The sequence below is a fragment of the Vicugna pacos genome, chromosome 5 (assembly GCF_048564905.1).
Source record: "Vicugna pacos chromosome 5, VicPac4, whole genome shotgun sequence".
Taxonomy (NCBI): Eukaryota; Metazoa; Chordata; class Mammalia; order Artiodactyla; family Camelidae; genus Vicugna; species Vicugna pacos.
Window position 1 is genome coordinate 2,632,607 of NC_132991.1, and position 72,089 is coordinate 2,704,695.

The window sequence follows — 72,089 nt, forward strand, 5'->3', positions numbered from 1 at the left end:
CCTTTGTGTGTGTTTTCACCCACGATGCATGCAGAAAAGCCCCCGGTGGGGTGGGGTGAGGTGGGGGTGGGGCTAAACCGCAGTGCTAATTACATTATAATGAGCACTGGGTCACATCAGGTTGGGTCCTTCTGTCTACCACACTGTTGTGGGATCCGTCTCTAATTGGTTTCTTTGTTGGCACTCGAAGTAACTAGGAATGACTCTTTTATTCTTGATGGCCCTCTGATTCTCTGCAGGCATGTCTGGTAACAAACACTATCAGCCTGAGCTCAGTGTGAGAAGGAGAACCACCAGGAGCAATGCGGAGTAAGAGACTGATGGCAAGGACCGGATCCCACGCTGCTGTCGAAGCAGGTCAGCTGCTGATATGTGTCTGTTTATTCTGATATTGTGCCAGCAGTCGGCGGGGCTTCAGCAGGCAGTAGGGAAAGGAAGATGCAAATGAAGTGGGAGAGAGCGAGGACCACCCGGAGCCCATGAGGATGACCTAGAAGCCACCTTCAGTGATGGGGGTGTCCCCTACAGAAAAAGGGTACCCTTACTTACGGAGCTAAATGTGAATCAGGAGTCCAAGAAGTTGAGTGGGGAGACTTCACAGGAGCTGGTGGAGCTGCCGACCCAGCTGTGGGCCCAGGAGTGGGAGCAGCCGAAGAGGGAGAGCTGGCAGGGGCCAGGGGAGCTGGTTGCATCCCCATGTTGACAGCGTGAGCCAGCAGATGGGCAGCAGCATGTGGGAGCTGCCACACAAACTCGGCTTTGGTTCTTTATTTTTTGTTATTATTGAATTACAATCAGTTTACAATGTTCTGTTAATATCTGAAGCACAGTATAGTGATTCAGTTGTACATATATGTATTCCTTTTCGTATTTTTCATTATAGGCTATTATAAGGTATTGAATACGATTCCCTGTGCTCTACAGTAGGACCTTGTTGTTTATCTTTTTTATATATAGTAGTTTGTATCTGCTAAGCCCAAACTCCTAACTTATCCCTCCCCACCCCCTTTTTCCCCCCTGGTAACCATAAGTTTGTTTTCTATGTCTGTGAGTTTGTCTCTGTTTTATAAATAAGTTCATTTCTGACTTTTATTTTTAGATCCCACATATAAGTGATATCATATGGCATTTTTCTCTCTTTCTGGCTTACTTCACTTAGAATGACGATCTCCAGGTCCATCCATGTTGCTGAAAATGGCATTATTTTATCATTTTTTATGGCTGAGTAGTATTCCATTATATATATATATCTCCAGTTCTTCTTTATCCAGTCATCTGTCAGTGGACATTTGGGTTGCTTCCACATCTTGGCTATTGTAAATAATACTGCTATGAATGTTGGGGTGCATATGTCTTTTCCAATTAGAATTTCAATCAGATATATGCCCAGGAGTGGGATTGCTGGATCATAGGGTAAGTCTATTTTTAGTTTTTTAAGGAACCTCCATACCACTTTTCATAATTGCTGCACCAAACTACATTCCCACCAGCAGTGTAGGAGGGTTCCCTTTTCTCCACACTCTCTCTAGCATTTATTGTTTGTGAACTTTTGAATGATGGCCATTCTGTCTGGTATGAGGTGATTCCTCATTGTAGTTTTGACTTGCATTCCTCTGATAATTAGTGACACTGAGTATTTTGTCATGTGCCTATTGTCCATTTGCATGCCGGACTCTCCTTTGGAAGTTTAATTCTAGACTGACATCTACTGCCTGCAGGTGTTTCCCTGTGTGTTGGTATTCTCACTCCCACTCCCATGGTGGCAGGTGACAAGCCTCCCCAGCTCCCACTTTTCAGCCCTTTTTGGGAATCTCTTCTCTCATCAACCCGGCCAGGAGGCACAAGGGGCTCCAGGAGTGCTGGCTCCAGGGCATGGACTCTGGAGCTCAAATAGAGTTTGAGTCCCACTTAAGGTCTTTGTGATGATCTCAGAGGCTTGTTAAACTCTGAGCCCAGTTACTTCAAGAGAACAATAAATTGCACAATGATATTCTCTGGCTTGTGTGAGGATTTCATGAGAAAAGGTCTGCATGGCATCCTGTGTGCTCTTTGGAGTGCAATGTGTAGTTCTTTTCTCTTTCTCCTGTGTCCAGACTGGCCTTGGCTCCCCATCCTGACACCCCTCACCCTGCCTCACTGCTGTAACAGGGAAGAGCAACTCTGATTCCCCATGAGATCTGTTCCTTTAGCTCTAACCCTGTGCTCTGTCCCCTGTGCTCAGTCATGCTGGTTCCTCACCTTTTGTAAAAGGATGTTGCCTAGAGCCTGAAATAGACAAGACAGCCCATTCTCAAGGCTCTGGTCTTTAAAGGGTATAACAGTTTCCATTCACAAAAAGAAAAAAAAAAGTTGTAGAACGGAGAAAAACATTTATCTTGTTGGAGGTTTACAGGAACATCATGACCTGACCTATGTGGGCAGCTGCAAGAACAAAGGATTTTATCACCAAAAAGTCTGCAACAACCAACCACAGCGCCTCCCTTTCTTAGTATAAAAGGAGCTGAAATTCTGACTTGGGAAGGGTGGTTTTTTGGGACACTAGTCCCCCATCTTCTTGGTCTGCTGGCTTTCTGAATAAAGTCCTTATTCCTTGCCCCAACACCTCATCCCCTCATTTATTGGCCCACCATGCAGCAAGCAGTGCAAGCTTGGACTCGGTAAACCTGCCTGTGTTTGAGGATCTTCCCTTCTCTCCAGGGCCTTGATTGGAGTGTGTCTTCCCACCTGCAGGTCAGAGCATCCTTCCTCGTTGATGGAGAGTTGGTTTCTTGGAATCCTGAGTGTTAATCTTTCCACTGCTCCCATTGGTGCCTTTGTTCACTGGTATGTGGGTGAGAGCATGGAGGAAGGAGAGTTCTCTGAGCCCCATGAGGACATGGCTGCCCTTGAGAATGATTATGAGGAGGTTGTCATGGATTCTGTTGAAGGAGAGAGTGAGAAAGGTCTCAGTGGCCCTGCTACAGACCCCTCAGTGCTGCTTTTGCTCTGGTGCCCCCACGAGTCTCTTTCGAGGTCCAGATATCCTCTTGGCACCTGCAGTTGGCTCTGACCCTACCAATAACCCCACTCTGGGATAGGTCCCACTTTAAGGTCTAGACCATCTCAGTCTTCTCCACTCTTGGAATTTACCAGGCCAAGCCTATATGTCCCCTAAGTTTATAAAAGATAATAAAATAATACTTTGGAATTTTCTGGTTATGAAATATTTTCTTCAATATTTATTGACCCATAGATTTTACGGACCCCCCAACAACGAGCCCAACTTGGATGTGTGCCCACTCTTCCCCTGCTCACTCCTCGCTTCCCGCGTGACGTTCCTGCCCCAGTTCATTCTGCTGGTGACTCTTTACACAAATCCTTCCAGATGCCACGTTTTCTGTTCACTGAATCCCTGCAGCTCTCTGGATCATTTCTCTAATGTCCTCATCCAGCAGTCTGTCTAGTTCTCTTTTTTAACTGAAGGAAAACTTTGATATCAAGTATGAGAAAATGTTGGGGAAAAAAGTTACCTAGTGTCCACCAGTCTCCAGATTTGCAGATGAGGAAATCGAGAATCAGAAACACAGTGGGCTTGTCCTAGTCTCTTGGTTAACAGGGGCTGTAGTGCGTTAACTGGAATCTTCTCTCTCCTGGATCAATTGCCTCTGACTTCCTCTCCTCAGCACGTGTGCACCTCTCGTCCCAAGCCAGTGCACCAGAGACTAAGTCCAAGGGCTCCCTGCAAGCCTCACCCCTTGTACTGGCTTTGTCCTCAGTAGATGTGAAGAGAAGCAACACCTTGGGTACCAAGTGCTCTCCCTTCCTCGGTGTATGTGATGCCCTCATCACCTTCCATGCCATTAGGGAATCTGGTCAAGATTTGAAGCATTAGGATATTGTTCCAGCAGGATTCAGGCTGTATTGCCCCTTTCCCTGAAAGTCTCAGTAGAGTTGCACTTGAGACACAAGGACCCAAGGAGTAGCAGTGGGGTGCTAATCACGGTTTGGTTCCAAGTGTCCTGTGTGGGTTCTCAGCCAGGACTGGCTGGATCACCTGACTTACATCTCTTGGGGGTTCTTGCTCCCACTGCTCAAGTCTGACCTCTAGTGGACCCTAACTCCCAAAGAGATGATGGGTGGTTCCGCAGAGCTGCAGGTGAAAGGACTTGAACTGCTGGCAAGATGGCCAGCCTTGTTTCAATGAGACAGAGAGAGGAGGATGGGGAAGAGGGAGGGAAGGAGAGGAAGGGAGAGAGAGAGGAGAAAAAACGGAATAGAGAAAAGGGGACTTGACCTCCTGTTTCTTCTCTAAGCTCAAGAAGACCTTACTTAAACAGAGTTTCTTTTGAAGAGCACCATGACAGTGGAAAATCTAGTGTGTTTGTTACCAAAAAAAAAAAAAAAAAAGTGAGAGGCAGAAAGAAATTAGCGAGCAATATGAAAGGATATGAGAAGGCAGGAGGAATGTAAACATAGCGATGGAGAGGAGAATAGGGGACAGGAAAGCCGCCACCAGAGCTTGAGAGGCTGAGAGCACGGGTGGTGGAGGGAGCAGGGCGCCTCTTTACTGGAAACAGGCAGTAGCTGCTGGCACTGTCCATTTCCCTATTCTGGGCTACCCTCTGTGCGCACCTGTTAGCTGCCTCCGGTTCTAGGACACAGGGCGTCTCTGTGACCACCGTACCCAGCAGAGTGCCTGAGAGACAATGCTCAGGAGGGAAAAAGAAAGAATGATGGATTTTGTTCAATATCTATAGTGAAAGACTAACAACCACAGATCCATAAGGGTTAAGCCTGCTCTGACAAAGGCTAGCTGTGTTCTGTTTGGCATCAAACCATAGCAGGTAAAGGTGAGATCCAGGGTCAAGAAGAGGTCATTTCACTCTGCTCAAGACCAATTCCTTGATGCACTGGTAACAGCAACAGAGACCCACACCTGGAAAGCCCCCGCTAACTGCTGCCATGTGACACAGGGGAACTGGTGTGGCTCAGAGGCTGCTGTGTGCGTGGCTGACCCCCATCAAGATTCCATAGCCACAGAGACCAGTACAAGTCAGATTAGACCACCATCACACTGCTTGGTCCCAGCTGGATTTTTCACGTTCAGGAAAAACCAAAAAAACCCAAGGAATGAACTAGTCTTAGTCTCAAGGTCTCCTTGTGCCTGGAGCAGCCTGCCAGCTTCAGGGTTCAGGCCCAGACTCAGAGCTTCTCTTGCCCCCCAAGACCCTTGTCTTTCCTACCCCTTGGGACACCATGACTTCAGCCCCTTGTGGTCTTATACCCACATGTCCCTGGATTATGGGAATTTGTAAGATCTGAAGACATACATTATACCCCTCGCCAATTGTTCCTAATCTGATTTACAGTGCAGGAGCCAAATCCACCTGCTGTGGAAACCCCACAGTGACGTCCTTAGAAAGAAGACAAAAAGATGCTTTAAGTGAATGCCTCTAATATATACTAATTCAATAAAATGCTAATAGAACAATAGAATACACACTAATAAAACACATATTAACACAATATAATAGAAAAAATACTATTTCTCCTTGATTTTTGTGGGCCACTGTTACAGACCATCACAACCTCGCTGCCAATTGTGTGACTTTCTTCAAGTACAGTTGCCCTGACGAATATAGCATGTATGTATGTATATCAATTTGTTTAACCCTCGTAACAACCCCTTAGAGGCACCTGTCATTCAGCGCTGTTACGAGCGACTTAGTTAAGACACAGAGAAATGCAGCATCTTGGAGCATCTACTGAGTGAGTAGCAGAGCTGGGACGAACCAACGCTCTGATGTTGTTCTAGAGTTCATGCTCTGCTCGCCAGGCCGGGCACCCCTTTCTCACGTTGCTTGTCAGTGTGAGTCTGTGTCCTTGCCTGCAGAGCTTCTGGAATGCCGCTGTCTGGATGGCACGGTGCTTCCCTCAGTGTAACTGACATTTCTTTTATCAGTTCATGTCATACGACATAGACTTGGAAAAGACATGTCTCATAGAAGAGCCTTCAACAGGACCTTTTTGGGGATTTTCAAGGGGATTCTAATCCCATCACTCAATGTCTGCGGAAGGCTGCCTTCTGCTGCCCTCCTAGTTCTTTCTGTGACCTCTCCTTCCTATAAAACCACACCCAGATTTGAAGAGAATTTGAGGGAGCCCTTACCTTGAATGAGGAGGAGGATGCCCAGACCTGCAGCTTTGAGACAGAGAGCAGAGAATATGCATTCTGCCTGCTCTGCCTACAGTGGTTACAAGCAGAAAAAAGCAGAAATAGTGGAATAAAAGGCATCCAGTGAAGTGGGTCATGTGGGAGAGGAAGCGTTACTGATGTGGTAGCTATAAAATCTCTAAGCTACAGTGGTTTCCTCTGTTAGCTTCCCATTAATAGAGTATTTCTAATTTAATTAGTTCACATTTTATGCCCTTTCTGTGCCCAAGATAAATTACTGCAGGTCTGAAAAGCAGAGAACCTCGAAATGTATTGAGTATATAAAGACAGAGCTACAAAAAAGGCAGCCGGAGCAGGGCTGGTAGGACATGGGTAGCTCCAATCGGCCTCTCTTCACAAAAGGGCTGCCATTTCTCATGTTGTGTGTGCACTGCATTCCAGGCCATGACTCTCAGGCAGCACTGCATAGCTTGTGTGTAAGTAAATTAAATCAGCGAATAGCCAGGAAGCTGATTCCTTGAGCGGAAGTATGCCCCTTTAGCTTCAGTGTTTATGTGCTGGCCAAGAACTAAACCAACACTACAAAGTAACCCATCGCAGAATACTTAGGGTGTGTACGCTAGAAGAGAGTTTAAGTAAGAAAACTGAAGCTCAAAGAGGAAAGAGAAGGTTTTCCCAGATTCCCATAGGTGGTTATTGGTAGGGCCAGGGCTACGATTCAGGTCTCTTGGTCAAATTCTCACTACCCCGTGTGACCCCCGACACCCATGTCTTCCTGCCCTAGGCTTACCATTTTTGATGTGCGCGGCAAGTGGCAAGATCTGACTTTGGAGAAACAATGCCCTGGAGGCTGCTGAGCGCCTCCTGGGAGTCAGTGACTGCAGATGAGGCAAGCTGTCCTCAGGGACTTTGGTGGTGGAGCCTCTCCCCATTTCATGAGCCTGATTAACCAAAACCAAACCCCGAAGGCCTCAATCATCTAGATAAAGCCAAGTCTTCTTTCCACTAATTTCAAGCTACGACAAACCATTCTTAATGTAGTGTTAGGATCAAGATATGTCAGAATAGCTCCAACACACTTTAAATTCATTTCATGGAGGAAATCTGGATCGGGTCCTAGACCTTCGGGAAGGGCTGTTGCTGAAACCCCTCTTGGAAACATCTCATCACCTTTGTTCTGTCAAATGAAATAAAACGCATAACCTGGAAGCTGAGTTATGTTTTATTTGGCAGACATTTCTGAGGACTCGAGCCCGGGATGACAGCGTCTCGGATCACTCTGCGCGACGGCCCCAGAGTGGCAAGGTGGAAGCCAGGATACATGAGTTTTTGCAACAAAGACCACGTGGTTGAACACCAAAATATTACTGTTAAACAAAACCAGGGATCTCAAGTTAAGGAATCTAGTGCTTTTCTATGTATGGGAAGGTGCAATGCTCTGGGCTTATTGAAATCATTCCTTTGATGTGCACCTAGCTGTCTAGGGCCAGCGTCCTGTTCTTTCCCATTCTGAGTCCCTTCTGGGGGCACCACTGGGGGTGGCAACCAAGGCCAGGCTGCCTGCTTGTCCGCATCCTGAGTTCCCTCTGCTCACTGTCGAGGGGGTGGCGGTTGTGGCTGATGACTTGATGGCCACAGCATCCTTTGTTTACCAATATGGCTGGCAGTATTTTTCATTCACAGGGACACACACACACACACACAGGGATGTAATAAAAGCCATGAGTTTTCTGAGATCAGAGGCAGTGCCCCGCTGATCCATGAGTCCTCAGGACCCGGCTCAGAGCCAGCAGACTGAGGCTCAGAAACTGAAATGAGGGGTCAGAGAAAGGAGCCTGCCAGAGCCTGAAAATCCACTGGAGAAAGTAGCCACATCTTCTACCTTGGCGTTCTCATCCACCTGCTGAAAACCCTGGGGGGACCTCCCACTGCATTACTTTCGGTTTTGGAAAATAAATTGTCACTGAAAAACTGAGGGCATTAAAAGAACTATAACAAGTCGGGTGGTATTTGGCGGCTCCACTCATAATAAGATGGAATCCACAAGCAGTGTCAGTGAGCGAGAATACGACGCTCCCAGAGGTGGAACTTGAAGAAAAACACGGTTTGAAAGTTAATGAGGGAGGAAGAGGCAAAAATGAAACACGATTTGTTTTTAAAAAAAAAAAAAAACACATGGAGGAAGAATTCTCAGCAGACTCACAGGCAGCATCACGAAAGCTGATTGTCTGATATTTGTGTGGCAAGAGCAGACCCCCGACTGAGTCATTAAATCCCATTTACAGGCAGTTACAAATTTCACTGCCTTTATTAACTACTTGAGATGTTATTCACTTGATTGGCTTACAGTTGTGGCCACTCACACTTCGGGATAACAGCCCAGTTAATTAACGTGGAATTACAGTGGCAATGCCATGTCTGTCCTTGGAGAGTCACATCAGCCCCATCGCACTCAGGGTGACGGATGCTCTTGCGGTAAATACTGTGGGAACAAGCACCATGGAGCATTGCTTAGAAGAGCTTCCCACCGGAGCACCTGGGGCTTCTCATCAATCCATCTTCTGCATAAGGATGATAAAACTTCACCCAGGGCTTCTCAGCACCCCTTCACTGGACTCTGGCTCGAAAGGAGAAGTGGCCCAATGTTTCCTGAACCCCTGATGTATACCTGGAGGCCTAGCTAAGGCCTCTCATTATAACCCAGTTACAAGAGGATGCAGATTTCAGGTTGATATTTACACCTGAGGAAATGAACACTGGAGCGCTTCGCTGGCTTGCCTACAACTTAACAGCCTTTAAGCAGCAGAGTGGAGTTGGACTTGGCTTGGTCCTACCAGCCACCATACCTGTCATCAGCTCCTGAAAAGGAGCTTTCTGTAGCATCAGAGTGGCAGGCTAAAATGCAGGGTGCAAGTGTTCCATTACTCCAATGTGGCAGCATATTTTTCCATCCCTGTGGCCCCTGCCGAGAGCCAAGTTGCCATGGGGGGAGTGTGAACCTGTTTTGAGATCACATATCAAATTCTCAAACTTCACACGGGAAACTTACCTCTGGTGCAGAGCCAAGACATGGGTTGCCTGCATGAGCTCTGCCTCTCTTTTGATGAACAGCTTCTGCTACAGTCACCTTTAGAATTATTTTTTTCATTTTACAAGAAACATACACAGTGTAAGAACCATCTGGCCCCTTTATTTCATAGTGGAGCTGTCTGTATTCAGCAGTGACCTCACTGGCCTTGCATTTGGCTGGAAGCACTCCTCTTATTAAATCAGAAACCGAAGAGGACCCCTGCCCCTTCCCCTTGACCCAAAGACAAGCCTGAGGCTGGCCTCATTCTGACATCACCAAGCAGTCTGGCATTTAAATGCCAGCATCTCTCCATAGGCTGTGCATGACTTTTTAGACTTCATTTCCCATTTATAGGAAGAAAAGAAAAGGGAAAATGTCAGAGGAAATTCAGTTCTGAGACCCAGAGCAGATTTCTCGTTGGGCAGAGAGGGAGACTGTCAAAGGGGTGGCATTTCAGGAGTCGTGGAGAAGTTGGAGCTGGAGCTGGCTGGAGTTGGACACCCTGTGTCCTCAGACTGCTGCCTGCGATCCCACCATCAGAGTGGCTGGTCTTTGCTGAGGATCTGCTGAGGGCCAAAGACTGTGCATGACCTTTTACATGCCTTGTCTCCATTCCTCAACCCCCTTACCTTTCCTGAAAACCAGGCGGTGTTGCAAGTCTGAGAAAGACAGCCTTGGCAAAGTGGGAAGAAACCCTGATCCCACCAGGCAGGTGGCCTTGGCTTGGTGACTTCCCCACTGTCCAGAGCTTGGTGATCAGCTGGTAGCTTCAAAACCTGAGTTCAAGGAGTGGGGCATTCATGCATGCATCAAAAGGTTGTTGAGTAACCCTTTGCAAGCTACTTGTCCAAGTTCTGATGACTCGGTGGTGAATAACAGATCCCTGCCTTCATGGACCTTCTCTTCTGGTGAGGCAACAAAAGTGAGTAGAGAGACAAACAAAATCGGTAACTGCAGACCACAGCACCTGTGGGAAGACAGTAGAATAGACGAAAAAGAGAAGGTGGGTGGGATGAAGAGGCAAGCTTCATTAATCAGCCCTGAAAGGACATCCAGAGTATTAGTTCGTAAATTCACTGCAAGATCAGCGCCTTCTCCAAGATAGACCACTGAATGCAAAGCAGCGAAGGTGCTTGGCCAGCTGGGACTCGGATGGGGAGGTCAATGTAAGAATTGCCTGTCCACTGTGGCCTCCCGCTGAGCTGGCCTGGACTTTGTGTCACCAGCTTGAGGATATTTGGACTTCCACTGGACCACGCGAGCCAGTGAGCTCCAGCATTTGTCTTCACGACTCTGCTTTTGTGCCTGCTTGACATTCACGCCCCTCTACTGACTGACCCCACCTCCCTCTGAGTTATTTTCACCTACTGTTTCCCTAGCTCAGGGTCTCAAGAAGCCAGGGGCTGGAAACACAAACTTGCAGGCAGGCAGACGATGTGGGATGTGATCCTTGAGAAAGGGGAACAAGAAGGGAAAGGCAAGGATGGATATGGGGTTGACCATCATGAGTGCAGGACTCCAGGGACATTTCTAAAGAGTTCTATGAACTCTTTCTCAACCCTTGACCCCTCTGGTGAAGGGTGACCCAAGGTGTTAGCTCTGACATCTCTAGGCTATGCAAGCATCGATGCTGAGGTATACAGATTGCCTGTCACATAGGAAGAATCCCAAGGCAGGAAGGGAGTGGTCCAAACCAGAAATCAGGGGTAAGGCACAGTCAGGTAGCATCTGTGAAGCTCCCTTAAGGGTGCAGAGTCCGGGTCACTGCCGTAGTGGCTGGAGTGAGCTGGGACTGAGAGGACGTGGGTGGTGCACAGCAGGTGTCCTGCACACTTCATTAAATCTTTCATTTTTTTTATTGACATACAATCAGTTACAATGTGTCAATCTCTGGTGAACAGCACAATGTCTCAGTCATCCATATACGTACATATATTCCTTTTCATACTTTTTCACTAAAGGTTATTACAAGGTTTTTTTAAAATTATTTTTTATTATTATAATTAATTCTTATTTTATTTTTTATTACTATAGTTCTTGTGCTATACAGAAGAAAACATTTTAAATCTATTTTTATATATAGTGGCTAATATTTGTGAATCTCAAACCCCCAAATTTATCCCTTTCCACCCCCTTTTCCTTGGTAACCATAAGATTGTTTACTATGTCTGTGAGTCTGTCTCTGCTTTATACATGAGTTCATTAATGTCTTCTTTTTTCTTTTTTCTTTTTTTTAGATTCCACCTATGAGTGATATCATATGGTATTTTTCTTTTTCTTCTGTCTTATTTCACTTAGAATGATGATCTCTAGGTCCATCCATGTGGCTGCAAATGGCATCATTTTATTATTTTTATGGCTGAGTAGTATTCCATTGTATAAATATACCACAGCTTCTTTATCCAGTCATCTGTCAATGGACATTTCGTTTGTTTCCATGCCTTGGCTATTGTACGTACTGCTGCTATGAACATTGGGGTGCATGTATCTTTTTGAATTAGCATTCCCTCTGGATATATGCCCAGGAGTGGAATTGAGGGATCATAAGCTAAGTCTATTTTCAGTCTTTTGAGGAATCTCCATACTGTTTTCCGTAATGGCTGCACCAAACTACATTCCCACCAACAGTGTAGGAGAAACCTCTCATTTTTGAGTCCAGATGTTGACTTGGGTTTTGACCAATATCCTGCTGTAAGTGGTTATCTTTTAATTGGGTTCTACTTGCTTAGTGGTTACATTTCTTGAGGCTGACTTGACCTAGCTCTGCTCATATGCACACAAACTTCAGAGCTTATTCCTACCAGGGCAACCAGAGTCCCCAGTTTAGAGATGCCCCATTATAACAGACAAATGCAATGAGACTGAGAAACAGTAAAGAATTTGCCTTAATTCACTGAACCCATGGGTACAAAGCAAGCCCTCCAATCCAGAGATTCTTATTTTTTTCTCCTATATTATCTTGCTTCTTGGCCTGTCACATTCAGAAATGCAACATGTTTTCATTTGGATTCCTCAAAAAACTCTCTTTTTCTTTTTTTCCTTGATCTAATCAACATGGTTTCCTCATTAGACTTGACAAGCCTTCTGATGCCTCCTTGTTACCTGCAGAAGAGGTTACAAACACCTTACAGTGGTTTTCAAGGTTCTCCAGGATCTTCCCAGCACACGTTTACTCCCTAATAAAGACTCTGTTGAGTGGTATGGGACAATTGGCTGCTCTTAGAGACTTTTAAGACATTCACATTCCCCTGTCTTTGCTATTTCTCGAACTTGGCCTTCCCTCTACTTCTCTATCTTCTAAAATGGTGGAAGTGGCTTGACATCAGGCGGTGGGTGGAAGTTGGACAAATCTGAAAAGTGTAATGGAAAAACCCTGGGTTACTCTGAATAGAGTGTTAAATATGGACACTGCTGAAGTGGATGAGGAGAACTTTAGAAAAAGTTCTAAGTAATCTTAGAAAAAGTCTAAACTTCAGAAAGAGACTGTTTATAGCAATCTGTATTTGAAGGACAGTAGAAGTGAGGACTCAGGACGAAGTGAGGAACATGTTACTGAAAACTGGAGGAAGAGGGATCCTTGTTAAGCAGTGGTAGAAATCTTAGCAACATTGTATCTTGCATGATCTCACAGAGAGTCAGAGTTGGGAGGACCAGCAAGCTATTGGTAGTTTGAAGATGGAGAATGCAATGCAGTGGGGAATGCATCTGGTCTTGAAGGGTTGAAAGAGAATCCCTGCTGATAGCCACATGAATGGGAACCTCAGCTCTACAGCTACAAGGGACTGAATTCTGTCAACGACCTAAATAACTTAGATAAGAGCCCAGGGTGGCCAACACCTGTTTGCAGCCTTGTGAGATTCTAGGAAGAGAAACCAGGTGAACCCATCTGGGCTTCCAACCTACAGAATTGTGTGCATTCTTTTATGCCAATGGTTTTGGGTAATTTGTTGCAGCAGCAATAGAAAAATTACTACACTGAGACTCAGCATTTCTTATATCTGTTGTTTGTATCTTTCACCTGTCTTGGCAAAATTCTTACCCATTCCCCCATATATTTCTTCTGACCCATTCTTTCTGTCCTCCCCTTCAGGCCCTTTATTTAGATGTATATTAGACATTTTCACTGTGTTCCTTAGGTTTCTTTTGTTAAGTGTAGGTTCATCTTTTATTCCTTACTAGTATTCAGACAGATAGGTGAGTAGAGTTTAGTCTTCTTGTCTCTCTTCCAGTTCACCGATCCTACTTTCAGCTTTGTCTAATCTACTGAATTTTAAATTATGTTTTTGTATCTTTCAGTTTTAGAAATTCTCTATGATTCATTTTGATATGTTATAGTGCTCTAGTGAATTTATTTATCTTGACATTTATTTTCTTAACTCTATTATTAGGATTAGAGTTAGGGTTATATATCTTGGTATATTTTCTATTGCTAATTCCTGTTATTGGCTTTTTTTTTTTCTTGGTCTGAATTTTTGTACCCTTCTACCCTCAAACCACCGGTAGCTCACTGGTCCTAACTCTTTGAATCTCTCTGAGATTTTGCAAGATACAAGAAAGCAGACTAGAAGCCAGTCACCATGTATGAACAATTCATGACTCTAGAAGATGCCATCTTCCCTCAGGTATATTTCAGCCTTTCCCCTGGAAAGTGCATAGAGTAGAGGCAAATCATTTCAACCCAATGGCTGCCTGAACACTCTTGAGCCTGGCTTTCAGTCCTTGTAAGGCTTGGTCTATGTCTGGTTTATCCTCACTGGTTTACTAGGGTAAAGTCCATCCCAACAAGATCCTACAAGTTTTTAACTCTTCTGTTTTTTCACTATTTTCTGCTAACATTCTTGAGCCCTTATATTACATCTTAAAAATCAGTAAATGCCTTGAGAAGTGTGGGTTCACTTCTGTGCACTTCCCTTCTCTCTGGGGCCTTGGTGCCTTAGGCAAATTTTGGCTCTAATTTTCTTCTGCCATTCTTAGACATCTCCAAAAGATCTGCTGAGTCACCGCTTCCTGCTTGACTCTCTCCTGGGCTGCTCCTCCTCTCACCCTGGGCCATGTAAACAGCATAATCTCCAGGATGTTGAACTTATCTCAAAGAGCTTCTCTTCTCTTCAGGATGTTCAGATCCTTAAGTCCAGGCTCCTTTCATTTTATGGCAGCATCAGTTCTGGATTCTTGGGAATCTTTTATTCCACCATGTAGAGCAGGAAACAGGATGGACTTCAGCCATATAAGGATTTGATGAGCCAAGCCTGGAAGTTACCCATATCACTTTTTTTTTCATAACTCATTGTCTAGACTTCAGTCACATGACCACCTCAACCACAAGAAAGGCTGGAAGGTGTGGCCTAAGTCTGTGCCCAGAAAGAAAGGGGACAGGATTTACCAGCACATGGAAATCTGTGTGATCTCATTGTCTAGACTTAATAGGCATTTGGGAAGTTTAATGAAAATGGAAATGTTGAAGATAAACCAAGTGACCTCTGAAGGTGCCTTTAAGCCTAGCAACCCTGCTCAATTTCTGAATGTGGTTTACTTGAGTTTCCTGCAGCACACTGATACACAGAAATACAAGATAAAGACATGCCGCTCATTCTTTTAGAAATTAAATGCTGATTCATATCATTAAACTTTCTTGTCTGATGTGCCAAGATAATCCTTATGACTTAGAATTTACAACAGGCTCTCTTAAAAATATCATTCCTGCACAACTTAATTCAGTCAGTCCTCTGGATATTCAGCTTCAATGAGCTGGAATATATGTTCACTGGGTATTGGATAACTCAAAAGTTTCATCTAGCATAAGGCTAAAATGTCTTTGCATCCAAGGAGAATATGAGCTTATTTCAAATTTTCATTATTGTTAAATTATGGTTTAAGTCTGAACTCCATGTATTCATCACCTTAGGATTTTAATAGCTATTTGGGGGATGCAAGAAAAGCAAAATCAAAGAAACTTCCCTTGAAGGTATTGTACCCTAGATAATGAAACAGAGACAAAGAAAATGATGATGAAATGGTACAGCCAGTAAACATCAGCATTTGGATGTGAATACAAGAATCATGCCAAGAGGGCTATTCATAGTGATTTAAAAAAAATTAGTCCTTATTTTTATATCAATTTTAGGTTTACAGAAAAACTGAGCAGAAAGTACAAAGAGCTTCCATACACCCTCCACCCTCCTAGCGTCCCCTATAATTAACATCTTGCATTAGTGGGTGTATTTGTTACAACTGATGAGCAGATAGTGATATACTGTTAATTAAAGTCTATAGTTTACCTTTGGGTTCACTCTTTGCTTTTTGCACTTGCATAGGCATTGACAAATATATAATGCCATATATCCACATTTTACAATATCATAAAGATAGTTTTACTGCCCTAAAAATCCCCTGTGCTCCTCCTTTACACCTCTTCCTCTTTCCCCCTGAAATCCTCTTGATCACACTGATGTTTTAATTATCTCTATAGTTTTGCCTTTTCAAGGATGCCATGTAGTTTGAGTCAGAATATACAGCCTTTTCAGACTGACTTTTTCACTTACCAAGATGCATTTAAAATCATTTCATGTCTTCTCATGGCTTGATAGCTCATTTCTTTTTATTACTGAATAATATTCTACTGTATGGTTGTATCAGTTTGTGTATTCATTTACTCATTGGAAGACATTTTGGTTGCTACCAAGTTTCAGAATTCCTATAAAAATTTGCTTGCAGTTTACTGTGTAGACATAAGTTTTCAAGTCCTTTGAGTCAGTACCAAGGAGTGCAATTACTGGATTATACGGTAAGACTATGTTTAGCTCTGCAACAAACTGGCATTGCTGTCTTCCAAAGTGGCTGTATCATTTTGAGTTTGCACCAGCACTGAATGAGAGTCCTTGTTGCTTCATGTGTTCACCAGCTTTGGTGTCAGTGTTTTGAATTTGGGCCATTTTAGTAGATGGTAATAGAAGTTCATTTTTTTTCATTTGCATTTCTTTGATGCTTTCCTATGCTATTTCCCACTTGTTTATTTTCTTTGGTGAGGCATCTGTTACAATCTTTGACCCATTTTTGGTCATAATTGAGTTGTTTGATGACCATCCTTTATCAGATATGTATTTTTCAAACATTTTCTCCCAGTCTGTGGTTTGTCTCTTCATTCTCTTAATCATTTTTCACAGATCAAAAGTTGCTTTTTTAAAAATTTTTATTGAAGTCTAGCTTATGAATTTTTTCTTTCATGGATTGTGCTTTTGGTATTATATCTAAAAAGTCATCACCAAACCTAAGTTCACCTAGATTGCCTCTATGTGATCTTACAGGAGTTTTTTGGTTGTACATTTTATATTCAGGTCTGTGATCTATTCTGAGTAAATTTTTGTGAAAGGTAGAAAGCCTATGTCTAGTTTCACTTTTTTGCATGTGAATACCCAGTTTTTCCAGCACTATTTGTTGAAAGGACTATATTTTCTCCATTGTGTTGCCTTCGCTCCTTTGTCAAAGATCTGTTGACTATATTTATGTGGATCTATTTCTGGACTCTCTAGTCTGTTCCATTGTCTATTTGTCTATTCTTTCACTAAGCCATGAGATAAATCACACTGGCTTGATTGCTGTAGTTTTATATCAAACTTTGAAGTCAGGTGGTGTCTACAGCCCTCCAATTTTGTTCTTGGATTAGTAATTTTCTTTTTTTCTTTCTTTCTTTTGTTCATTTTTTTCCATGGAGGAAGGTCAGTGGTTAGAGGTTAATTTTTACTTTGATTTTCAGAGCACATGCAAAATTCTTTAGAGATATTCCATACCTATAAGATGAAGTCTAGTGGCATGAGTGTTCAAAGACATTTATAGTCCAGGTCCTGCTTACTTTTTTCTAAACATTATTATTCCAGCCATACTTATCCACTCCCTGTTCTCAAACTTCCCTCAAACTTTCATACCTTTTTTCCTTGTGCACCTTGTTCTGCCCTTCTGTTTATGACTACCTGGATAAGTTATCTGGTTCTATTGAGTTGTCTCTGGTCCATCCCCTAGGAATGTGTTTTTGACCCTTCCTAGTCTGGCTTGGTACAGCCCTTCATTTATTCTTCCATCACAGACACTCGATTCCAGGCACTTTACTTGGCCTTGGGATACAATGATCTAGTCTTGGGTAGACTATCTTAATGAAAGACCAACTAAAAATATTTAAATAACACAAACCCAAATTATGATAATCACCATAAAGGAAAAAAAACTAAAGGTCTGAGATAGAAACTAAAAGATAAAGGATATCTTATTTTAGGAAAGAAGATAAAGAAAGACTTTTCTGAGTAGGGGGCATTTGTACTAAGACATGATGGATGAGAAAAACCTCTCTCTCTGGAAGAGCATCTTTCCAAGAGGGAAGCCTATGCAAAGGAACTTGGGAGAGAAAAGAGCTCAGTGCGTTGGATGCACTGAAGAACAAGCAAGGCTGGTGGCAGTGAGCAAGGGATGGGGCATGAGATGAAGCTGGAGATTTAGTCAGGACTCAGATCAGGCAGTGCTTTAGAGTCCCAGGTATAGAGGATCAATTTTATTCTAGGCTCAAAAAGCCCACTGAAGGGTTTCTGTAGGGCAGTGAAATGATCTTATTTACACTTCAGCTCTCATTGACTGCTGTATAGAGAAAGAATCCTATGGAAGTAGTAGGTAGGATTCCAATGTAATTTATCATCCACTGGGACACTTTTCAGTGTGAAAGGGGCAATATTAATAATTATTCTGGGTCAATAGGTACACTTGGTGGTCCAAGCAATAATATACACAAGACAAAGCTAGTAGGTGGTTGTTGCATTCTGAAGAAGGTCAATGGTCTAAGAAATAATCAATGGAAAAAAATCAGATGGCTTCATGATATGTTTTAGAGGTAGAATCAAGAGTACTATTGCTGACATGTAGCTAGAGGACAGAGAGCAATAAAGTACTTCTAGTTTCTGATTTGAGCACACACAGAATTTCCTGTGATGGGAAAGGAATTTGAGGGGACATTTGAGAAGGAGTCAGGGAAGAAGTAAATGTAAGACTTCCACAATTAACCTCTAAACTTGAGACGTCCCTGAGATGGTGGAGATGATGGGTGGGGCATGTGTATATGTCTATTCAGGAACTTAGAGATGAAGAATGCATAAGCGATATATGTCCAGGCATCAACAGCAAGTAGATGAATTTAAAGAAGTATTAGTGGAAGTGGAAGTGAAGAAAATGGATACAAATGAACATGGGATCAAACCCAGAGAAACAGAAGAATAGATGGTAGAAGAGGAATTCTCAGTGAGGCTGAGAAGGAAAAGTGGTTGAGATGGAAGACAAATCAGAAAACTGCAGACACATAGAATTCAAGGGAGGAGAGTGTTTCATGAAGGATTTAACTCTGTTAAATGCTACTGAGTGAAGTGGAGGACCATGAGATCAGAGTGATGTCACTGCATCACTGCCTTACAAGTCACTGTGATCTTGGGAACAGCAGTTTCTTAAAGTGGAGGCAGAAGAAACTTGGTTGGAAAATAATAAAGAGTGAATTGCAGGCCTGCAGGAAATTTGCCATAAAGGGAAAAGAAGGAACGGGATGGAAGCTGTAGCTGGATAGGGATGTGAGGCTTAAGGCTTTTAGTTTTTTAAGAAGTGAGTTAGAAGAATATGTTTGCTATCTGACGGGTGCCCTCGTTTGAAGTACCCATAGCAACCTATGCACTTGGTTGTATTCCCTACCTTCATTTAAAGGTGACTAATCACAACGCCTCAAGGGTCTACCAGACGGCCTAGTACAAAGCAGTCTCTGTGAATGCCAGTGAATGAGCACAAGCACCTGAGAGCACCAATACTTGTCATTTGTCGTCTTTTTGATAATAGCCATTCTGACAGGTGTGACATGGCACCCCACTGTGGTTTTGATTTGCATTTCCCTGATGATTGTAACATTGAGCACCTATTCATGTACCAGTTGGCCATCTGTATATTTTCTTTGGAAAAATGTAATTCAGATTATTTGCCTATTTTTGACTCAAATAGTTTGTACCTAATGTTGAGTTGTATGAGTTTTTCTATATTTTGTATATTAACCCCTTATAGGATACATCATTTGAAAATATCCTTTCCCACTCAGTAGGTGGCCTTTTTGTTCTGTTGGTAGTTTCCTTTGCTGTGCAAGGGCTTTTTAGCTTGATGTGGTCCCATGTGTTTATTCTAGCTTTGTTTCTCTTGCCTGAGGAGACATATCCAAAAAATGCTGCTAAGACTAAGTCAAAGAGCATATTGTCTATCTTTTCCTCTAGAAGTTTTATGGTTTCAGGTATTACATTTAAGTCTTTAATCCATTTTTAATTCATTTTGTGCGTGGTGTGAAAGAGTAGTCCAATTGGATTCTTTTCCATGTAGCTGTCCAGTTTTCCCAGCACCATTTATTGAAGAGGCTCTTTCTTCATTGTATTTTCTTGTCTTCTTTGATATAAGTTGCCTGTATGAGTTCATTCTGAGCTTTCTATTCTGTTCTATTGATCTATGTGACTGTTTTTGTGCCAGTACCATTCTGTTTAGATTACTATAGTTTTGTAGTATAGCTTGAAATCAGGGGGTGTGATTCCTTCAGCTTTGTCCTTCTTTCTCAAGACTGTTTTGGCTATTTTGGGTCTTTCATATTTCCATACAAATTTTAGAATAATTTGTTCTAGCTCTGTGAAAAATGTCATTGGTATTTTAATAGGGATTGCATTGAATGTGTAGCTTGCCTTGGGTAGTATGTTCATTTTAGCATCATTAATCCTTCTAACCAATGAATATGGTATGGTTTATCTTTCTGTCTGTTTGTGTTATCTTCCATTTTTGTCATTAGTGTCTCACGGTTTTCTGAGTACAGGTCTTTCCCTCCTTAGGTAGGTTTATTCCTGTGTATTTTATTATTTTTGATGCAACGTTGAATGAACTTGTTTCCTTGATTTCTCTTTCTGATAGTTCATTGTTAGTGTATAGAAATGCAACAGATTTCTATTTATTAACTTGGTATCCTGCAAATTTACCAAGTTCATTGAAGAGCTCTAATATTTTGGTGAGGCCTTAGGATACCCTATGTACAGTATTGTGGGATCTGCAGTGACAGTTTTACTCTTTCCTTTCCAATTTGGATTCCTTTTCTTGTTTGACTGCTGTGCTAGGACTTCTAATACTGTGTTGAATAAAAGTGGCAAGAGTGGGCATCCTTGTGTTGGTCCTAATCTTAGAGGAAATGCTTTCAGCTTTTCACTGTTGAATATGATGTCAACTATGGGTTTGTCATATATGGACTTTATTGTATGGATATGCTTCCTCTATACCCACTTGATTGAGAGTTTTTATAAGTGTAATGTTGAAATTTATTAAGTGCTTTTTCTGTATATATTGAGATGATTATAAGATTTTTATTCAATTTTTTTATTCTTCAATTATTAATGTGGTGTATCACTTTGACTTGTGGATGTTGAACCATCCTTGAACTTGTGGGATAAATCCCACTTGATAATGGTGTTTGATTCTTTCAATATACTGTTTAATTTGGTTTGCTAATATTTTGTTGAGGATTTTTCATCTATGTTCATCAGTGGTACTGGTCTGTCATTTTCTTTTTCTTTTTCTTTTTCTTTTTTTTTTTTTTTTTCAGTATTTTTGTCACAGGTGGATGAGGCTGGGTGCTGGAGCTAATGCAGGCCTACTGGTAGGTGGGGCCAATGCCTAAGGGGTTCTGAGGTTGGTACGTCCCCACCAGTGGGTGGGGCTAATCCGAAAGCTAGTGCTGGCTTACTGGTAAATGGAGCCAAGTCCTGGGTCCTCTGGTGGACAGGGCCACGTTCCTGGCTGGCTGTGGGCTCAGAGAGTCTTACGGCAGCTGGCCTGCTGGTGAGTGGGGTTGTGTCCTCGCCTAGTGGGCTGCTTGGCCTGAGGCATTCCAGTGCTGCTGCCACCAGGCCAGTGGGCAAAGCCAGGTCCCCATACTAGTAAGCTCTAGGGAGGATTCCAAAATGACACTTGCCAGCACCAAGGTCCTGCCAGTGTGTGTCTCCAGGGTGAGCTGCCATCGCCTCCTGTCTCTCTGGAAGACTCTCCAGGATCAGCAAGTGGGAGCTCCTTTCGAATTCCTGCCTCTGCCTTGGGTCCCAGAATATGTGAGATTTTGTGTGCACCATTTAGGAGTGGAGTCTATTTTCCACAGTCCTCTGGGTCCCCTAAAAGTAAGCCCCACTGACCTTCAAAGCCAGACATTGTGAGGGCTTCCTTCCTGGGCTGGGGAGCCTGATGTGGAGCTCAGAACCCTTGCTCCTTGGGAGAACCTCTGCCATAGTAATTAACCTCCCATTTGTGGGTGTCCCACTTGGGGGTATGGGTCTTGACTATACTCGGTCTCTAGCCTCCTTACCCATCTCTTTGTGGTTATTTCTTTATGTCTTTAGTTGCAGAAGATCTTTTCTGCTAGATTCCCACCTTTCACATCAATAGTTGCTCTGTAAACACTTGTAATTTTCATGTGCCCATAGGATGAGGTGACTCAGAGTCTTCCTTCTCTGCTATCTTGGCCCCCACTCTCCTCTTGTTTACTTGAAGTCATATCTAGACCATCTATAATACCTAATACAATGTAAATGCTATATAAATAATTGTCCACATGTGGCAAATTCAAGTTTCCTTTCTGGAAACTTCTGCAATTTTTTGACAAATATTTTCAATCCATTGTTGGTTGAATCCCCAGATGTGGATCCTACAGATACGGCAGACCTGCTGCATTATAGTTTTTAGTCACTTATAGCGGATGCTGTAAGCTAAGGTTAGGTCATAAAATGTACTCCAGGTTTGCTGAACGAATAGAACAAGTGCTGACTTGGTCATTGAGGAAAACTGGGTACTTCAGACCCAGCACAGCTGTAGCCCACACGGTAGTCAGGATCGGAAGTGAGGGAAATCTCTGACAGCCAGGGCAGAGTGCTTTTGTTCCAAAATAAGAAGAATCAGAGCCGTGTCTCAATCAAACTTGAAGATGAGTTTATCTTGAAATTCTCTTCTGGTGAGTGAGAGCCCAATTAAGGTAGTTCCTGACTGAGTGAGCATGGCTTCTCCTGTCAGCTCGTTCTGACCGAATCAGAGTGGATTGTGCCCCATCTAAGAGAATTACTGAGCAAGCAAGCAGTCTTGGTTTGGGGTCTCAGTGACTGTCTCAGGCTGGCAAAGCAACCAGGATGGCTCATGGATGCCACAGTCCAATCTTAGCTCTTAAATTTTTTTTTCCCTCTTCTCCCAAACTTGGGGTCAATTTTCTCTTTGTGGCTAGAAAAGAAGCCATGACTTCAACCTTACTTTTAAGAGATAAGTGGTTTAGTAGTGATGAAGACAGTGTAATTAGGTCCTGGTGTATGAAGCTGAGGCCAGGACCTCATATTCAATCACAGTGGCTACTCTCCTGACTGCTCACTCCTAGATTTTTCCTCTGCACATGTGAGAATTACATGCACCCCAAGCAGGATGAATGAAAATAAATCCAGATCAAGAAAGGCTGTATTGGGAGTTCAAGATCTGCAGATACTAACTACTATATATAAAATAAATAAACAACAAATTTATACTGTGTAGCACAGGGAACTATATTCAATATCTTGTAGTAACTTATGCTGAAAAAGAATATGAAAATGAATATATATGTTCATGTATAACTGAAGCATTATGCTGTACACCAGAGATTGACCCAACATTGTAAACTGATTATACTTCAATAAAAATACATATATACCAAAAAAAGGAAACACTGTAATAAAGCTCTAACACATAAGAAAAAAAAAGTGAGGGTATCTACAGAGAAATGACAACTAGACCAACAGACTGATCTTTTCTTCTTAAACACCTTTATTGTGGTATGATCTATACAGTAAACTACACACATTTCAGATGCACAATTTGATGGATTTTGATAGATGTGTACACCCATGAAGCCACCACCACAATCAAAACAGCTGACATTTCCATCACTCCCCAAGAGGGGCAATTTTTGAACTCACAATTTATCCCTTCCTGCCCCCTTTTATCCCCTGGTATAGACTACAGTCTTCTCTTTACAATAACAGAATCAAAAAAAAAATAGTATCTACAAAGTAGCCCTATGTAACTGAAGGTTACTAAAGGCTTTCTCGAGTAAACAAAGGCTAGGTTATTGACATAAAGACCAGACTTAAAGAACTTGAATAAAATATGTGCTTCATGGAGAAAGAAACCAAATCCTAAGAAAGAACTGAGATAAACAAGAAAAAAGAAGAAAAGGAAGAATAAGAACCAACTGTGGAAACAAAGTGGAATGGAAATATTAGGTAAAAACAACATACTAACTGGGAAGGGAGAATACTCAGAGCTTCAAGAAACAGGTTTCAAAGTTCTTACATTTCTCTGATGGAAGGTGGAAATTCTAGGTCAACTTTATGCAGTTTTGAAATGAAGTATACCTCTTCAAAGTTTGAATGTGCCCACTGAAAGAACAAAACTGAGATTTATAACTACTAAAGCAGTAGACGTTTTAGAGTAACTATGGAAACCTTAATCAATCTAGCAGAAGGCCAAAAAAAAAAAGGAAGGAGGAAGAATCAGAAATTTCTGGGAAAATAGCTCAGAATGACAACAGTCATAAGTACAGTTTAAAATTGTCAGTAAACAAAACAAATTGATTAAACTTTCTAGGTAAAAATAATAGCTTAAATTATATATTAAAACCAAATCTATGTGTTAGTTATAAAAGACATACCTAAAACTTAAGGACAAAGAAAGTTTAAATGGAAAAACATGGAAACAGATATTCAAGTAAAATACCAATAAAATTGCTTAGCACCACTGGTATCAGCAAAATATACTCTATTTTGGTAATACAACATTAAGGATAAAGAAGCTTGCTAGATGAAAAAAGGACAAAAATAGCAGGAAGATATAAGAATTCTGAACTTGTTCGTTCACATAACTTTCCATTTGAAAAAGCAAGCACTGACAGGTTTAGCAGAAAATTATAAATCGAAAATCAGAGTGACATCTTCTAACATAAATTTTTCAGTAATTTATTCACTTTGTGGAGAAAAGTCGCAACATTATAGGATGGAAAAACACAATCAAAAAGCTAGATTGAAAACCACCCCACCTCCACAACGTGGGAGAGTTACTTTTTTTTTTTTTTTTTTAGGAAACTTCAACTCTCCTAACCACACACTTGATCACACAGTCCCTACATCTATTGAAGAACTGGTATTTAAAGTATCTTACAGACATTTCCTCTGACCAACATAAAATTAGTTAAAGTTTTAGAAAGTGATTTTCATAAATCTCATGTATTCAGACAAAAAATAAAAAGGACAATGTAACCTCTAAATAAATTGTGGGTCAAAGAAGTTATGATAGAAATTAGAAAAGAATGGAATGGAATTCTCACAAAGCAGCCTCCACAGTGTCAAGTCAGGTGGTCAGTTCCTAACCCTCTTTTTACTTGCTGTTGGCAAGTGAGTGACATGTCACTGCGTCAAAAGGCTTCCTGTGCTAGTCCTTCCAACACCTCGTTCTCACCAGCTGCTCCTTCTCAGCCTCCTTTGCTGCTTCCTTCTCTTTGAACTCCTTACTGCGGGGGCACCTCCAAAGTTGGCCACTGAACTGCTTCCCTTCTCTCTCCACTAGGTCATCTCAGCCACTGTAGGTCTTTACATGCTGCCTGGATGCTAACAACCCTCCCGTTGTATCTCCAGCTGGACCAGTCCCCGGGCCCCAGCCTTTTATCCATTCCAGGTGGATGCTTACAAGCATCTCAAACCCTACTGACCACAACCTGAAGCCCTGCTCTTCCCTGACTCAAACCGCTTGGCTTCCCGTTTCACTTCACAGCAGTCCTATCCTTCCAGTTGTGGAGGCCCTAAACCTGGCATCTTCATCGATTATTCTCTCTCATGTATTCCACATCAAATCTCCAGAAAGTCCTGTTGGCGATTCTTTCTCAATATCCCCAGAATTTTATCATTGTGTTTGTTAGAGCAGCCAGATAGGTGTGAGCTGAGAGAGTGCTAGATGTGCCAAATGGCAGAAATTGGTTAAAAAAAGGAAAGGCATTGGCCAAATGCAAAAGAAGAAAACCAACCCAAAAAACAAAACAAACAAAAAAAACCAAACCCTACATCGTGTGAATAACTGGAGTCCCTGGGCAGACAAAGAAAAGCAGGAACCTCTGGGCTGATAAGCAGCCACACATTTTGGGGTGACAAGTGCCCTGGAGGCAGGCAAAGAAATGTGGGAAAAGGCAGGAACGTCCAGTGTCCAAATGTAACCTTTTGCTCGTTATGCCCTCATTACAATAAAATTAGCCTTGCAGATTAGAAGCACCCATCATGCACAAACACCATGACACTTCTGATCCAGACTAAATAGGGACAAAAATCCCTCCTCCCCTCAGGAAGGTGGAGCTGGGATGAAAATCAGGGAATATGACCCCAAACCCCTCCCTCCCTAATGAATATTCTGCCCATTCATTTTGACATCCTATGTAACCAACTTGCCAAGAAACTCAGGGCAGCTGCTCACCTGAGCCTGCCCGCTCTCCCCTTGAGAGTGTATCGTCTATCCCTTAATAAATCCTCACTTTACTTTCTTAACTTCCATGTCCAGTCTCTGAATTCTTTCTGAAACGAGACAAGAACCTGGTCACCAGCAACACACTGACTGCTACTGCCCTTGTCTAAGACACCAGCCCCCCTCTCTCTCTCTCTCGACTTCCTAGCTATTCCTGTCTTGCTGCTTTTATTTTTCTACCTTCTATAGTCTATGTTCAATAAAAACTAAATGTCATCACTCTTTGGTTCAAAATCTCTAATGGCTCTTCGTTTTGCTTAAAGGGAAAACTGAAAGTTTTGTCCTGGACCACAAGGCTTTAAAGACCCCTCTCTTCCCATTCTGTCTTTGGTCTCCCTGGTGGTCCTCAAGTGTGGCAGGCACGGTCTCACCTCATAGCCTTTGCACCTGCTGTTCCCTTTGGATCAATGCTCTTCCCCTAGATGTATCTCGCTCCACATTTCCTTCAAATCTGTGCCCTTAGGCTCTGGGAGGGCAGGATCTTGGCTGTCTTTCTTACCTGCTGTATCCTCGGCACCCAGGGCAAGACACCCAGCACCTTGGAGTCACCTAGTATTTGTTAAATGACTAAAATAATGAAGAATAATAGAAATGTTCTGTAAAAGTGCGTGGGCTAGAGCTAAATAGTTCCTAGGAGGAAACTGTCATAACAGTGTATATTAGCAATGAAGGATGTTAATAAAATCAACATCCAAATTCAAGAAATGATAAAAATAACAGAGGGATTAAAGTAATAAAAGAAGTGAAAAGAAATAAAAGGTAAAAGACTAGAGATGGAAGGAATGAGATTATCAAGAAAAACAAAAGTTGATTCTTTGAAAACCACTGCCTAATCGTACCTTCTGAGATATGAAAATGTTCTGTGTTCTCTGCTATGGCAGCTAATTCATTAAACTGAACACTTTAAACACGGCTAGTAGTCCACCAGAAAAATCTGAGTTTTTGTGTTATTTGATACTAATGAATTAAAATAGCCATATGTGGCTTGTGACACTGTGGATGGCACAGTTCTAGAATGTTCTTATAGAATGTCCCCAAGAAGACATACATAGTAGTTGTTATAAAAACAGAATGGGGGATCATTAGATAGACCCTAAAGGATTATCAGCGTTAAAATGTATCCGTAAGATGTGAGATGTTCATACATTTGTTTGTAACTTATTACTTAGAGCTATTAGGTTGAGCAATATGCAATGCCAATACGCTATACTGGTTTAAACCTACAAAAACAGCAGTTTCAAAGATTTCAATCTAATACATCTATGACCGTATATAAATGTATTATATATTCAAAAGTATTGTATTGAGTGAAAGAAGTAAATGCAGAATAATACTTAGAGTATCCTACTACACGCTAAACATTTTTTTAACTGCAAATTTATATTTTATGTTTCGAGGATCACAACATAGGCAGGAAAGCTGTTTATTAATACTTGGCACAAATCCACATTCGCAGAGCTTACAGCCTCAGAGATGAAGGTCAAGAATGGCCTCCGGGAGGGGTATGCAGTGCACTGAGATTACTTCATTTCTTAAAAATCTGAAGCTGAGGGCACCATATTAAATCTAGCCAAAGCTGGTGATGGGTAAATGGTGCTCATTATATCATTCTCTGCGATTTGTCGCGTGATTGCAATATTTCATCCCAAAAAGAGAAAGCAGTGAAGACAGGGAAGGTGAATATGGACACTGAAGTCCTCTGTGCTCTGTTCCCAAAACCTCGGAAGTGGAAGCTCCCGGTGGGTGAGCGATGCCCCTGCGGTGGAGACGCGTCGGACGCTGCAGGCGGAGATCCGGTCAGCCCGCTACGGAGAGGGGCCCTTTAGGGGTCGGGAGGGGCGTGAGGGAGCAGCAGGGGAGGAGGGGACAGGCTGGACACCTCCTGGATGTCCCCCCGCCGGGTTCGCCGGAGACTACCCGATGGGCTTCCGGTCCCCTGGCTGGGTTTCACACGACAGTGACCAGCCTGGCCAGGCCTGCCAGCAGCGTGGAGGCAATTACCTTTTTAAAAAAGCAAATGCCTATTTATTTCCAGAAATGATGCCAGAGGTGGTGGGTAGGAGCACGCCGTGGCTGTGCTCTCCCAACCCGGTTTCCGACATTTTGTTGCAAAAATTTTCATGTAGAAAAGTTGAAAGAACTTTATAGCAAACACCTGGGTACCGATTACCTAAACCCTACCATTAACATTTTGCTTTATTAGTTGACATCAATCTCTATCCATCTACCCATCCATCAGGCCATCTTAATTTATTTTTTTTTTAGCCTTTTTAAAGCAGGTTACAGATACCCTGACAGGTCATCCCAAAGACCTCAGCATGTATATCATTGATAAGGGCTCTGCATTTATTTGTGGTTCTTTTCTTCCTAAGCAAAATTTGCAGTGAAATGCAGACTTTGAGGGTACAATTCAACGAGTCTTAGCAAACACACACACCCCTGTGACACCAGTCCTCCTCAAGATACAGAACGTCACCCTGCTCTAAATAAAGTTTCCCCCAGCCCTCTCCCAGTGCATCGTCACCCTCGACCCCTCAGAGGCAACCATTCTTCTGTTTTTTTTTAAGAAAAAAAAATGTTTTGCCTGCTCTGGAACTTTATATAAAAGGGTTAGACTGCATGTAACCTTCTGTGCAGGGATTCTTCGACTCAGCATCCTGTTTTTGAGAATAATTCCTTTTGCTGTAGGCATCAGTAATAGCTTCCTTTTTATTTATTTTTTTTATTGAAGTACACGCGGTTACAATATATCAATTTCTGGTGGAAGTAACGGCTTCCCTCTTAGTTCATAGTACTATTTCATTGCGTGAATACACTGCAGTCTGTTTATCCACTTTTATGTTGATAGATATCTGGTATTTCCAATTCTGTGCTGTTTTGAATAAAGTTAACATGAAAGTTCTTGTACAGGGCTTTTATTGTGGGCATGTTTTTATTTTTCTTAGATAAAAGGAAGGTTTCCAGATATAGCAAATAAAAATACAAACTGCTCAGATCTGATTTCAGATGAACAACAAACTCGTTTTAGTATGCACATGCTCCATGCCGTTTTTATTGGGACATACTTATACTGAAAAAAAAATCCAAAATTTGCTTTGTTTTTCCTTCCTGAAATTCCCCCAAATTTTCTCTTTGTGGACCAACTCTTAAGATTTTGTTTTTAGAAACAGTTTCAGGTTCATCTATAATAGTTTTATTTCACTGTAATTTTACATTAGAATATGTGATTTGCAATTTTCTCCCAGTCTGTAGATAGCTTTTTCATTTTGCTGGTTTCGTTTGCTGTACAGAAGCTTTTTAGTTTGATATAGTCCCATTTATTTTTACTTTTGTTGCCTGTACTTTTGGTGTCATACACAAAAAAAATCATTGCTGAGGCCAACGTCAAGATGCTTTTCTTCTATGTTTTCTTCTAGTATTTTTTTTTAATTGAAAGTATAGTCAGTTTACAATGTTACTTTCTGGTGTACAGCATAATACTTGTCATACATAAACATACATGTATTCATTTTCATATTCTTTTACCACAGGTTACTACAAGATATTGAATATAATTCCCTGTGCTCTACAGTATGAACTTGTTTATCTAATTTACATACAGTAGTTAGTATCTGCAAATGTCAAACTCCCAATTTATCCCTTCCCACCCCCTGCCCCTCTGGTAAACCTTAAGTTTGTTTTCTATGTCTGTGTTTCTGTTTTGTAAATAAGTTCACTTGTCTTTCTTCTAAGGGTTTTAGGGTTTCAGGTCTTATGTCTAAGCCTTTAATACCTTTTGAGTTTACTTTTGTGTGTGTGGTGTGAGATTTAAGGATCCAATTTCGTTCTTTTGCGTATGGATACCAAGTTTTCCCAACACCATTTATTGAAGAAACTATCCCCTTCCCACAGTGTACTCTTGGTACCTTTCTCAAAAATTGATTGACTCTATGTGCTTGAGTTTGTTTCTGGGCGCTCTATTCCTCTTCGTTGGTCTATGCGTCTGTTTTTATGTCAGCACCGTACTGGTTTGATTACTACAGCTTTGTAACATGTATAATTTGAAATTAGGATATATGGTACCTCAAATTCTGTCCTTTCTCAAGATTGCTTTGGCTATTTGGGGACGTTTACACTTCTGTGTAGATTTTAGATTTTTAAAAATATTTCTAAGAAAAATGTCTCTTGAATTTAATAGGGATTGCATTGAATCATGTATCATTTTGAGCAGTATGAACATTTTAACGATATTAGTTTTTCCAACTCATGAACACAGAATATTTTTCCATTTAATTGTATCTTCTTCAGTTTCTTTTCTCAATGCTTTATTGTTTTCAGTGTACAGATATTTCATCTCCCTGGATAAATTTATTCCTTAGGCAAACTAAGGAATGGGAGAAAAATAATTGTAAACCTTATATTTGATAAAGGATTTATATTAAAAATACACAATTAACTCATACAAATCAGTAGCATAAAAACAACCTGATTTTTTAGAAAAAACAAAGGACCTGAACAGACATTTTTTCAAAAAAAAAAAAAGTACAAATGGCCAATAGGTATATTAAAAGGTGCTCAGCATGACTAATCATCAAGGAAATGAAAATCAAAACTACACTGAGGTATCATCTCACACCTGTTAGGTCCATTATTATCAAAAAATTAAATAAATTAAAGACATGTTGGTAAAGATGTGGAGAAAGGAGAATTATTGCACACTTTTGGTGGGAATGTAACTGCTATAGCTGTTATAGAAAATAGTGTGCAAGTTCCTCAAAATCTAAAACTAGAATTAACATGGTTGGTGTATTTTGGGTATAAACACAAAGGAAACAAAATCAGTACCTCAGAAGAGATATCTGAACTCCCATGTTCATGCAACACTGTTTACAATAGCCAAGATGAGGAAACAAACTAAGTATCCATGTGTGGCTAAATGGATTAACAAATTGTGAGATTGATTGATCTATCTATCTATCTATCTATCTATCTATCTATCTATCATCTATCATCTCACAATTTGTTTATCATATATAATGGAATGTTATTTAGCCTTAAAAAGGAAAGAGGTCATACCATCTGCAACAACATGGATGAACCTGGAGGTCATTATGCTAAGTGAAATAAGCCAGACACAAAAAAGAAAAAACTGCATGATCTCACTTGTATATTGAATGTAAAAAAGTCAAATTCACAAAATCAGAGACTAGAACAGTGGTTTCCAGGAGAAGGAAGGTGGGGGAAATAGGGGGAGGGGTGTGTTAGTTAAAGTATAATAAATTGCCATTTTGTAGGATGAATAAATCTAGAAATCTAAGGTACAGTATGATGACTACAGCTAATACTACTGTACTGAATACTAGAAATTTGCTAAAAGATTTCAGGTAGTTTCACTTACCAAAAAAAGTAATATATATGTATATGTATATATATATATATATATATATATATATATATATATATATATATATATATATATCATGTTGTATACCTTACATATATGCAATTTTATTTAAAAATGTGTGAATGATTTTCACTATAGTTTTTTTTATTGTCAAAATGCTGTTTCTCCACTTAATATTTTAATTCCAAGTGCAAGCAGAATAACGTATCCTTTCCAAATGACACCTTGTATTTGGAATATCCCCATTTTAGGAAACAGTGACTGGTCAGAAGACTTGAGCTTGAGGGTCCTCAGACCAAAGCCTTTCATTAAACCCAGCGTGTGCTGCCATGTGAAACTCACGGAGGCACAGGAGGATGTGCCTTGGCGTAATTTCGATAACCAAAGACAGGCTTCCCTTAAACAATCAGTTTTAGTGGGGCACATTTTGAAAAAGAACAAGTATATATGTTATTATCTTTACATTCAATTTATTTAAGTGTCACGAATATAAAAATCTACTACTGGGCACATTTTAAGCTCAAGTATTTTTTAAATATTTTGATTCTACATTTCCAATTTGAAATTTATGTTAAAAAATAAACTAATAAGAACAAAATGTAACACACATATTCATCATAGCGTTGTTTCCAATAGGGAAAACACTTGAAACTGTAAGTAGCCTATGATAAGACATTGATTAATTCATTTATGATAATTATTTGTTGAAATATAACGCATTCATTAAAATCCATAATTTTGAAAACATATTTAATCAGATGATATTAATGCTAAATAATAATGCAATATTTCAGTTTTGTTTGGCATATATATGAGAGAGGGAGGCATTGAGAGAGAGGGGAAAGGAAGGGGAGGCAAGGAAAAGGAAGGGAAGTAATGCATGTCTGTGCTTGCAGGGCTTCGAGATTAGATGCAAAGCCTTCTTAAAGCACTTAACAAGAACATACCATAAATACAAAACAGAAACAGAGTCATAGGCATAGAATACAAACTTGTGGTTGCCAGCGGGGAGGAGGGTGGGAAGGGACAGACTGGGAGTTTGAAATTTGTAGATCCTGACAGGCATATGCAGCATAGATAAACAAGATTATACTGTATAGCACAAGGAAATATATACAAGATCTTGTGGTAGCTCACAGAGGAAAAGAATATGACAATGGATATATGTATGTTCACGTATAACTGAAAAATTATGCTCTACACTGGAAATTGACACAACATTATAAACTGACTATAACTCAATTAAAAAATATAAAAAACTCCTGCAAATGAAATAAAAAACAAACAAACAAGAACGTACCCAAGCTCAGCAGCTCCTCAACCAGGGGCCAAACTCTAAAGAGGAACTTCTTCCTGATCTTACAGGAAATGCTTTCAGCTTTTCCCTGTTAAGTGTGATATTAGCTGTGTGTTTGTCATATGTGGCCTTTATTATGTTGAGGTATGTTCCATCTATGCCCACTTTCTGGAGAGTTTTGATCATAAATAGATGTTGAATTTTATCAAAAGCTTTTTCTGCATCTATTGAGATGAGCATATTTTTTTTATTCTTCAGTTTGTTAATGTGGTCTAGCACAATGATTGATTTATGGATATTGGAAATTCCCTGCATCCCTGGGATAAATCCCACTTGATCATAGTGTTTGATCCTTTTAATACATTGTTGGAGTCGATTTGCTAGTATTTCGTTGAGGATTTTTGCATCTATATTCATAAGTGATATTGGTCTGTAATTTTCCTTTTTTGTGTATGATATCTTTGGTTTTGATATCAGGATGATGATGGCCTCATAGAATGAATTTGGAAGTGTTCCTTCCTCTGCAATTTTTTTTGAATAGTTTCAAAATTATAGGTGTGAACTCTTTTCTAAATATTTGGTAGAATTCACCTGTGAAGCCATCTAGTCCTGGAATTTTGTTTGTTGTGAGTTTTTTAAATTACTGCTTCAATTTCACTACTGGTAATTGCCCTATTCATATTGTCTATTTTTTTCCTGGCAAATTGTACCTTTCAGGAACCCGACAAAGATGCCCACTCTCACCACTTTTATTCAACATAGTTTTGGAAGTCTTAGCCATAGCAATCTGAGAAGAAAAAGAAATAAAAAGAATCCAAGTCCAAAACAATGAAGTAAAACTGTCACTGTTTGCAGATGACATGATACTATACATAGAAAACCCTAAAGAAGCAATCAGAAAACTACTAGAACTCATCAATTAATTTGGTAAATTTGCAGGATGCAAAATTAATACACAGAAATCAGTTGCATTTCTATACACTAACAAGGAAATAGCAGAAAAAGAAATTAAGGAAACAATGCCATTTACCATTGTACCAAAAAAAAAAAAAAGAGCTAGGAATAAACCTACCCAAAGAGGCAAAAGACCTGTACTCTGAAAACTATAAGACACTGATGAAAGAAACTGAAGATGACATAAGCAAATGGAAAATATACTGTGTTCTTGTATTGGAAAAATCAATATTGTTAAAATGGCCATACTACCCAAGGCAATATACAATTCACTGCAATCCCTATCAAATTACCAATGACATTTTTCACAGAGCTGGAACAATATATGTTAAAAATTTGTATGTAAACACAAAAGATCCTAAATAGCCAAAACAATGTTGAAAAAGAAGATTGGGGAATCTTCCCTCTAGGGAACCTGGGACAATCATGCTCCCTGACTTCAGACAATACTACAAACCTACAGTCATCAAAACAGTATGGTACTGGCACAAAAACAGACACATAGATTAATGGAACAGGATAGACAGTCCAGAAATAAACCCACACGCTTATGGTCAATTAATTTATGACAAAGGTGGCAAGAATGCACAATGGAGAAAAGATAGTCTCTTCAGTAAGTGGTGCTGGGAAAACTGGACAGCTACATGTAAAAGAATGAAATGAGAACATTCTCTAACACCACGTACAAAAATAAACTCAAAATGGATTAAGGACCTAAATGTAAGACCAGATACTATAAAACTCCTGGAAGAAAACATAGGCAGAACACTTTTTGACATAAATGTCAGCAATATTTTTTTTGAAATAGCTCCTGGAGTAATGGAAATAAAAGCAAATATAAGCAAATGGGATATAATTAAACTTAAAGGCTTTTGCACAGCTAAGGATATCATCAACAAAACAAAAAGACAACCTACAGAATGGGAGAAAATATTTGCAAATGATGGGACAAACAAGGAACTAATTTCCAAAATATACAAAGAGCTCATATACCTCATATCAAAAAGCAAGCAACCCAATCAAAAAAAGGGCAGAAGACCTAAACAGATATCTCTCCAAAGAAGACAGACGGACACAACCACATGAAAAGATGCTCAACATCATTAATTGTTAGAGAAATGCAAAGCGAAACTACAATGAGGTATCACCTCGCACCACTCAGAATGGCCATCAGTATAAAATCTGCAAATGATAAATGCTGGAGAGGGTGTGGAGAAAAAGATACCGGGGGGTGGAGGGTGGGAAGGGATAGACTGGGATTTTAAAATTGTAGAATAGATAAACAAGATTACACTCTATAGCACAGGGAAATATACACAAAATGTTATGATAACTCACAGAGAAAAAAAGGTGACAATGAGTGTGTATATGTCCATGAATGACTGAAAAATTGTGCTAAACACTGGAATTTGACACAACATTGTAAAATGATTATAAATCAATAAAAAATGTTAAAAAAAAAAAGAAAAAAAAGAAACCCACTGTTGGTGGGAATGTAAATTGGTGCAGCCACTATAGAGGACAGTATGGAGGTTCCTTAAAAACCTAAAAATAGACTTACCAGCAACCCCACTTCTGGGGACAGACCAGGAGAAAAATATAATTCAAAAAGACCCCTGCACCCCAATGTTCATAGCAGCACTGTTTACGATAGCCAGGACATGGAAACAGCCCAAATGTCCACCAATAGATGGCTGGATAAAGAAGATGTAATACACACACACACACACACACAGAGGAATACTACTTAGCCATAAAAAGAACAAAATAATGCCATCTGCAGCAACATGGATGGCCCTGGAGATTGTCATTCTTAGTGAAATAAGCCAGAAAGAGAAAGAAAAATGCCATATGGTATCATTTATATGTGGAATCTTAAACAAGGACTTAAATGAACTGTTTATTATTCATAACTTAGATGATTGATTTCTTGAATATGTGTAAGCACATTTGACTGTCCTTTATGACTGGATTACCACATTCTGTTGATTCTTACTTTGTGGCTGGCTTTATTCCTTTGATAACTGTGTAAGTTTAAAAATCTGTAACTCTAAACTGTACTTAGAAAAAATAAACAATACATATATGTATATTTTAAAAAGGTTCTATCTCTCAATGAGTTGCTCTTCCTAGAATAAACTTTGTTTAAAAAAAGAAAAGAAATGTGAATATTTAAGGATTAAAAAGTGGCAATAAAAAAGAGAAACTTCTTTAAGAACCCGTTTCTCTTGGTGTGCCACAGGTGTCAATCTTTTTAAACTGAATTTTAATAAAAATCTCCCATACTTAAAAAAAAACAAAAACAAGCAGCAGGAAGTTAGGCTGGTGTGAGGTATCTCCAAAGAGGCTGAATAGACAATCTGGACGTCAGAACAGCCCACAAGAAGAAGAGGAAAACGTACCTGTCAGCTCCTCACCGTTTCTTGTTTCCAGCTGGTCAGAGTTTTCTCCTGAGCACCTGCGTCGTCAGCTGTACCTAAGCCTGCTGAGTCCAAAGTGGTGATGTGAGCAGAGTTCCGTTGCCTTGGAGGTGGAACCAAACGGTTCACAAGTACTCTGACATCACAGTGGAACTGAGCCATCAGCCAAGATTCCAGGGGACATGAGAGCCAGGGAGTCCATGATACATCACGGACAAATCTGTTCACCTTAGACCCATCGTCTTAGGCACCCTCTTGCAACCAGCTCTCCTATCAAGTGCTGAATTATCACCAGGCAAGCTATTGACTGAGTAAAGTTGGAGCAAGCTGGGGGATTGTCTCTCAGAAACCCCGAAAGGAAGCTGAGCACAGGCTCTCCTCCCCCTGGATCTCCAACCAATCAGGATTTCCATACTCCACGAGCTTATAACTTGTCCTAAGGGAGCACTCTGGGCATATTTATCCTCTTACTTTCCAACCAAAAGAGAAACTTAACATCCTTCCATTCTAGAAGTTATATCTAGGCGGTGACCTTACAGGTAATTTAAAAAAAACAATGCAGCTCTATTAAGATATGATTTACCTAACATATAAGTCATCCACTTACGTGTAATATTAAGGATGTTTAGTACATTCAGAGAGTTGTGTGACCATCACCCTAATTCAGTTTAGAGCATTTCCGTCACTCCAGAGAGGAGCATCATGCTCATTAGCATTTATTTCTCATTTGCTCCAAACCCCTCAGCCTTAAGAGATGACTAACCTACTTTCTCTATAGATTGAACTATTTTGGACATTTCATAGAAACAGAATCACATCTTATGTGGTGTTCTGTTCCTGGCTGTTTAGAGAATGTTTCAAGCTCACCCATCTTGTGGTATGTGTGAATACCTTAATTCATTATTATTGTTAAATAACACACAGCTGTATGGATGCACCTCCTTTTCATTTACTCATTCATGAGTTGATAAACGTTTGAGTTTCTTCCGGTTTTTGGCGATTATGAAGAATGTTCTAAGTTTTTGTGCGGACATGTGCTTTCATTTCTTTTGAGTATGTACCTAAGAATGGAGTTTCTGTGTCATATGGTAAATCTATGTTTAACACTTAACAATGGTTGTACCAAGTATTCTTTATATGAGTAAAAAGTCCTTTTCAAATACTGCTCTTATTCTGCTGATTGTTTTAACTTTCTTTGATGGTATAATTTTCAGCACAAAAGTTTTATTTTTTTTAATGTATGGAGTCCAAACACTTCAGGTAGCCCCCCAGACAAGTGAGAACAGATTTACACAATAATTTGCAATTAAGACTTGCACTGTTTCCTCTGGTTTGAGAAAGGAAACTAGAAGCTGGGTTGCCACTGCTTAAGACCAAGACCGCCATGGTTGCACTGTGGAGGGAGGGAGGAAATGGTGAGTAAACCACAAAACTTTTTCTTTATTTTACAGTTTTGAACATAGATTTTTTCTTGATTGGGTGTGTGCTTGGTTGCTGTAAGCCTTTGATTGTTTCCCAAAGACCTTGCAAAGCTGATTAAGATGGCTTTTGTGTAGGGAGAAGAATTAGAGCTTGCCAGTCCTCCATTTTGATGAAGTCCTAGTCCTCCAATTTTGAGAGCCTTTTTTCAATATTGTTTTGACTATTAAGTACCCCTTGACTTTCTATATGAATTTTAGAATCATTGTGTCAATTCCTGCAAGAAAATAATTCATCTGAGCTTTTAATTTAAAAATATTATTGAATTTATAGATCAACTTGGAAAGAATTACCCTCTAAACAATTTTAAATCTTACAATCCATGAACATGAGATTTTTCATTTATTTAGATCTTTAATTTCTTTCAATGATATTTTACACTTTTCAGATTACAAGCCTTATAATTCTTTTGGTGAATTTATTCCCAAGTATTTCATTCTTTTTGATGTTATCATAAATGGACTTACTTAATTTCCTTTTTGGATTGTTCATTGGTGGTATATAAAAACACAATACTTTTTTGCATTAATTGCTAAACTTGTTGAACTTATTTCCTTTCTGAACCTATTGTTTCTAATAGTGATTTACTGCACTATTTAGTATTTTCCATATCTAAGATCATGTCATATGCAAATACAGACAGTTTCTCTTCTTCCTTTCAAGTCTAAATGCATTTTATTTGCCCATAACTGCCCTTACTGGAACCTCCAGTTAAACGCTGACTAGTGAGTAAACATCTTTGTCTTCTTTCTTACATTAAGGAGAAAGCATTCGGTCTTCACCATTAAGTATGATGTGGCTCTGGGCCTTTCATAGATCTTTCTTACAGGTGGAGAAAGTTCATTTCCATTAATTTGTTGATTTTTCCCCCCCAGGAAAGGGTATTAGTCTTTTTTTCAAATGTGTTTCTTATCTCTATTAAGGTGATCATGTGGTTTTTGTCCTTTATTCTATAGATACGGGGTGTTATATTAATTGACTTTTGGATTTTAAACAAACCTTGCTTTCCCAGGTAAATCCCATTTGGTAACAGTGTATAATTTTTTTATATGTGGCTGGAGTTGCTTTTCTAGTAGTGTTTATTTGGGAGTATATGTGTTTTGCCTTCATTTCTTCACAGGTAATTTTTATGGATATAAGATTCTTGGCTGACAGCCCCCAGCCCCAGCACTTTAAATATGTCATCCGATTGCCTTCTCTCTTCCACTGTCTCTGATGAGAAGTCAACTATATTGCTGTTAGATTTCCCTTGTACAAGTCAATTTTCTTTTGATGCTTTCAAGATTTTTCTCTTTGTTTTTGTCTTTCTGTATTTTGCTCTGTCTTTTTTTCCTGGTTCTCCCTGTTAAGCGTTTAGCCTGAGTATAATTTAGCTTGTTGATCTCATGGAACTACCAGACCCTCATGATTGCCTAATACCAAGATATTCATTGTTTTTTGACACTGACTTTAAGCTTGAACTTCCCCACGCTCTGTTTCAAGTGAAGTCAGTTTCCCCGGGGAGAGCCATTGAGCGCTTTGATCTTGTTGCCCCCTTCTCCCGCTGAGTAAACCCTCTGTGCCACTGTTCCAGAGCTTAGAGTGGGGGACAGTGGCCCCTTTTCTATAAAAGTGACACCCCTTTTTACCATCAGGGAACTGAGCGGGAGAATAGTCTCTGATCATCCCAGTTGACCATTTCCAGCATAGAAACGCCACCCTGTGAGGGAGCTGGGCATTAGTAATGGTGTTCAGTATACTCACCCAGGGTGGAGATTTCAGCCTCCAATTGGGAGCTAGGTAGATTAAGAGATTCTCAGACTTCCTGGCAACTCTTATTGGAATAAAGCCTCTGTAACGTGGAACTGGATGGATGAGAAATTCTGGTGGCCTGCTTCTCCCAGGAAGGCCCTATAGTCCTAGACTTGGAGCTGGGGGAGAGGGAGCCCTGAGTTCTTGGCTGCACCCTCCTGAGGTAGAATTTCCATCACGTTGAACTGAGGTGGGAGTGTGGGGAGTGTGTTATGGCTCAAATGCCACAGACTCTGGCTTTCTTAATGCGATCTAGTAGCTTTCTTGAATAATTGTTTCACCATTTCCTGTATGTCCTTAGGGCAACATCCATAGACTTTAAATATGTCTTAAAAAGAAGTATTTTTTTTTTACTATTTATGGTTATTTTACTGAGGCGAGTCCACGGAACTCCTCAAACTGCCATTCAGGGAGCCACCTACCTTTACAGGTAATTTTTGATTCCTTATTTATTCTTTAGAAAATAAGTCTCAACTTTTCTACAGTAAGCAGAATTTCTGTTTCTGAAACAAAACTTCAAATAAACTAGCAACAGAAACATTAAAATCGGGGCTCTTTCTGTGAAGGGAGCCCACAAGGACAAACATAGACTCTGTACCTACGTCATTTGAAGGGTGTATGGCCCTTTAACCTGAGCTGTGGGGCAGACCTGGGCTCCTCTGAGGAGAACCTTTCCATCAATTCCAGCGACATGACCAAGTGAAGAGTCTGGTCAGTATGCAACTGTGGCTGCCACAGAATGGCTAAGGGAATGTCGCAGGCACTGAAATTCTGATATTATATGAATCTAGACCTTGGTAGGATATTCCTTAAACATAACCTACACTGATTCAGTCATTTTACAGGTGAAAATTCTGCGGTACCCACAGTATGAGATTGCCAGAGCTGGGACCAGGCCTCCAGATTCCCAGGACTTGGTGTTTCCAATGGGAAAGAACTATCATTTGACCCACTATTAGCTTCACCTCTAAAAGACATACAATTCTCTTAGAAAGCACATAAATTCTTGCAAAGACTTATGCTTCAGTCTAAGTTCTGGCACCTACTAGCTGAGTTAACTTGGTGAGTCACCCCTTTGAGTTGGAAAATACCCAATTTTCAGTATCCTAAGGCTCAAATGGAGTATTACAGTGGGAAATGACTTTATAAACTCCAAAATACTCGTCTATTCCAGGATTTCTAGCCACAAACCACAGAACTCAGGCTGGATAGCTGAGAAAAGTGGCTGATAAAAATAAGATTGCGTGGTTTAAAGGCTGGGTGGGAAGGCTGGAGCACCAGACCTAGCACACAGGCAGGCCCGAGTGGCAGCAGGGCCCGGCCAAGAACAGGTGACGCCACAGTCTGGAGACCAGCCTGCGGAGGATAGCACTCCTCCCCCAGCCACGCCCTGTTCTCCTCGTCACCCTGCTGCTCCTTAACCCTGCTCGCCCAGAACTCTGATCTCCCTCAAGATTCAACTCTCCAGGCCTGGGTCTCCCAGAGCGAGGGGGCGGCAGCACCTAGCATCTCTGACTTCCACAGACGGGGTGGCGTCTAGATGCCTTGCAGCCCCAAATGACAAACGCCCACCGCAAACATTATTGCTTCTATGATCTATGTGATCTCCGCTCACCCCTGAGAAGCAGTCCAGGAAGTTCCACCCAGCTTTGAAACAGAGAAACATTGAGGCCATGGAGATGAGGTGCCTTGCCCAGGCCACACAGCCAGGGGCTCACGGAGCAAAGCCAGAAGTGGTGACCCTGGCCTTCTTTCCCCAGGACAACAGACCACAGTCCCACCTGCCACCCTCTGCCTTCTCTTCCATTCTGAAATCCCTGTCAATCCATGAAACCCCTGGGTTGGATGGCGAGATGCACGCTGTGAGTTGTGCAGACATATCTTCCACTGTGTGCAACTACGCATAAAGACATGCATTATTATGGTTCCCTAAGCACCATCATGTCACCCAGTTTGCAAATATCCTCAGTACTGGAGGACAGTTAAGAAGAGGATTAATTTACCAAGACAAATTACACTCCAAGAAAGCCAAGAGGGAGTGTTGGGTCTAATGGAGACCGGGCTGCAATCTCAGGGCCCAAATGTTTATCATTCTACTGAGGTTTTACTTAGTGTTTCCTAGGAACCCAGCATTGAGATTCACCAGCTGAGGGGAGATAGAAATAGACAATATGGCCACTCTATGGAGGCTCAGTTTTGGGAAGATAAAATTTGGTTGAAAAAAATACAGGTCACTTCAGTGGTTAACGACAACTCAGTAGGGAAAAAAACATGATTAAAAATTAGTTTCTCCTGAGTTTATCTTTTCTTGTATACTTTTTAACATTTTACTTACTAAAATTAACATTTAAGTCTGATTTAAAACCTCAAAGTTTTTTTTTTAATTAGACAATTTTCTTTCCAAATTTACAATCTTAGGCCTTCAAAATACAAGGTCTTATGTCCCATTTGGCATCTCTTGTTTCTGAAGCTGGACACCTCCGAGATCCCATCTACCAGTTTACTGAACTTTTCCTTTTTTTGAGACATAAATGCCATTCATTTTTATACTTTCCTGACTCAAAACAGCTGGATTTGATATAAATTCAATGTCGTCTCCTTCAAGATTTAACTCATCTTTCCGGGGCTTGAAGTTCTAAACACAGAACACCTGGCCTATTTAAAACATTATGAGTGTATGTTTCCCACAAGACATTTTAGATTTCAATTAAAGAACCACTTTGCTGAGAGGGGATGTAAGTGCAGCGGTGACCAAAGCCAGCACTTCCCTCAGGGTCATGTTGGTAGAAAGCGCAAACTTCAGCCGTTGCCTTTCTATTTGTTGACCCAAAACTGCTGCTTTTTCTTTCCAAGGAGGCTCAGCTCCTTGGAAAGGAGCTGGGATTGAAGTCCTGCCCCCGGGTTCTTCAGAGTGATGGTGTGTCTGCTCGGGTGGACGTTGATGTGTTCTGGGAAGGATCCTAACGGTCTTCATTCTCACGGTATGTGCACCAAAGAGGTCAAGGTTATTTTGATTTTGAAGTTTCTCTCCATTGCGTTTCTTCAAATGCCACTCTGGTGGTGACACCTTGCCTCTTCTTTTCTTGGTTCTCACTCTCCTGATATCAGGAAAAGGAACTGCGGAGAGAAGACGCCAACTATCACGTAATCTGCTGCTGATGCGGATGGAAAGCCACTTTGGTTTCCTTTGAGTCATCTGACTTTGTGTGGTCTTGGCCCCTCCCCATAAGATGCTGTGTGGGATTGCTTTGGGGAGAGTGTTGTGTGTTAACCTCAGTCCCCTCTGTCACTGAAGCAGCATTTCACTCTTAGAAAAGCCTGGGGGAGGTACCAGGCATCAATTTGGATCATGAGAACTTTGTATTTCTGTGTCCTTGGCTGTGGGTCCTGGTCACCAAATGCAGAGAAAAGGCCCACTCCGCACCCTTACACAGACGTACCCATTGTGACGGGTGGTGAACTTTTTATTATAACTGCTGTAGGATCTCAGAGCAAGGAGAGCTGTGTGGGTTCTGATGCTCAATCAAAGTTTCTTAGAGGAGCTGAAAAGGACTTAGAAATTGATTTCATAATTCTGGCACAACTGAACAAGTCAGAAACTTAGTCAAATATCTGGACATGTTAGAGCTTGCAGATGATTAGCAAATGCTAATGTGCGACCTAAAATAGATGGTCTTGTTGCCAGGCTTACAGTATGTTGATCATTCTTCCTCTGAGTTTGCTGAATTAATGGATAATGAATATGACATATTAGGAAAAAACTGTTTATGAGGCAAACACTTGCAGAATGGTACAGTAAGGACCAATGAAAATCCGTTCCTCTGTAAAAGCAATGAGAACACTGGCAAAATTTTTAAAGGCAACTTCTTCAAAAGCTTGGCAGTCAACCCAGTCTTTCAAAATCCAAGCAAAATGGCTAAATGTCAGTAATAACAGGGAGTTTGTGGCATTTTAATTCACCTTATTTCTACCTCACTCTCCCCCGTAACCTTGAGAGCTGACAGACTTGCAATCATAATAGTCTTGGTAATCAAGAGACTAGTCGCCACTGGGTAAGATAAATGTGGAACAGCCCCATGCTTCACTTGCATAGAATTGTCATTATTTTAAAAGATCTGGCAGTTCCCTTGAAAAACCCCACTCACAGGTTTTGTTGTTATTTGACTTGACCCAGAGCACATCCAGTGCAGACAGCCTTGCCCCAAGGTCACCTGTCACGTAATCAGTAGAAATTGATTAACGTCGCGGCTGATGTGCTAATAACAGTTGGGGCTAACACGAAGCCACCGAAAACCTTAAAAGGAAAATCTTGGGAACAAGATGTCTGTAAGAGGCTTTGAAAAGTTCTGAAAGATTAATGGAAATCTGGACGGTGTCGTGAATTTGCAGGTCTGCAAGCCCAGGAAAACTCTGGGATAGCCCAGTTCTCTCCCTTGGGCTGAACTTGCGGCTGTGCACAAGCAAGAGGTGAGGACTAAGGTGGAGTTGCTATCTGCCTGGCTGAATGGTAAACGAGTGCCCTAAACTGCACACAGAACCACTCACTAAAGGCTGGGCGGCTTCTCGGATGAAGGCACTTCAGGAGATAACTGTACAATCTCTAGCTGACCAGTAAGATAGCCAAGCAGGGACTTAAGTGGCCACACACGACAAAGAATACAGACTTTACAGATTTAGTTCAGGAACGTCACTAAATGAACAATGACGTTGTACTAGCACAAAGATAGAAATATTGATCAATTGACTATTATCAAGAGTCCATTAATAAACCTTTACATTTATGTAAAATTAATTTTCAACAAGGGTGTTAAAATAATTAAGTGGAAAAAAAATACTGATTCAACAGATTTTGTTAGGACAACCGGATATCCACATGCAAGAGAATTGCTTAAACCCCTGCCCCTCCCCATATGACTGACTTTTATTCTGTCTATACACTCCCTTTCCCTCCATATTATTCTGGGAAAAAAAAGTGCCATGTATTTCATCCAACTCTTATTTAAAAGATTCCTTGATGCCACTATCATACTTTTAAAAAAATGTTATGTAGAAGTTGGATATTTGTATGTCTTCTTGGAAAAATATCTATTCAGCCCCCCTGCCCATTTTTCAATTGGGCTGTTCGTTGTTTTGCTTTTGAACTGTATGAGTCATTTATATATTTTTGATATTAATCCTTTCTAAGATAGATGATTTGCAACTATTTTCTCCCGTTCTGTATGTTACCTTTTGATTTTGTTACTCGTACCTTTTGTTGTGCAGACACTTCTAAATTTCACATAGTCGCACTGGTCTATTTTTGCCTTTGTTGCCTCAGCTTTTGAGGTCATATCCAAGAATTGCTACTAAGATCCATGTTAAGGAGACTTTTTTCTCTGGTTTTTTTGTAGGAGTTTTTTTGCTTCAGGTCTTACATTTAAGTCTGTAATCCATTTTGAGTTAATTTTTTTTTTTTTTTTTGTGAATGGTGTAGGATAGGCATCTAATTTCATCCTTCTGCAGTGGTTATTCAGTCTTCAGACCACCACTTATTAGGAGACTATACTTTCCCCAGTGAGTATTCTCGACTTCTTTGTCAAATATTACTTGAGTGTTTATGTAAGCTTTTATAACTGGGCTCTTAATTCTGTTCCATTGATCTATGTGTCTGTTTCTCTGCCAGGGACAGATGTGTTTAGATTATTGAACTAGTATAGTTTGAAATCAGCAAGTGTAATAAATTCAGCTTTGCTTCTCAAGATTGCTTTGGCTACGCAGGGTCTTTTGTGATTACACACAAATTTTAGAGCCTTTTTTTTCTTATCTTTGAAAAATGCCACTAGAATTTTGATAGGGAGTGCATTGAAACTATAGATTACTTTGGGCATTGTGGCCATTTTAACAATATTATCTTCTTCCAATCTGCGAACATGGAATATTTTTCTATTTGTTTGTGTCTTCTTCAATTTCTTTCATCAAAGTTTTGTAGTTTTCCTTGTACAGGTCTTTCAAATCCTTGGTTAAATTTATTCCTAAGTATTTCATATTTTTCTATGAAAAAGTGTGTTGAATTAACTCTTTGTGATTAAAATATTTAATGTATGGTGACAATTTAAAAAAACCCTATAATTGGTGATGTCAACAACATGGTGGAGTGGAAAGCTACCTTTTCCCCTCCCCTTCAAGCTACAAGCAGTAAAATATCCACAACACAGCGAAGGTGCCTCTTCCCCACACACCAGGGCATTAGAGAATTCAGCACATCTGTGCATCTAAAGATGGGTGGGTGAACACATAGATGATGTGGAACCAGGGGAACAGTGGAGGTGGTGCCTGCAATCCTGGCCCTCTGGCCACAGAAGCTGAGCCTGCAGCCCCAGAGAAGCTGGAAGAAGCAGGGGAGATGGAGCACAGGACGTGGGGCTCCCAGCACAGTGGTGCCCATGGCCACAGGTAACTGGACAGCTCTGACAGTGGAGTCTGGAACCCCATCTCTCTAGCCGCTGAGGTGCCCATGACTCCAGCCCCTCATTCTCAAGCCCCCAGCATTGGAACCCACCAATCTTACAACACCAGACACAGAAGAGGCACTGGTGTGATCACGGCTCTCCATCCCATCTTCTCACTTCCCCTGTGGTAGTAGTGTCTGCTACTCAGGGATCCTGGGCATAAGGGAAGAGCCCACCACACTGGTGTACCAGATAGTGATGCCAATAACACTGGCAGAAGCAAGGTACCAACAACCCTGGGGACACAAGAAGTGATAATGGGTGTCGGGCACACATCTGATGGAAGCTGTGGAGGGTGGAAAGTGCCAACTCTCAAATGGGACCAGAGGCAGCTCAAAAACTTGCACTGTAGCGCCACCCACTGGAGGACAAAAGAAATGGCTCTAATTTCTAACCAGTTGATACTTCAAATGTGCTGGCGGACTCAAGCACCACAGGGAACCACAGTAATACAAAAATAAAGTGACAACTCTACAGAAACCAAACGAAGGCACAGAATATTGCAATCTAACTGGTAGAAAATTCAAAATAGCTGTCATGAAGGAACTCAATGAGCTACAAGAAAACTCAAGAAGGCAGTTCAGTGAGCTCAGGAATAAAATTAATGAACCAAAGGAATATTTTACCAAAGAGATTGAAACTAGAACCAAACAGAAAGTCTGGAGCTGAAGAACTCAATAAACAAGATGAAAAATGAGTTAGAAAGCATTGGAAAGAGAGCAGACCGTAGGAAGAGAGAATTAGCAAGCCTGAAGGTAGAAATCTAGAAATGATATAAGTAGAAGAGGAAAGAGAAATAAGATGTAAAAAAAATAGTGAGAAAATTCTATCAAACTCTTTTAGGAAGGGCCACATTACAGTAATGGGTGTCCAAGAAGGAGAAGAGAGGAAGAAGGAAATAGAGAGCTTATTTAAAGAAATAATAGCTGAGAATTTCCCAAACTGAAGGAGTCACAGAACGGCTTTCCTGATGCTAAGACAGCTTACAGAGTTCACTGTGGTTGATAAGCTTGTTTTCTTGGAGTTCTGTCTAACCGATTATCCTTTTTATTTTCCTTTGCTACTGCTGTTGTTCAACTTGCTTAAGCGATTACGTGCTTAGCAACCCCAACACTACGATTTATGCCCTACCCTAAATAACTTGTAATCGAAACCCAGAAGCTATTTTCCAGAAAGAAGGTCATGGAAGGATAACCCTGAAGGAACGGCCAGATCCTCCAGGAACCTCCATTACACGGGAAGGATCAGATTAGATAACACCAAGGTCATGGGCAGAGACCTACTTACCAGACCAGAAGTTCCCGTGACACAAGATAAACTTTTGTAAAAGACTGTTTTTTGTTATCACTGATATGCTCCATCCCGCTTCCCACTATAATCATCAAGCTCCAATCCCAAGATGGAGTCAGTTTCCAAGGCATTAGGCTGCTGTGACTCCCCTTTGCCCAATGAAGCAATAAAGTGGCTCTCTTCTTGGCTCCCAAAACTCTGCCTCTGAGTTTGAATTCACTTCTCAGGGTGCAAAGGCTGATTTTTCTGCAACAAGGAAGGAACTAGATATGCAGGTCCATGAAACTAAGAGAACACCTAGTTACCTCAATGCAAAAAGACCTTTTCCAAGGCACTATATTAAGGCTGTCAAAAATGAACGACAAAGAAATAATTTTAAGAGGGAGAAAAAGTGGTGCTAACCTACAAAGGAATCCCCGCTAAGCCCAGGAGGAAGTGGAATGCCATTCTCAAAATACTAAAAGATAAAAATTGTCATTCAAGGATACTCTCTCCAGCAAAGTTATCTTTCAGATATGAAGGAGAAATAAAGATTTTATGAAACAAACAAAAGTTGAGAGAGTTCATCAAGACTAGACCTGCCTCATAAAAAATGTTGAAAGGAACTCTTCTGCCAAAAACGAAAAGACAACAGTATACAAAACTTTGCTTAGGGTGATAAATAGACAGAATCTGAAAATTGCAGCCCTTCATCAGAATAGGTTTTTAAACATTTTATTATCAAGGTTAAAGAGTGGGAGGAGCAGAGAAGAAAATAACTGTAGCTACTTCAATTTGGTAACAAACTCACAACATAAAAAGTGATAATTTTGTATAAATAACATAAAAGAGGAAGAGGAAAAGAATGGAACTTGAATAAATAAATGAAGATACAATACCATCAGTAGAAAAGGAATATTTTGTCTATGAGATGTTTTATACAAATCTCATAGTGACCACAAAAATCAAGAGCAGAGACACAAAACATAAGAAGAAAAAACTGAAAAATAAATAATAGAAAATCACCAAACCCAAATGACAGACAGAAATACAAGGAAAAAGAAGCAATGGAGATATAGAGCAACCAGAGAACAAAAGATAAAATGGCGGTACTAAGTCCTTATCTATAAATAATCACCCTAAATGTAAATGGACTGAATTCACTAGTCAAAAGACATACAGTGCCTGATGGATTTAAGCACAAGACCCAGCTAGTGCTGCCTCCAGCAGACTCACGTCAGCTCTAAAGACAAACATAGGCTCAAAGTGAAGGGATGGAAGTTGATACTCTAAAGCAAATGGCAGCCAAAAGAAAGAGATTGTAACCATACTCACATCTCAGACAAAATGACATCAAGCCAAAATAAATAAATAAATAAATAAAAGGAGACAAAGATAGACATTATATGATGATAAAAGAGACAATCCGTCAAGAAGACGTAACATTCTTTAATATATATGCACCTAACAAGGGAGCACCAAAATATATAAGGCAACTATTAACAGACCTGCAGGGAGAAACTGACATCAACGCAGTAATAGTGGGGGACGTTAACACCCCAGTTACACCAATGGGCGTCCAGACAGAAAGGCAACAAAGGAACAGCGACCTTAAATGAAACATTAGACCAGATGGATTTGCTAGATTTGTACAGAACACTTCATCCAAATGCAGCATGATACACATTCTTCTCAAGAGCGTATGGAACATACTCAAGTGTAGGTCATTTATTTAGGGGGACCTGAATTCTACCTGCCTTGTAAAAGAAAAGAAAAAGAAAATTACAGGACAATATTTCTGATGAACATAGGTGCAAAAATCCTCAACAAAGTATTAGCAAACTGAATACGGCAATACATTAACAGGATCACACTCTGTGATCAAGTGGGGCTTATCCACGCAGACAGTGGAGGCTGAGGAATGGTGTCAGGCCAGCAGCATGCAAGCCCGCAGCTGGAGGGACTAGCCTGGCGTGTGCGTCTGGCAGTGGAGGTCGGCTATGGGGGTCTAGGGTGGTGTCTTGCATTTGGGCAGCCACAGAGGCCTCAGCTGGCTTCCAGTGCAGTTTCCCGTCTCCAGTGGGAAAGGGTGGCATGGAAGCAGGGAGGGATTCAAGTGGCTGGTGGCTGCAAATACAAATACCGGTGAAATCTGCAGGGGATCATCTGCAGCACTCTGCTGTCCGTTGGTTCCTTCCTGGGGGGTAAAATCTGCTGGCTCTGTGAGATCAGGTCCCCCGAGCCATGATCTCTCCTGATGTGTGGCTACTGTTGGCAGCCCCGCTCTTCTTCCTTATTACCCGCCATTTCTATGTGTCTTGACTTTGCCGTCTGGGTGGGGTGGTGGAAGCAGCACCTTCGTGCAGTGCCCTGGAAGGCTGGGAGGCTAGTTGCTCACCCCACTCTTCCTTCCCTGGTAAGGAAAACTCTCTCTAGCTGGGAGTTTCCTCTTTGTGCTGAGCAATGCCGGCTTGGAGTTGGGGTGATGTAGGCGAGAGAAGCTGTCTTCCTCCTCGTCCTGAGCAGGTATTTTCTGGTTTTCTGGTCAACGATGTTGCTAAGGTGTCTCACGTGGACCGCAGAGCTCTTCCGGAGCTGTTTGTTTGTGGATGGCGGTCCATTGTTGATCTTTGTGGAGGGTTAGAGGCTGGGTCTCATATACACCGTATTGGTGATGTCACACCTCACTCAGGAGTGACCTTGAGACTCGTGTGGATTTGCATAGAGAAGAATGGACTTCCTTCTCAGAACCCCTTTATGCGGGACCGCTCCACCAGTACCCTCCAGACTACGGAAGTTTCTATTTGAATTTTAATTGCTTGAACTGGAGATTTTCTGCTGCTATTTAAATGATCTCAGCAGTATTTCTAAGGGCGAATTGTTCTAATTAGAACATAAGACCTCTTAAATATGCACGTTTGTGTCATCAGTTTTAGAATATTCTTCCACATTCTCTTTGATTTTGCTTCCACCTTATTTACTTGCCTTATGGGAAGACAATAGCACATATTTTAGATTTTCTCGTGGTATCCTCTGCTTTCTACCATTTCATCCCTGTTTTCATTAACTTTTTCCCTCTTTGTGCTTCATTTTAGGTAGTTTTTATTTCTCAGTTGCATCTACATATTTGTGAAACCAATCCACTGAGTTTCTCATTTTAATTATTCCATATTTCATTTCTTAAATTTCTCTCTGATCTTTTTTACAATTTCTAATTCTGTGCTTAAATTTTCAAGATTTTAATTTTTATTTATTTGAGCAAATGAAGTTTCTGTTTGATTCTTTCATATTGCTTATCTCCCTATATGTTTGCTTATTTTTAGTTGTGTGACATATATTTTGTTAGTTCATTTGTAAAAATAATTTGAGGCTTAAGATGCTGTTATACTCTTCCAGACAAGATTTCCATTTTTTATTTTCCAAGTAATATGGGGTCACCTAAATCCAATATCAGCGACTGAGACTGTTTAAAGCTGCACTTCAGTCCCAGCTTACTTTTAGTCCATCCTTATTGCTGTTGCTTATTCCTTTAGTGTTCCAATCCAAACTGATGGCGTTCGTCATGGCTGACTGTAAACAAAGCAAAACAGGAAAAAAAGACTTCATTGAGCCACATCTTTGAAATCAACACAGTCCCCAGGAAAATGATGCCCTGGATTCTGTGTTTACCACCCTGGGCTTTCGTCTTCTCCTAGACCATTTCACGGTAGTTTTCATGTAACTGAACTGAGGTCCGGCTGCTCATGGCTCAAAAATCAATACTTAAGAGGCAACTGTTGGTAGAAAGGACAGTTGCTTTTAATCAGAATACTAGCAACTGGGGGAGAAGGTGGACTCATATACCCACAAACCCAATTCCCAAGATTCTGCTTGGCCATGAAAGTTTTTAAAGGGAAAAGGGAAGAAATCTCAGTCATTGAAATGGGTATCAGACTTGTCACCATCTGCTGCTGCGGGCAGACTTGTGACTTCTTGTGACCTTTCTTTAAATGTTATCTTTTTCACAGTTTGTTCATGAGATGACTGAAGGGGAAGCTAGGGAAGAGATCGGATCATCTGTTAATTACTTATTCTCCATTTCTACTTCTTTGATCTACAGAAAAAACTGACAGGTTAGGCAAGGTACTGTGTGACCAAAAGATCTGAAAGTTGTGCTGGGGCCAGAGATGAGTAAAGCCTGGGGGTGCCTGGTTTAAAGGTTACAACATATGACTGGAACATGATGCTGTACACCAGAAATTGACACATTGTAACTGACTATACTTCAGTTTATAAAAAGTTAGTTACAATGTAGCTTTGTAACTACTAGGTACAGTGACAAGACAAAGGGGTTTCCTGCTGAGAGTGGTTTCCAGCAAAGAGCAGTTTACAAATCCACTCCCCCCGACCCTTGTCAGATATCATTCCATTTCTGTGGGATTAGAAATGAATGTCTGTCTTCTATAACTTCTTTATGCTGACATTGAATGATGTATTCTCAGAGTGGGGGATGTCTACATGGGTCTGTAGCACCACTTTGCTGACAATTTTAGTTGCCTGCTTACATATATGGGCAGGGCAAACTACAATTATTTTGATGCCCACAAAGAGATAGATTGTTATGAGCAATAGTGTTAATCCCATTTTTCTCAAGGCCAGTTCTAGCCAAATAGTCCTAGCCAAAGACTCAGTCCTGCTCAAGATGGAGCAGTTTATGTCATGGCTACAGTGGTCATCGTGCAGTTAGCTTTTTCCCTCTGGTGGCGGGTATAGTGTCTGTAAAATGACTCAGGAGTGTGCATCACTCACTCAAAGATTCTATGACTCTATTGTCTTAATCATTACCTGCTTGAGCTTGCTCTTTTGTGACTCAGGGAGACCTAGATGACTTCAGCTTTTCTACAAATAAGAGGAAGGGGACATGTAGGAGCCTTAGTACTTGGGATCCCTGCAGGGTTTTTCTTGGTTTCAACTGCAGGTGAAGATTTCTTCTTTCCAGAGGGGACGATATAGCTCACATGGTAGAGCGCGTGCTTAGCATGCACGAGGTCCTGGGTTCAATCCCCAGTATGCCCTCTGAACATAAATAAATAAATAAATAAATAAATAAATAAACAAATAAACAAACAAACAAACCCAATTACCTCCACCCAATAAATAAAAATAAATAATATTTTAAAAAAGATTTCTTGTTTCCAGTATGATCTGTACATTGATTAATATAAAATGTCTTACCAAGAGTGAGTTGCTGCTAAAATAAAACCAAATGCACACACACAGGTAGCATTGTCTTAGTGCAGGGAACCTACAGAAACTGGAGATAACAAGAAAATGGATTCCTCCATAGGAAATGCAGCCCTGCCAACACCTAGCTGTTAGCCCTGTAGGACATATTCCAGATTTCTGACCTCAGGAACATTGTAATAATACAGTTAGGCTGTTTTTCACTCACTAAGTTTGTGATCACTTGTTATAAGACTAGGAAATGAATAAACCAAGGTAGGATTCAACCTTATGTTGTTTAACTCCTTGCTAGAAATCATTTCTTTTGCCTGATGACCATCATTATGTCATAGAAAATCATTTGGCAAAACAGCCTCTTGCAAAACCTTGGAAGGGAGGCCCCAGTTCTAACAGGGTCAGTTGACGAAACTCAGAATGCTGAACAAAGAATAATCTCTTTCTTGCCATCTTCACTGAAGCCTTCAAGGAAGACAAAATTGAGCCTCTGAAGAAATGTCTCTGAAGTAGGGCCTTTTCAGTAAATAGATTGTGGCTTCAAGCCATTATGTTGCAGTTCCTGTTACAAACCCTCAGCTAGACAGTGGGGCGATCACCGTGGCATAAGTCAGATAAGGGATGCTAACTCCCAACGAAGCCTGGGGTTTCAGACAGCCTCAAGACAGCCACCATTAACAAGAGAAGTATATATGGAGAAAGAGCCATTAAATAAAGATCAGAAGTTTCAAGACAGGAAACTATATTTAGAAGGGATCTCTTTGGCTGTAGATGCAAATAGACTGGATACATAGACTGTGCTTGAAGGAATTGGTTTCAGAAGCAAGTCCAAGTCTGATTTTAGGTCTCCATGACACCAACACTCACTTCTAGGAAACTGCCTAGGAAAGGTGAACAGACCCCTGAAGGAGCCTTATCTCCAATACCCACTTCATACTAGGGCGTGGAGGCTAATAGACAGAGAACAACCTCTCAGAGGACAAAACTTAGGTGGCCAGATGGGATGTAATATTCCGCTGCCAAGGCAGCACATGGTTGCAATCCCTGAAAACTTTGATCCTTTCGGTAACTGAATAGGGATTTGCGTTATGTTCCTTGCAGAGGGGATGAGTATCGTATCTGATAGGAACAAGGGCACACATGGGTGTCTGAGCGTCCTAAAGGGGTGAACGGACCCCTGTGTCCATGACAGAACTCCTGAGTCCCCTGAGCCCCTGGCTGTCCTTGCAGCCAGGCGTGGCCACCTAACAGTGTTCAGCTCAACCATTGCGTCCCAGTGTCCTCCTCTTCCTTTCTCCTCCACTCTCCTATGGCTGGAATGTGGACAGTTCTGAGCCACCCTGGGCTTTGTGAATGAGTACAGTGTCTTAGGCCCGGCAGAGATCCGGGAGAAGAGCCAGGTGTTCGGCACCACTGATCCATCGCACTTACCATGGACTGACTGTCCCCATGGTCACTCCATAGAAAATAAGCTTCTCTTTGTTTAAACATCTCAGCTTTGGAGTCTCTTGTTACACTAACCAAGTTTTAACCAAATTTAACAATATCTGCAAATCAAATAGCAAGGACATGGAGACAACCTAAATGTCCATCAACAGATGACTGGGTAAAGAAGTTGCAGTATATTTATACAATGGAATACTACTCAGCCATAAAAAAGAACAAAATAATGCTATTTGCAGCAACATGGATGGATCTGGAGATTGTCATTCTAAGTGAAGTAAGCCAGAACGAGAAAGAAAAATACCATATGATGTCACTTATATGTGGAATCTAATAAAAAAAAAGACACAGATGAACTTATTTACAAAATAGAAACAGACTCACAGACATAGAAAACAAACTTATGGTTACCAGTGGGGGCAAGGAGGTGGAAGGGATAAATTGGGAGTTCGAGATTTGCAGATATGAACTACTATATATAAAACAGATAGACAACAATTTCCTACTGTATAGAACTATATTCAATATCTTGTAGTAACCTATAATGAAAAAGAATATGAAAATGAATATTTGTATGTTTATGTATGACTGAAACATTATACTGTACACCAGAAATTGACACAGCACTGTAAACTGGACTATAATTCAACTAAAAATTTTAAAAAATTTAAAAATCAAAAAGACAGACCCTCCTCCATGCTTCCTACTTCTGATTCAGCGATAGAGAAAATAGTTAAATCTTAGAACACATACAATCACAGCCACTAAATATATGTTTTTATTCAGCATTGTCTTCCAAGAAGTGAGAAGTGAGTATAAAATTCTGCTCTCCCACATAAAAGTATCCTGGCTATCTGGCAGAAAGTTGTTTATATGACTTTTCAGAATAAGGGCTAAGATAAAAAGATACTTTTTCCTGATATTGAAAATGTTGGCAAAAGCCATTTGTATGATTTCAAGAGGTGTGAGTGCTATGTCATGTCAGTAGACTGAGTAACTTGAAAAGCCTCGAACTATCACGTTCAGCGCTGAAGATGTTTTAAAGCTCAAGACAATCAGGTTTTCGTTAGATGACAAAAATATGGTCCAAACTGCTGAGTCACCGAGTTTGACTCATTCTCAGCACTTAATGCTTCCTTCACCCTTCTGATAAAGAAATTAAGGATGTCTTACAGGAAATATTTAAAACCCACATCCAACTCCTGCAGATCATAAGGAAATGAAGTCCATGGCTTAATGTAATCACATGGGGGGACGAAGAATTAATTTGCTGTCTATTTCAGTCTCCTTGTCCCCTATGTACTGTCTGATGAAGCTCTCAAAGTAATTTTTAAGGATAAGTTTTACTTAATGTTGAGTAGATAATAATTATGGTAGGGGTGAGTGTGTGTGTGTGTGCATTGTGTGTGTGTGTGTGTGTGTGTAAGTTACTATATTATTTAACTTAATCACAGAGAGGGCATCCAATAAGTGTTTTAGAAGTAAACCTCATTGTAAGTTTTATGTTTAATTTTTCCTTGTTTCTTCATAACTTTATTTTAAAAAATGCTTGTATGTTACACAATATTTTTTTGCTTGGTATGACATAGTTTAAACTTTATATATATGGAAGCATACCACATACTACAAAACGTCACTGATTTTTTTTTTAATATTATGTCCCTAAGATCTGTTTGCATGATTACATGTGTCACTGCTGAATACTACTATTCCACTGTGTGAGTAGTCAATTGTGACATATTGGCTAGCATTCAGTTTTTACCCCAGGTCTTCGCTATTACAAATGGTGCGGTTCTGTGGTCCTTTATACCTCCCGGTACATGCATTCCAGAGTTTCTCCAGGGAGTAGAAGTGATGGGTCATCGAGGGTGCACATTTTTAAAACTAACAGATTATGACAAGTTGTTTCTTGAAGAAGTTGAACAGTTCATACATCCTCCAGCAATGTATGAGTTTTGTACGTACCTTTGACAAAATTTGGTACTGTCAGGCTTTTCAAATTTGCTTCTAATCTGGTGGATATTAAAAGGCATCTCATTGTGGCTTTAATTTACCTTTACGGATGGTTGTGAGTCAACTGCTTTCGAATTTGAAAGCCTTATTTGGGACTTTTCTTTTTTTTTTTTTTTTTTGGTGTTTTTACTGGTTGCTTTTTGTTTTTAATTAATGTATAGGAGTTCATCGTCCAGTCCAAGGCTTGCCATTCTACTTACTATCTGAAATATTTATATTTCCGTGGTAGAATTTATATATTTTGTCTTTAGCTTTTGCATTTTTAAAATGTTTTATTTAAGAACTTCCCACTTCCCTACTCAAAGATTAAAACACAGTTTTTCAAGTAGTATTATATTACCTTTCATATGTTAGTCTTTTACCCATCTGGAATTGTCCAGGCGCTGTGGCATGGAGGGAGGGCGTGTCAGAGGGGTTCAGTTTATTCTTCTATATCGTTAATCAAGTGGATCAGCCCTGTTTATTACGAACTCCATCTTTTCCTCTTAGTTCTCCCGTAAAACAAGTTTTCTTAATGCTGGTGTCTGTTCTGTTGGTCCAATTATCTATTCTTGTTCTAATATCACTCTGTGTAAACCATTATACTATTTAAGTCTTGATGTGTTATCAAGTCTTCAGGAGTGCCCCAGACTATTAGAATTCTGTGTTTCCATATACATTTTAGAGCTAATCTTTCAGGGTATACAAACACACACACACACACACACACACATCCCAAACAGCTTCAGTATGTTGATGGGATTTTCCTTGAGTTTGTTTACTAATTTAGGGATCATTAGCTTCATTTGAAGTTGAATTTTCTCATTTTTGAACACCGTATGTATTTTTATTTATTCATATTTTGATTGATATCTGTTAATAAATTATATATATTTTCTCCATGACATCTTACACTTCTTTTTGTTAGATTTTTTCCCCTGATTAAATATTCTGGTGAATAGAAACTCTTTTTACTATGCAAAATGAGTTCATCCTTAAAATGTATTGTCTTATATAAGAATAGCTGAAGCAGCTTTCTTTCATGCTTATATTTTTTGGATGCTATTCTAATCAGGTCTTTTAAATATACATATATTCTATTTGATTTTTGCCATATAAAGAAATGCAATTGATTTTGTACATTACTTTTGTATCTAGCAACATTGCTAAAATAACTTCACTTATTCTAATATTTTATCTTAGAATATTTGGATATTTACTATATAGAAAATTAAAAAATAGACACATAATATTAGTTTTGTTACTTTTATAATATTAAACCCTTTGATATCTATTTTCATTTTACTCAACAAGTTAGGAGACTAAGTACAATTTAAAAAACATAATGATAGTCAAGATATACTGTCTATTCATAAAGAAAAGCTTTCATACTTTTTTTACTGTATATAAGATGTTTGCTGTACATGTTTTAAATCAACTTTTAGCTTTAGAGTAGTTTTGGATTTATAGAAAAATTGTGAAGGTGGTACAAAAATTAAAATGAACATGGGGGAATAGATAGCTTTCAAGATAATGATTTCAATTCCTTCAAATAAAAACCCAAAAGTGGGATTGCTCAATCATATAGTAGTTCTATTTTTAATTTTTTTGAGGAAGCTTCATACTGTTCTCCACAGTGGCTGCACCAATTTACAGTCCCACCAACAGTGCATTCCTTTCTCAGCATCATCTGCAACACTTGTCTTTTTGATGTCAGCCATTCTAATAGGAATGAGGTGCTACCTCCTCATGGAGTGTGAATCTGGGCTGCAAAGTGGCATAAGGGTCTCACTGCTGTTATGAATTGGTTGATAATTTTAAAAATGTGTTCACCTGACACAAATATCCGAGGCAGGCAATTTTCCTCCTAGCTTTTGGTGTGTGTGTGTGAGTGGGACAGGTTTTATCTAGTTCACACTTAACATTGAGCCCTTTGGGGTCCCAGAAATGTAAGGATCTCTTATCAGATGTCTCTACCTGGGATTTCTCTAAGGTTTGTGTCGGGAATCCAGAGCCCACCATGGCAATGAAAATAAATCTTCGATTTACCAAAATTTGGTCAGTTCTCTCAGAACAAAAGCCTGATTTATAGCAGATCTCATCACTCTAATTTCTCTTTTTTTCTTTTAAGTTTCATCTTTTAGTGGTTCCCCATTCTTTTTTTTCTTGCTAACTCATCAAAACCTCTAAAATGTTGTCTTTGAAAAGAGTTTAATCTAGAATTTTATTGTTTTGATGGATAAATTATAATCTAAAATTCATAGTAAATCTAGACAGAGATGTCTGAAATGGTATTCTAAGGAGCCATAGCTCCATAATTTCAGTTTCATAATCCAAAAAATATCCAAAACTAACAGGAAAGATTGCTAGGCCCTAGCTGCAATTTAAAAAAAAAAAAGAGAGAAGAAAAGAAAAAGAGAAACTGTATTTGTGCTATAGGATTTTCTAATTCCGTATAAATAAAGTGTAAGGGAAGGAACAACCAGCCCTGTAGCTAGGGTCTTGAATCCCAGAGGTCTGGACTGGAGGATGTCTGTAACATTGTTTTCTGGGTTGAAGTTTAAGCAGCAGAGGAAGCACATGAAATAGCGTCTCTGAGGAAGCACAGAACCAAACCAGGGAGAAGCACTCATTATGTCCATCCTGCAGTCACAAAGGACTATGGTAAAATCCGGGAAAGATGGAAGTGAAGAGGCAGGCAGGAAAGGTTTGCAGCTGGGAGCATGGGGCCAGGTCAGGAGAATTTCCTGAGATAATAAGTAAGGGAAGATTTAGGAAAGAATACAAGATTCAAATACTGGCTTCCTGATGTGAACACTCCTGTTTCTAACACCACATTGCACCACATTATGGAGAATGGTAGAAAATGGCAAGCGTTTTCAATATCACAGCAGCACTATTTACAATAACCAAGACATGGAAACAACCCAAGTGTCCATCAACAGAGGACTGGATAAAGAAGATATGACATATATATATGCATTATATATATATAATGGAATACTACTCAGCCATAAAAAAGAATAAAATAATGCCATTTGTAGCAACATGGATGGACCTCAAGATCATCATTCTAAGTAAAGTAAGCCAGAAAGAGAAAGAAAAATACCATATGATATCACTTATATGTGGAATCTAAAAAACATGACACAAATGAACTTATTTACAAAACAGAAACTGACTCACAGACATAGAGAACAAACTTATGGTTATCAGCAGGGGAAAGGGGATGGGAAGGGATAAATTGTGAATTCAAAAATTGCACTTCTTGGGGTGTGATGGAAATGTCAGCTGTCTTGATTGTGGTGGTGGTTTCATGGGTGGACACATCTATCAAAATCCATCAAATTGTACGTCTGAAATATGTGTAGTTTACTATACAGGAGCCATATCACAATAAAGATGTTTTAAAAATCACATTATGTGATTCTTAAAAACCTTACATTCTGCAAAATCACATGTGTTAGGGGAAAATGTATTGGACCAGATCACTGAAAACCTATGATATTTTTAACCCAGACTCCACAAAAAAAAAAAAAATAAAAGCAACCCTAATTAAAATATTCACCTCATTTTAAAGGCATATTGACTTTCTAATGAATAGAAGGGCTACAGTTGATACAATTGTACTTTCTAAGAACACGTGAAGGGAGTTTTGATGGAAGCAGGTATGAAGCACAGCTCAGGCTGTGGAGTTATGGGGACAAAAGCAAAGGGATCCTCATTATCAGGAGATGCAGGTGGCAAAGCAGCTGCTGGTTTTGTACAACATGTAGTGATCTGGAGATGGATGGCTCCGGCTCATTGATTTAGGCTGTTTTCTTAGAGCGCTATGAGCACCTCTAAGACAAAGCAATGGCCAAACCCAGCTAGAAGGAAGGAAGGAAACTGTATTCAGTATCTTGTAATAACCTTTAATGAAAAAGAAGATGAAAACGAATATATGCATGTGTATGCATGACTGGGACATTGTGCTGCACACCAGAAACTGACACATTGTAACTGATTATATTTCAATTTAAAAAAAAACCAAAAAGGAGGATTTGGGGAACAGCTGCTCCATAGAGTGTGTATTCCCCTCCTCCGCTTGCTGCATCCACGCTTCTCCGTGTCCTTAATGTTCAACTGCTGTTCCTCGGTGGCACAAAACAATACAATGCTCAGGAAAATCACATATAAACCAAAAAGCCCCGAGGTTATATCACACATTCTCTGATTTACTAATCACATATGAGCCAATTTTCTTTACAAAAAGCCATTCTGTAGCAAAACAGATAGTACATAATTAAAAATCTAAGCCCTGTGATTTTCTAAGCCTGTCTCTTTAAAATTAGGCTTTGAAATAAAATAGGAGGAATTGATGGATAGAAACACCCAGGACATCTATTCATTGCTATCTTATAGACTTCACACTTGTATTCGTAATTATTTTCTTTCTCCTTTACCACATCTGAGCTTCTGGAGTGTGTGATCATATCACCTTCTTCCTGGTATCCCACCACCTCTCACAGGGCCAGGCAAGGGGTTTATGAGATGGTGGCAGACTGAATATGTGTAGGATCACATGTGTGGTTGATGGAATGGACCGCCTGTGCCCTGAACGCCAGTGTGAACCTCTGTGTGGGATGGTGGTGTAGGGCATGCAGGTGGTTCCCTACAGAGTGCAACTTCACTGCTGTCCTGCTTTGTAAAGCACCTACTATGTGCCCTATGGGAATGCAGTCACACTATCTCTAACTCCCTCCACAGACCTGGACCTTCAAGTAATAATGGAGAACACTGAGGTTTACACAGAGGCAAAATGGCTTGCCCTCTGGCCCACGGGACAAGAGGCAGAGCTGCGAACCTCTCTCTAGCCAGCTTGCCAGCAAAGCCTTCCCAGTCCTTATTAATAACTGGGTATATTCTTCAAATATCTTTAGTTTCTCTTTCGATGATCAAAAAAATCATTTAATAGGAGGCTACATAAATATTTTAAAGAGAGAAACAAGACCATAGATTGAAAAGAAAACAAACTGTGAAGACAAAAGTGGGTTTGAATCCCATAAATTCTTCCAAACTGTGTGAGTATGTGTGTGTGTGGGCACACATTCTCCTTTCAGACTTATTTATGGAATGACCAAGACAAACCCATGGAAAGGAAACAGTAATATTCCCCTCAGAATAGGGAGCTGAAAAAATTTACATATGCACATACATTTATATATGTATACCTTCCCATATATATTTATGTATGAGTGTGTGTATACAAATAAATATACGCATTTATATGTGTGATTTATCTGTATACTATCCACGTGTGTGAAACTATGTGTGTATATTATGCATATTACTTATCTGCATAATGAACATATGTGTATTTACATAATATATGTCAATTTCCTCAACTCGCTCCTCTGAGGGGACATTATTGCTTCTCTTCCATGAGTTCCTTTTGATCATCCCACAGGTAAGGCAAAAGTCCAAAATTCAACCCCAAATCTGCCAACCCCTGAATGTGTAACAGAAAAGAACGAACCTGACTCCGTATTAGATCTGTTCCTTTGCCTCTGTGTCCTCCATTATAACTTGAAGGTCCAGGTCTGTGGAGGGAGTTAGAGATAGTGTGTCTGCATTCCTATAGGGCACATAGTAGGTGCTTTACAAAGCAGGGCACTGGTGAAGTTGCACTCTGTAGGGAACCACCTGCATGCCCTACACCACCACCCCACACAGAGGTTCACATTGGAGTTCAGGGCACAGGCGGTCCATTCCGTCAACCACACATGTGATCCTACACATATTCACTCTGCCACCATCTCATAAACCCCTTGCCTGGCCCTGTGAGAGGTGGTGGGATACCAGGAAGAAGGTGATATGATCACACACTCCAGAAGCTCAGATTGGTAAAGGAGAAAGAAAATAATTAGGAATACAAGTGTGAATTTACAGTTCAGAACTGTTAGTGCAGATGGAAGAGCTTCACGTCTTCCGTGGGAACAGAATCAAACTGTTTCGGTGAAGGATGCTTGTCAGGGCAGCCCATGAATACGTTCCTTCCATGTTGTTTCTCTTTGTATGCTGTCAGTTTAGACTTAGGTTTGGGCTTATGGTTTGTTAATCCTATCATGATATTGCTTTTGAATTTGATTTTAAGTGAATGTATTGCACCTGATGAGTCTTACCCTTTAAGATGCTTAATTCAAAAACAAATAAGCAAAGAAACCCCAAACCACTTGATGATCACTGTCATCCGGCCAATTGGGAAGTCATGAGAAGGGAGCAGAGTGAGAATCTACAGATGCAGTTTGCTTCCATTTCTCTGCTGACTGGTGTGATTGACAGTTGACAGTGATGTGCTCTCGAGTAAACATGGGGAACTGGACACAGCATGGGCTGCTCACGGGGGTAGTAGCCCAATGGATGCCTCCAGTGAGACCCTAAGATAGTTCAAAGAGCACACTTGTTACCGAGTCCAACCTCATTCTGCTTGCCGCAAGGCAGGACAATAAATTGGGAGACAAGGTGTTAGGTCAAGGAATAGTGACTTTATTCAGAAAGCTGGCAGACCGAGAAGACAGCAGACTAATGTGTTGGAGAACCATCCTCCCCAAGTCAGAATTCAGGCTCCTTTTATACTAAAAAGCGGAGGGGGTATGGTTGGTTGGTGCAAACTTCTTGGTGTAGAAATTCTTTGTTCTTGTAGCTGTTCACATGGGTCAGATCATGGTGTCCCTGTAAACTTCCAATAAAACAAATGTCATTTTCTATTCTGCAACTTGTTATCTTTCTATGAGTGCAAAAGTGTTAATATCCTTAAAGGTCAGAGCCTTGAGAACGGGCTCTCCTGTCTGTTTCAGGCTCTAGGCAACATTGTTTTACAAAAGGTGCAGAACCAGCAAGACTGAGCCTAGGAAACCGAGCAGAGGGTTAGAGACAAAGAAACAGATCTAATATGGAGTCAGGTTAAAAAAAAAAAAAGACCACATCTCTACACCTGCAAAGATCTTATTTCTAAATAAGGTCTCATTTTTGAGGTTCTGCATAGACATGAATGTTAGGGGGACAGTATTCAACTCAGTAAACTGACCATCTTATTTTCTTATTCAATTGTCCTGCTCTACTAGACCACACTCTACTACGGTGAGATCAGGGTTTACTATGTTCACTATTGTAACCAATGTGCCTACAATTCTTGGGACAGCCATGTGCTCAGTCAGCTGTGACTGAATGAATAAATGGATCCCAATCCTAAAACAATGGCTCTGAACAGGGAATTATCTCACAGTGGACCTCAAGAATCATCATCCAGTGATTCTGGTGAGCCACCCGAAATACAAACCCCAGGTGTGGGAGGTCAGGGGTGAAGCAGCCCACAGAGAGATGCAGCAAAGACCAGAGATCCTGTGAAAATTGGATCAAAGTGGAAATACTTGGGGGAGGGTAGAGCTCAGTGGTAGAATGCATGCTTAGCATGCATGAGGTCCTGGGTTCAATCCCCAGCACCTCCATTAAAAAAAACAATAAAATAAAATATTTTTTAAATGGAAATACCTCAGTCTGCAGTAAAGGCACAGCTCAGTAGCTACGGTTGGCTCAAACCCTGCCCATTCCAAAGTAGGGTTTGTTCAGAGTCGGCCCTTGGCCACCTCCCGGGAGATACCTCTGAGCCCCTGGAATGTGCTACCTGACAGAAGTGTCTTGTAAGGCCCCTGAAGCCCCAGGGCCATGCTGCATCAGTTTGATCTCTGCTGGGGCTAGAGACTGAGGAGCCAGGGTCCAACTTGTGAGCCCTGCCTGCTGATGTGATTGACCCCCCCCCCCAATAAAAAGCTTCCATCCCAAGGCTGGGGGAGCCTCCCTAGTGGAGAACACATCACACGTGCGGGCACCTCTCATTGCTGACAGGGTTAAGTGTGTCCCTGTGCAACACCGCTTAGAGAGCCTGGAAGCTTGTGTCTGGCTTCTCCTAGACCAGGCATCTTTCCCTTTGTGGGTTTTAATCTATACCCTCTCCCCGTTAAAAACCGTAATCATCAATACCACGGCTTTCTCAGTCCTCTGAGTCCTAGCAAATTACTGGATCTGAGGATGCTCCTGGGGGCCCCCGACACAGCGAGGAGCACATCCATGTGCCTGCAATAGGTGATTAGGAGGAACGTGATGCTTGGCACATAGCAGGTGCCCAATAAAATATGAGTAGAGTGAGTGAGTGTCCATGCTGCCTTTTTTAAGTCATCTTTCCTGATATAGGGGATGACTTGAAGTTTCTTTATGACTGATATCAAGTTCTGGGCTCAGAGATGGACCCTCCTCTGCCTTCTTCCAGGCTGTGACAGGGCGCCTCCTCATACTCCCCTCTCTGTGACTGCCTCTCTGCAAAAACTCTCACACCTTCAAGCATCTTGAGAGCAGGGACCAAGGCACCTCCTGCTGGACCCGCTTAGTGCTGCACTGGGCGCAGGGGACGATGCCAGGGGAGCCTGCCTGCTGCGCTGGGACCTGTCTGCTGCAGATCTAGGCTTGCTTTTCCCCTGATGCATCTGTCCTGGGGGTGGGCCGCCCCTGTGGGAGCCCTGGAGGGGGAGCAGAGGGACAGAGAGAGGAAGAGGCCGTCCACCTTGTGTGGGTGGTGCCATCAGCAGAAGTGGCTCCCAAGGGTGCCCCTGGCCGCCGGGTTCCAGCACACCCCGCCTTCCTTCATTCCTTCAGGCCAGTGATGGAGGCAGGGTTCCCGATTCACCGGTCTCTGGGTTGCCTAGCCTCCCTGGTGGCAGGGGGCAGTTGAAGAACTCAGAGTGGCTTCTCTTTTACTCTTGGGTCCCCACTGACACAGTGTCCACCTCTAGACCAGAAGCACCTCGGGACTTCCTGACAGGGTGGACAAGAGGTGGCAGGAAGACAGCAAGGTTAGAGGGCCATAAGGACCTTACCCTTGAGAGGGGACACGTGGTCAGTCGGAGGTCAGTTTCATGCTGCAGAAGAGAGGGAGCTGGCCTACGCCTACTTTTCATCAATTCCCACCACTTTTTTTTTTTTTTTTTGGAGGGACTAGTTCTTCATTTCAAAAAGACACATCAACTTTCAGTAACAAAACAGTTACACTACTGGTTTCTCTTTCTCCCAATCAGCCAAAAGAGAGACCACACGAAAGGAGAGTACACTTTAAGACAATTAAGCTGCAGGATGCACACCTAACAAACCTTGCTGAAGCCTCCAAAAAGCGGGGACGGAGTAGGGAAAGGAACTTTCAAAGATCAGCACACTGCCAGCCCACAGACGGCAGAGAGCTTCCACAGCCAGAGAGGGTGGCCGGCGTGCCTCAGCCCCAAAGAAGCAAAGTTTCAGAATAATAGAAAATTTTAAAATGGCTTTGTGCATAAGCTATCAAGACTTCTCCAGCACTGATGGACACAAAGCACAATGAGATGGCACTTTTAGAGACAGCGGCTTCAGGCTCAGAAAAAGTGATCGGATGTTTCATATGGCTAAATCAGTCCCAAGATGTAATTTTCTTTTCTTTTTCTTTCAAGGAGGCAGGAGAGAAAGTAAGGGGCCACCTCAACATAGCTTATTTCTCCCTCCCCTCCCTCCCCTCCCTCCTCCCCTCCCCCATTCTCCCTTCCCCTCCTCTTCTCCCCTCCCCATCCCTCCTCCCTTTTCCCTTTCTCCTCCTTCTCCTTTCTCTTTTCCTTCTTCTTTAGAAAACTATGGTTAAGACTGCCCAGCCCAGCACCTGGCATAACACAGTCTATCAAAAATTATCTGCTTAATCATACGTGTTTTCTAAGAAGTTCTGCACTGTCTGAAGGGGTCATAAGTGGTAGAGAGGACGGTGGGCTTTCCTTGGAAATGACAATTTTCTGTTTCTTGCCTGCGTTCTGATAACACTGGTATTTTCAGTTTGTCTCTCTGTAAATTTACTAATTCCACATGTACTTGCTATTTTATGTTATTTCTGCATATTTTTTAAAGCCTCTTCCAGCATTTAGAAAATGGGCTACTTCATATCGAAACTGGAGCCTCCAGTTTGTCTTGAAAAAAACAGCCGTCCTGGTGAGCTGAGTCGAGCTTTCGCCAGCTTCTCCCTTCACAAGGATTGTGGGCTGTCCTGCTCAGCTGAGGCCCGGGGGGCTAGCCTTACTCCCTGGCGTCTGCTGTGGCCTCCAGAGTCTCATCCATGCTGTTCCTCTGTGGTCAGCAGAAGTCTGCTTCAGGACAACCTCGCTCCCTTCCCACCTTTACACAAAAAAGGTAACTGCTTTCTGTATCCTAAAACGTGTGCTCTTGTTAACAAAGGACCCTGTGTCTACATTTAGAACATCTTGTTTGCTGATTTTTTCAGCACATCCCATGCAATTTGTGTTTGTATCTGTACCAGACGACCTGATTTCTGTGCAGCTTTGTCTTCCATAATTTGAATGCACAAAAATGCAATAGGTTTGCCAAAGATAGTGCTCAACACAATAAATAAGCCCAATGTGCTCCAGAGAACACACCAAATTGGACCCATTTGCCCCGGTGGGCCTGCACCTTTTCTCCAGGCCCATTAAAAGTTATCAGTTCAGAAAGAGCCTTGCGAGGGTTGTCAGGGAGACAGAACGAGCAGGGCTTTCCTCACCCTTTACCTTTGTGATGTAACATCTACTCCTGTCGCCTGCCTGATCCTCTTCTGGGACGTCTTATGAGCTGACCACATTTCAAGGGAAGCTGGTCGCAGACATGACACATCGCCCACGTCCAGAAAAACAGCTGTTCTTGTGGTGCTCATGATTGACAGGAACAGCCGCTCCGTAGACAAGACAGCCACTGAGCAATGAGGGAAAAGGCCTTTGATCCACTGTTGTTAGTTTTGTAGAATGTTCATTTCACTGTTAAGAAGACATCTTTCCAAGCTCTGTGTTGAGGAGTGCTGTGTGTTACTGTCCAAGTCATTGAGCCTGTCTCCTGGTGCTTGTGTGACAGGTGGAAGGTTCCGGAGGAGTCTGGAGAGCTTACCAAGAAGGTGAGACTGCCTTGCCCATGGCTCACACTGATAATAGTCTCTGTGGTAAAGGAACACTCTTGCCCTAAATAAATAACTCCTCTTGTCTAAGTGACGGTATTTGGAAGAGTTACCTTGTCTTTAAGCACCCCAAATGAGGGCTAAAAGTCAAATCACCTCATCTAGGTGAGTTGAATAAATCCTTGAATGGGAACTTCTCAAATGGCAATGACTAGAATAGTAACCTCAGGAGGGAGAAGGAAAGAAATGTGTTTGGGCCAAATGCCACTCACTTCCCTGGTTAGATAAAGCCACTTCATGAGTATGATTTAAAAATATGTCACTGCTAGAAGGAGAAGGGGGATGCCTGCCAAAGGTAAGAAATATACACTGTGTGTCACAAGAAATACACTTTGTATAATAAGGTCTCAACTCTTGCTTTAAAAATCTACAGAAATGGGGAAATAGATGTAATTTGCTGCATCTAAGTATTAATCTTGGATAACAGAAGTTTTATGAGGTAGATAAACAGATCATTTTGATAGACTGTATTATGCCAGGTGCTGGACAAGGCAGTCTTAACCATATTTTTCTAAAGTATTTTAATATATCCCTCCCAGCAACACTGTTATCTATCTATAAAATAATCATCGTTTATATTATTGTTTTTAATCAATAGATAAAGAAACTTGAGAGTCAAGTATTTTCAATAATTCCAAGGACACATCCTTAATGCAGGTAAATTCAGGACTGGAATTTAGTGTTGCCTTTAGAGAAATATTGAAAAGCACAAGAATGCTAACAGTGCATTTGGGCTTCTGCTTCCATCATTCCACACTACTGGCTAATTAGCAAACTGGAAATGTAGATACAAAAATGTTTTTAATCATTGAGCAGACAACACAGAAATAGGATCACTAAGATAAAAGATAAATGAAGTAACAACCAACAGTTACCCCAGTTTTCAAAGGGTATAAAACCTGTCCAGACAGTACACAAGGAGGACACCCCAGGCAGAACACTGGGATCTCACTGAACTGAGGAAGTAAGTGTAATTGTGATGTGGAGGTGGCTGAAAGTTATAGGGCAAGGTAATGGAGAGTGGTCCCCTTGATTTGTTGATGAGTACCAAGCTACACGTGAGCTGGATAAAATGCCATATGGTCAGGAGAACCAGCAGGCTGATGAAGGCTAAATAATTCCTAAAACTCACATGCTAAGGGGAGACCTTAAATCCCAAAGAACCAAAGTGGAGCTGCTTTGTAAGAAAAACTCAGGACATTCTGCCAAAATCCCAGAAGAACCACATCTCAACAGTAAAGATAAACTTTACCTATAATAGAAACTACTCCACATGGATGAACCTTAAAACAAGCCTCAACAACAGGTTTGTTGTAGAACAAACTGACCCTCAAGGACATTAATAATCAGCCAAATCAGTTAAAGTCAACAAACAAAATAAAATGACTCCCCCCGAAAAACAGATGCTCAACTATATAACAATCACAATGCTCAGCATCTAACAAAAAATTACTAGACATAAAGGAAGCTGGAAAATGCCTCCATAACCAGAAGAAAAAAAAATCAGTGAATAGACACAGACTCAGAAATTATAGAGATGATGGATTAGAGGACAAAGACTTTCTTCTGCAGAGCACAGGGGACTATATTCAATATGTTGTAGTAACTTATAATGAAAAAGAATATGAAAATGAATATATGTATGTTCATATATGGCTGAAACATTATGCTGTTCACCAGAAATTGACACACTGTAAACTGACTTTATTTCAATTAAAAAAAAAGAAGACAGGAATTTAAAACATCCATTATAAATATGCTTAAATGTTTAAAATAAAACATAAAACATGAGGAAGAACATTAAAATTATAAAAAAGAATCAAATGAAACTTTGAGGGATGAAAAAATTACAATATATGTAAGTATAAAGTTTAACAGATGGGTTTAATACAAGACTAGGCACTATATAAGAAAAGATTAGGAAAGTTAAAACATTACAATAGAAACTGTTCAATGGAATCACACAGAGGGAAAAAAAAACTAAAATAAAGATTCAATGACTCTGGGAGAGTTTCAAGTAGGCTAAGTGATGTAAAATTAGGGTTTGAGAAGGAAGTGGGTGAGAAAAAATCCTTCAGTACCTGAAAGCCATGTTTCCAAATTTGGTGTAAACTGTAAACCCATAATTCCAAGAAGCTTAATAAAACCCAAGTAGGATAAACACAAAGAAAGCCACACAAAATTACATCAGAATATAATTGTTGAAAACCAGTGCTGAATAGAAATTCTTAAAGCATCTAGAGGAGAAAAGGCCACCACACACATGGGGACCAAAGCCTTCTTTCAGAAACAGTGCAAGTCCAAGAACAATATTCTGACATATTTATAGTGTCATTTTTCATAGATTGACCTCAAATTTTATTTACAGTAAAAATTATACTTAAAAATCAAGGTAAAACAAACAAACCAAAAAACTTTTTCAAAGAAACAGAACACTGATAGAATTTGTAGATAGCAGACTAGCACTTTAAGAACATTAAAGGAGATTTCTGGCTGAAAAAAAATTATACTACAGAGAAATTAGAATCTTAAGGAGGAAAAGTGTGATAAATGCTAAGTGTGTATATAAATATGTGCAAATGTATGTTAAGTATAAAAGATATAAATATAAAGAACAAAACTTTTCCCTAAGTTTTATTCAAAAAACATAATTGGTGGCTTAAAACAAAAATGACAACACTGTGTGGGACTTATATGTAGAAGTAAAATGTCTAACGACACACTAAGTTTGGAAGAAGGGGTATAAAATAAATATCATATTATGGGAAGGAAGATTTTGATAAACATTCATATTATAAACCGTTGAGCAACTATGTTAAAACAAATGAATAAACAAAGTAGTTGCACTAGTGAGTCATTAATGTAGGTAAGAAGGAATATTAAAGCATATGCAATATAAAACAAAAAGAAAAAGACCAAGAACAGAGCAAAAAGCAGATATAGAAAGCAAATACCAAGATTGTGTTGACAAGATTTAATGTAAATTGTCAAAATATCCCAGTTAAATGGCAGTGATAATCAGACTGTGTAGCAAGGCAAGGTCAACTATGTGCTGCATAAAATACTATACTTTAGAATATAGGCTAAATAAAATAATACAAACAGATGTACTAGGCAAAGACTAATCATAATGGTGCAGCCGTTATGGGAAACAGCACGAAGAGTCCTCAAAAGACTAAAAATAGTGTTATTGTATGACCCAGCAATCCCACTCCTGGGCATATATCCAGAGGGAACCTTAATTCAAAAAGACACCTGCACCCCAATGTTCATAGCGACACTACAATAGCCAAGACATGGAAACAGCCTAAATGTTGATCAACAGATGACTGGATAAAGAAGCCTGTGGTGTATTTATACAGTGGAATACTACTCAGCCATAAAAATGAATAAAATAATGCCATTGCAGCAACATGAATGGACCTGGAGAATGCCATTCTAAGTGAAGTAAGCCAGAAAGAGAAAGGAAAATACCATATGAGATCGCTCATACAGGGAATCTAAAAAAAACAAAGCATCAATACAAAACAGAAACAGACTCATAGACATAGAAAACAAACTTACGGTTACCAGAGGGGGAAGGGGGTGGGAAGGGATAAATTGGGAGTTTGGGATTTGCAGATACTAACTACTATATATAAACTAGATAAACAACAAGTTTATACTGTATAGCACAGGGAACTATATTCTGTATCTTGTAGTAACTTATGGTGAAAAAGAATATGAAAATGAATATATGTATGTTCCTATATGACTGAAGCATTGTGCTGTATGCCAGAAATTGACCCCATATTATAAAGTGACTACACTTCAATAAGTGTATATATTGCTTTTATATATATATATATATATATATATATATATATATATATATATAAACTATAATAGCAATATTAAATGAAATTGACTCCTAAGCAAGGCATATTACCTGGAAAAAGGGAAGATTTTATAATAAAATGGTCAGTTCATCACAACAAAACAAATCATGATGTGCAGGTACCAAATGACAAAATTCAGAGACATATGAAGCAAAAACAGTTGCACTTTAAGTAGAACAGACATAGAGTATTATATTAGGACATGCTATCACTAAATTCTCAGAAATTAGTACAGAAAATAGAAAGTTGGTAAGGAGAACGAAAACTGGAATTACAGTATCTGCCAAACTGGTCTACTTGACATTTATAGGTTGTCCTTCAAACAGCAGAATACACAGTCTTTTAGAGAATAATGAATTCCTTTTGCAACTAAAACATTCACCAAGGTAGATTACATGCAAGGATTTAAAATAAGTCTCATATAAGTGAAAAAAGAAAATCATATAGTGAATATTCTCTGACTATCAACATTAAATTAAAAATCAATGACAGAAATATATATGTGAAATTCTCAAATATTTGGAAATTGAAAGCTTCAGGAAAGATCTCCATGGAAGCAGCTAGGACAAAAGGAAAAGGGAGAAAAAGAGGAATCAGGGCAGGACATGTGCCTCTGGGAGTGAGCTGTGAAAGAGGAAAGGTTCTCTTACCCTGGGAACCCCTTTCACTGGCTGAGAGGTCCACCACAGCAGATGGGGAGCTTCAGAGGCTGGGGAGGAGAGGGTGGGAGCTGGCCCGCAGCCCCACAGGTTAGAGGGAGACCAGCACAGATGGCCCTTGCCATGTCACTGCACTTCCTAGCCCAAGACACACACCTGCTGGTATGGGCAGTGACTGGGTGCTGAAACTCAGGTTTCAGAAGACAGACTCGGGGAGAGGACTCAGTTTGGCTGTGTGGAGTCAGCCCAAAGGGCCTGGAATGCTGCCCGGGCCACAACTAGGGTGCACATATGATGGAGTTTGGGTCCACCACAGGATCCCTCTGTCAACACGGGAAGGGAAGAGCATGAGTCTGCCATAGCAGCCTCATTATCAGCCTGCTCACAGCAGGGCACATGTACAGCCGCCACAGGTTTTGCAAACTTTGCAGGCATGCACATGTGGAGGTGGGGCTGAAGTCTGAGCTCATTACTGCCCTCCCACTGCCAGTGCAGGGGTGTGGCTGGGGCTTACATCCAATGCTTTTGAGCTTGTATGGCTACCAGTCTAAAGCAAGCAGATATAGTTATGGGTTAACATACTTGAAGAACAGGGCAACCATAAATAAAAAATGTACAATAGATTTACAAAAACCAAAAAGAACTTTATATATATATTATATATACACATGAGTCAACCGATAGTGTATTATGCTTTGGGGAAATAAGTCAGAGATAGACAAATACTGTAGGCTTTCATTTGTATGTGGAAATATAAAAAAAACAACAACAAAAAAATACAAATTAACAAAACAGAAACAGACTGTACAAAGATACAAAGACAAACAAGTGGTTATCAGAGGGGGAGAAGCTGAGGGAGGGGCAAAATAGATGCAGGGGATTAAGAGGTACAAATTACCGAGTAAATCACTGGAATGTGACATACAGCACAGGGAACAGAGTCAATACT

At 40.5% G+C, this 72,089-nt stretch overlaps 2 long non-coding RNA genes across 3 annotated transcripts; one reads left to right on the plus strand and one right to left on the minus strand.

Annotated features, from left to right (window-relative positions):
* Positions 1-9,324: 9,324 nt before the first annotated feature.
* Positions 9,325-35,946, minus strand: LOC140696546 (uncharacterized). The gene is made up of 2 exons (XR_012073000.1): positions 35,863-35,946; positions 9,325-10,191 (listed from the first exon to the last, which is right to left on the minus strand). It is a non-coding gene; the product is annotated as an uncharacterized lncRNA (long non-coding RNA).
* Positions 35,947-36,074: 128 nt separating this feature from the next.
* LOC140696547 (uncharacterized) lies at positions 36,075-41,446 on the plus strand. 2 transcript variants are annotated; one of them, XR_012073002.1, is made up of 4 exons: positions 36,075-36,419; positions 37,218-37,295; positions 39,527-39,580; positions 39,996-41,446. It is a non-coding gene; the product is annotated as an uncharacterized lncRNA (long non-coding RNA). The 2 variants fall into 2 exon arrangements; XR_012073001.1 differs by lacking the exon at positions 39,527-39,580.
* Positions 41,447-72,089: the final 30,643 nt, after the last annotated feature.